The sequence below is a fragment of the Pinus tabuliformis genome, chromosome 3_1 (genome assembly GCF_031772625.1).
Source record: "Pinus tabuliformis cultivar Carrire ecotype Pingquan chromosome 3_1, CPIR1, whole genome shotgun sequence".
Classification (NCBI taxonomy): Eukaryota; Viridiplantae; Streptophyta; class Pinopsida; order Pinales; family Pinaceae; genus Pinus; species Pinus tabuliformis.
In genome coordinates, this window is record NC_142301.1 from 468787767 (window position 1) to 468859855 (window position 72089).

At 38.7% G+C, this 72089-nt stretch overlaps 1 protein-coding gene and 1 long non-coding RNA gene across 2 annotated transcripts; one reads left to right on the forward strand and one right to left on the reverse strand.

Moving 5' to 3' along the window:
- The first annotated feature begins 21365 nt into the window (after positions 1–21365).
- On the forward strand, positions 21366–22746 carry LOC149187803 (uncharacterized). The gene is made up of 3 exons (XR_016256217.1): positions 21366–21453; positions 21619–21710; positions 21856–22746. It is a non-coding gene; the product is annotated as an uncharacterized LOC149187803 (long non-coding RNA).
- Positions 22747–25010: 2264 nt separating this feature from the next.
- LOC149187804 (putative LRR receptor-like serine/threonine-protein kinase At5g48740) lies at positions 25011–33496 on the reverse strand. The gene is made up of 7 exons (XM_089409769.1): positions 33403–33496; positions 33089–33294; positions 32799–32925; positions 26039–26107; positions 25703–25892; positions 25466–25598; positions 25011–25367 (listed from the first exon to the last, which is right to left on the reverse strand). Exons 1-7 carry the CDS (start codon positions 33494–33496, stop codon positions 25011–25013), a joined length of 1176 nt encoding a protein of 391 aa, XP_089265895.1.
- Positions 33497–72089: the final 38593 nt, after the last annotated feature.

A 72089-nucleotide genomic window follows, 5' to 3' on the forward strand; every position in this document is an offset into this window, starting at 1 on the left:
AAGCTGTTGCATATATCTGAAATTCAAGTGCCCAAATCTCTCGTGCCAAATCCTACTTTCTTCATTTGCATGCGTAAGTAGCAAAATAGAATCTGATTGAGGAACAAAATCAGAAAATGTATACTGACGAGATTGATCATTTACCTTACTAGATGCAATCTTCAAATTGGTTTGCATGTCATAAATGCTCACGGAATCTGGGGTAAATTCCACTTTCCTTCCGCTGCTTGTGTGTGTCATCTGATACACTGAGAGAAGATTCACAGAAAGCCTTGGAATATGCAAGACATTTTCAAAACTTCTATCTTCGAATTGCACTCTTCCTTGTCCAGTTGCTGCAACTGCAGAATTATCCCCCATGAGAATGGGAGGACCTGAGTATGCATGTAGAGAAGAAAAGGATTCCTTTGAAGAAGCCATATGATGTGAAGCTCCTGAATCGATGATCCATTCTTGTGGTGCAGAATGAAGAGCAATCAAAGCATGCCCGTTACCTCTTGGATGTGGTGTTTTTTCTCCAGACTTCTTCTTAGCATTCTCAGGAATGTGGTCTCCAAGATTGTGTCGCTGGAGTGTCTGCGCCATAAGATCTATAGTCTTCTTCATGCATGCAGATTCAGGATGAAAACCACGGTGGCAATAATTGCACATTGATTGCCCTTTCATTCCTTTCCTTTCCTTTGAGCCAGATGATCCATCAGGGCGTTTGGGATGTCCTCCCTTTCTTGGATCAGGATCCTTCTTCCCTTTTCCTTTCTGATGGTCTTTGGAATTTGCCTTTCCTTTTGCAAGCACAGTAAGTGCATGTGCTTTGGAATTTTTAAGTGTGCCCATTTTGATGAGCTTATCTTGCTCATGCATCAAAGACTGAATAAAAGAATCCAGTGAGGGCATCTTCCAAGCTGCACTAGTTGCAGATCTGACTGTGTGGAATGTAGAGACGAATACTGCATACTCTGGACCAAGTTTTGATAAAATGGAAAGAATCAACTGATTTTCTTGCTTGGATTTGTCGATCCCGCATCCTTTCAGCTGAACCAACAAGGCTTTATACCTTGTGAAAAAATCTTGAATGTTCTCAAAGTTTCTCGGATCTAATGAGTTTAACTCATTTTCGAGAATGTGACCTTGCATTTCATCCTGTTTTCCAAACAATCCTTCCAAAATTTTCCATACTTCATTTGGAGTTGAACATGATTACTTCATTTGGAGTTGAACATGATTCAACATGAAATAGCAGTTCCGGAGAAATAGATAGACATAGGATGCCGAAGGCCTCGTCCATGCGATTGAAATATCTTGTTTTCTCCATTGCCGATGTTGGTTCAACTTCCGTTTCCATGGTTATTCGAAATAAGCCTCTACTTCTGAGATGAAGTTGAATCTTTGGCTTCCATTCGAAATAATTATATGGAGTGAGAATTGCCGATTGTGGAAACTCCAATTTAGACTCCATTCTTTGTTGTTGCTTCAATCTTCTGAACCTGCAAATAAAATTGCTTGTGCACTGATTACAAATCCCTGTGCTCTGATACCATGTAAGATTTTTGAGATACATAGATAGATCTAGATCTGCAAAACAAAAACAAGCTTGCAAGAGAAGGAAGGAAGCGAGCAAGAATTGAGAAAAAGAATGAAAAAGTGATTCTACAATATTAGTTTTAGAATAAATACATAAAAGCAACTAAGTTAAGCTTAGTTGTACATGCAATAACTAAAGCTAACTAAAACTAAGTGTGCTTTATCTTATGTTAATGTGTACATGTGCCACATGCAAGCAATAAGTTAACTGGAGCTAATCTAGGTGCATGTACACCAACACAACTAGTCTAAGTGCATGTACACCAACACTTTCAACTTGGAATCGAGAGAATGAAACGAAAAGAAGAGAGGTTTATGGAGGACATTGAAGATCTAGAGCATCATGTTAGAACCTATATGCTTATGACGCCTAGATATCAATATCCCTCTCTGTCTGCTCGCAGGTTTGAAAGATTGGGATCACAGGTTTGAAAGATTGGGATCATTTTCATGATATAAAAAGTATGTACAGATTTGAAACCTGAATAATAGAGTGAAATAGATCTACAATATTTGCTTGTAGATCTATCATTTGGTTTTTTCGCATACCATTGTTATTATTATGGCTGACAAATGATTTAGACGAAAGCTTCAACTGAAGTGCCATTATTGTTTACAGAATAAAACACATCAAAATAATATGATGGAATTGTATTACGATTGAGTTAATTATGTAGGTGTGTAAATGGATTTAAAAAATAGTTTTTATGCTCGCTTCTATGGTTCTAAATTTTAATTGAAAAAATATGTTTACTTGTTTGGTTTACAGGTCTGCACATGAACATCCATTATGTCAAATAAATCATAAAATTGTAACTAATTGTATCATTAAACACAAATGATCTAAAATTTTATACATAAATTTTGCTTTAAATATTATATAAAATTACAGATGGATTTTTGTCCAAAGAGTTGGGATCATACACTAAAAATTAATAATAAAACTGAAATAGTTACGACGCTAAAAACCCAAGTATCAAAAAATTAACACATAAATTTTTACTTCAGATATTATAATTATATAATATTGTGTATAGACAAAATTGTGCATAGACTTTTACCATTCAAAGGAATTTACTTAGTGTTTTGTGATGAAGATGTCAACTCTACAAAGCTGTAGACAACGCACGCACGCATCAATTATGTTTTCAAGATTGGTGTTTGTGTTCATTACTCGAAACCTTCTGTTTATTTAAGATTTCTCTTTCTATTGATTACTTAAAAGCTTCTATTTACTTTAGAAAGATTTTATTTACATATAGGATTTATATGTGTATTGATTATTTTCGAAGTTTTTGTTTTTTTGAAAAGTAAATTATTTTTAAAATAATAAATTATATTGTTGTTTTAAAAACATTTTCAAAATCTACTATGAAAATAAATTTAATGACAAATTACCTTGAACATCGTTACAGGTTCAAGTTTTACATTAAAATGTAAAATAAGGAAACAATTGAAATGTAAAAAGGAGCTGTACGATTTTTATTGAATTTTTTTTTATATAAATTAGTTGAAGTGTACATGAAAATAATATCATATTTGCTAGGATAATGTTTAATTTTGTTATGTAATCGCTAACAAATTAGCCAGAAGATTTTGTGTTCTTTGTGTAGATTATTAAGGTGGTGAGTGCTCAGAATTAGGGTTTAAAAGATGGGTAGTGCATTTCAAATTAGTCTCAGTTGATTGATAATCATATTAGTAATAGATTTATTATATAACAATGTAGTTATGGGTTTGATTTGAGATGAGATACAATGTAGTTATTGGTTTGATTAGAGATAAAAGATGGGTAGTGCATTTCAGATTAGTCTCGGTTGATTGATAATCATACTAGTAATAGATTTATTATATAACAATGTAGTTATGGGTTTGATTGAGATGAGATACAATGTAGTTATTGGTTTGATTAGAGATGATATTTACTAACCTCACGCATTCACTATGTTTTATTCAATGGTTTTTATGTCTTTTTTGTCATAATTATCTTGGTTTATGAGCTCGCTTAGATTCTACAAGTGGTATCAAAGCACGTAAAATTGTGTTGGGTTAATTTTTTATTGTTGGAATTTCGCCAAAGTTAATCATGTTGAATTCTAACGAGATGCCCATTTGATAATTTGTTAAGATGCTGACCTTTTTGATTGGAAAATATTTGTGGGAGATATCCCTTACAACCAATGAAGAACAACAAGAAAGGAAGCAAGGAAGAAGAATGCTCAAACTTTGTTTCACATTAAGATAGCTCTTGATAAGAGCTTATTTCCAAGAATATCAGGAACCACAACTGCCAAAGATGTTTGGAAGACTCTACAAGAAGCTTACCAAGGTAGTGATCAAGTTAAGGTGGAGATTTCGAGAATTTAAAGATGCAAGAAGCTGAAAGTATAAGTGACTATTGTGTGAGAGTAAAAGATGTGGTCAATAAAATGGCTACACCTGAGACACTGTGAGTAATGAAGTTTTGATAAAAAAATGTATTGAGATATTTAACACATAGATGGAATTATGTTGTCATAATCATATAAGAAAGCAAGGATTTGACAAAACTACAATTTGATCAATTGGTTGGATCCCTGATGTCTTAGGAAGAAAGATTGAAAGATAATTTTGAAGGTGTGGAGAAATATTTTTCCTCTAAATTACAAATTACAAAGAATGAAGATGCAAGCAGCAGTAGTGCCAAAATAAATCAGGGCCAAGGTAAAGGCAAAGCCAAAATTCTTCAAGAGTTAGAGGTAGAGGAGGCTCAAAAGGAAGAGGTAGAGGTAGATTTGATAAAAGAAATGTTCAATGTTACTATTGTAACATCTATGGCCATTTTGATCAATAATCAGAGGCGTAGATTGGGAAGAGAGAGATGGCCATCGCTGAGAACTTTGTCTGCGCAGGGAATGAAACCCTCGTCATGGCGATCATCGGAGGCGGCGTGGAAGGGAAGGACGCAGTCACTGCTCCCCACAGGATTGACATTAAGAGCGCGGCGCTGGAGCGTTTCGACCCTCCTCAAGCTTCTGGAACTGCCTTGGTCATGCGGCCCAATGCCTGGAAAGCACCGGATGCTTTTGGCACAGCAGTCATCCTTCGTCCATATCACCTATTGCTTGATGGGCCAAATGCAACTAAGGCCGATCTGAAGGAGAAGCCAGCAAAGCCGTTCGAGGCCAGAGATCTGCAGACATTATTCGTCTTTGGGCTTAGAACCCAACTTGGGGGCGGAAAATCGTCAGAGATCGACCTGATATATACAGGATCTGCCAGTCTGGTGATAGTCAGGCTCACCCCTCTACAGTCGCTTCATGCATGCAAAGACGAGGGATTGCATGGTGCAGATCTACCTATGCACACATTTGCATGGCCCAAACCCTGTAGATCCAGGCCGGATCTATCTAATATGAGCAAGTTTCAAGATCTCCAAGAACTCAGGCAGCTGATCGGTGGATATATGCATCGATCCAACAGAGGGTTTGCAGATCGCGACATGCAAATGGAAGAATGCCCCAATAGAAGCTCAGATCTGGAAGACCGCCGACAGCCAGATCACAAGGCAACCAGCAACGACACCGGTTCAGGCAGAGCAGGAACTCAGCTAAAATGCAGACATCAGGTAACAAAAACTCGTTTTCAGATTTTCATTAAAACCCCAGAGAAGCAATCTTTTTTAGTATGGGTACATGCAGAAAGTACTGTGCTGCAGCTGAAGCAGCAAATCTGTGCATTGACTGGATACCCTAGCCAGATCCAACATTTAGTCAATGGCAGATGGTCTCTCCAGGACAACAGAACCATGGGAAGCTATGAGATTAGCCCAGGAGAAACCATTGTTTTGAACCTCAGACTGAGAGGAGGGGCCCCTCCTCAGGGTCAGCCAAGCAGCTCAGGAGGAGACAAAAGCTCCTCAGGAGGGGACAAGGGGAAAAAGACAGCACCTCAGCAACAACCCAAGGGAGGTTCCTCCTACAAAAACATTCTTCAGGGTAACAAAGATACAGGGTCCTCTCCAGATCAAGGCAGATATACACCTAGGCCATACATAGTAGATCAGTTAGGGCAAACCCCAGCCCTAAACTTTGATTCTACAGGGCTTGATGATTTCGTTAAGTCCTATGAAACGCAGGCCCTAATCTGCCGTTTTAACAGTTTCTGGCCAAAACCAATGGATCTATTCCATTGGATTTTCACCACTTGGACCATGGAATGTGATATACATTTATGCTCCAAGGGGTTTTTTATAGTTAGATTCGCATCCTCGGAAGTCAGAGATACAATCATCAGAGATGGGCCTTGGTTCTGGGGAACATCGGGGCTATTCATGACCCCATGGTTCCCAGATTTCGATCCAAACAACATGACTGTATCCAAAGTGCCGGTTTGGGTCCGTCTATATAACCTTCCCCTTCACTTTTGGAGTGAACGAGTCTTGGAAGGAATTGGGAACAGCATAGGGAAATATATCAAAACAGATCTGGAGAGGATTGATGAAAGGGTATACACTTTTGCACGCATTTGTGTGGAAGTAGATCTAAGCAAAGGGCTGCCAGACAACATAAGGCTGATCTACAAACAACAAAATTGGCTGCAAGCACTAGACTATGAAAATACTGCTTTCAGATGCAGGCTCTGCAGGCAGACAGGACACCTGCAAAGCACATGTCCAGAAGCCAAGAAAGCAAACAGTAAAAAGAAGCAGAAAGGGAAGCAGAGGAAAGGATGGCAATTCCCCCCCCCTAACTCAGATGATGAAGAATCAGAAGCAGAAGAGGATGACACCCCCGCAGAGAATGCAAAGGTATCCCAAGAAATGGAGACTCAGAAGGAAACTACATCAGATAACAAGATTTCACAGCTCCACCCAAATTAGGCAGAGAAGGCAAGCAAGGATCAAAGCATGGGAGGGATCAAACGACATCACCACTCAGATACTTCAAACTCAGACAAGGAAACAACCTCACAGAAAGCAGAAACACAGTTAGTCATAGCTTCGATCGAGCCCACTCAAGGAGAGCGGCGCAAGGTCGAAAAGAAAAAGGGGAGAAAAACTTGAAGTGTGAGTTTTTACTCACTGCCGGAATTCAGTTTTTTGCCTCTTACTTCTTTCTCCTCTCTTTTCCTTTCTTCTTCTTCTTTATGCACGTTAGCCTTTTAACGTTGCGTGGGGTGCAAAAGCACTCGAGCCCAAATGGGCAGCTTATGGAAATGCTTCAATGCATCTGCTAGTGTAACTTTTCATTTTTTAAATAAAAGGTTACCGTTTTTTCCCCTGGAAAAAAACATGTATGGCCATTTTGAAAGAGAATGCAAATTGAGAGAAGGTGAAATTGCTAACTATGCTTAAGAAATTAGTGAGTATCCTCTAGATCACTTATTTTATCTTATGCCAAAGGTGAAAACACTGGTAAAATGTTTGTTACCTAGATTCTGGATGCTCTAATCATATGACAACAAATGAGAAGTTGCTTTCAACAAAGGATGGAATTTTCAAATCCAAGATCTATCTTGGTGACCATAAACCATTGGAGGTTGTTTCCAAAGGAGTTATAGAGGTCCAAACAAAATAAGCTATAAAGAGTATTCATGATATTGATTATACTCCACAATCGAAGCACAATTTGTTAAGCGTTGGGAAACTAGGTGAGAAAAATTATAAAGTAGTCTTTGAAAATAAGACATGTACCACCTATGATAAGAATAAGGGAAATAGGGTGATCATTGTTGTGCCTATGTCAAGAAATAGGATGTTTCCCTTGAAGTTTGACGAACATAACAACAACCTTGCAAATATGGCTTATGAGGATTTAAGTTGGTTATGGCATCTCAGGTGTGGGCATTTAAATTTTCACAATTTGAAGTTTCTAACCTCAAATGCATTAGTTTCTGGTTTTCCCAAGGTAGAGGAGCATAAGGAGGTTTATGAAGGATGTGCTAAAGACAAGCATCCAAGGGAAAAGTTCCCAAAGGGAAATGCATGGAGGGCTCATCACCCACTTCAGCTTGTTCATTCAGACATATGTGGTCTTATGCAGACTAAGATTTTGGGTAAGTCATCATATTTCATTACCTTTATTGATGATTACTCACGAAATTGTTGGGTATATTTTTTTAAGGCCAAAAATTAAGCCCTGAATACATTCAAGTTCAAAGCCCTCGTAGAAAATGAGAAAGGGTGCAAGATTAAATGTTTGCGGATCGATTGTGGAGGATAATTCTGCTAAAAATATTTCCAGAGTTATTGTGATATGAATGGCATCAGGAGGAATCATCCTACCGCATACACAACCCAATAGAATGGCACAACTGAAAGGAAGAATCGTACTATGGTTGAAATGGCAAGGTGCATGTTACAAACTAAGGGATTGGGCAATTCTTATTGGGAGATGTGTTTGCTACAACAATGTATATCCTAAACCATAGCCCCACAAATGCACTCAAAAAGATAACTCCTTATGAAGCTTGGTATGGAAAAATACCTAATGTTAATCATTTCAAAATTTTTGGTTGTTTGGGTTATGTGCATGTACCTGATTAGAATAGAAAAAAGGTAGATGCAAAGAGTGAGTTATGTATTTTTGTTGGGTATAGTGAGACAAGAAAGGCTTGTAGATTATTTAATCCCCTCACTAAGAAGCTTATTGCGTGAAGAGATGTAATTTTTTATGAAGGGGGAGTTTACGGTCATAAAAAAGGCCAAGTTGATGATTCCTTCTTCCTTCTACACGCCTTGATTTGCATGATGATCCACTTGCTTATTATGCATCCTCAAGACGTGTTTTAAGGTTCATTTCTGCATCCTGCTAAATTCCTTCTAGTTCTTTGAATGATTCGGCTCATAAACTTGTTGTTGGGGTTCCTATTTCGATCCATAATCTCGATTATGATGGCTGAGTCTCCTATGATGATAGGATTTTGAATTCATTTTTTTTTAATCAACCTTGTTCCCATCAGTAAATTGTATGCTTCCGCCTGATTATTTGACATTTGTCCCAATCCCCACTCATAGGTGGTTATTTTTTCCCCATTTGGATCATAAATTATTCCACCCGCTCCTGCTTTTCCGGGATTATTCTTTGAGGCTCCGTCAAAATACATACAGTGTCTATTCTGAGTTTTCTTCTAGCTTTCCAACTCCTCTTCCATCATTCTTAATTTCCATTTTCCTTTTGTATTTTCTTTTCTCTGACCTTTTTGCCCATTGTTGTCTATTATGGCCTTGCTGAGCCAATCCCTTTCCTCTTGTTGGAGAATGCTATAGTCCGTTGGTGCAGTTCCTTTTGCGTTGAGAATTTCGGAAGTCATTCCCCAAGTTTTGGATAGTGTTTTCCCAATTCTTGGGTTTTGATTTTTGAAAATGCTCTTGTTTCGAGCCAACCAGATTTGCCAACATAGCACTGTTGGTATACATTTCCATATTCTTATAATCATGGCTTTCTTCTTTGTTTCATAAGGGTAAGCTTTCTCAAAGTTTCTGAGAAATTCCGGCAATGGTTTTTCAAAGCTTAAGTTAATTTCCAATGGTTGTATTAGCTGCTTCCAGCATTCCTTTGAGAATTCACACTCTTGGAATAAATGTTGTATGTTTTCTTCTGCTTTCCGGCATAAAGGGCATCTTGATGGCCCTTGAAGGCCCCTTTTAAAAAAAAAAATTGCAATCAAAATCTTCCTTTTTAACAAGGTCCATATGAAATTTTTTATTTTTGGCAGGCTTTCTGACTTCCAGGCTAGTTTCCAGGGGTCCCATTCCCAGTGATCAATCTGCTCTTGGAGGATATTATATCCAAATTTAACTATGTACTGCCCATTGTTTGGATCCCATAGGTAGCTGTCTTCCTCATCATAGTGGGTAGGAGGTGCCCCTTTTAAATGTTGTTTGATTTTTTTTCCATTGTCCTTCTAGGTTTACTGTAACGGCTGGAATTTTCCACTCCTGCCACTCCTTCTGGTTCCATAGAGAGATTGAATGGATAGTGTTGTATCCATTTTCTTTTAGCCATTCTTGAATGCCTTCAACTTTCGGGAGATTTTTTATTTGATCTTTCCCCATGACCCTGTCCTCCCATATCGAAATGGTTTTCCCGTTACCTGGAATTTTTGAGATGTGGCTTCTCATTAATGGAATTACTTTTTTTACTAGCTTCCATACTTGGGAACTTTTTCTGATTGGGCTAATTTCTTTCAGCAACTTTTCTTTGGATCCATCCATGTATTTGTTAATTAGGATTTTTTTCCACCAGCTTTCTTTACCTGTTAAGAGTCTCCACACTATTTTCATACCAATAACTGCATTCATTAGTCTAGGCAGTCGAATAGATAGCCCTCCCTTTTCATATGGTAACATTACTTGATCCCACTTGACCAGGCTGAACTTCTTGTTTTCTTGCTTCCCACCTTGCCATAGAAAGCTTCTTATAATTAACTCCATCTATTTATGGGCGCTTGCTGGTGCCATGATTATAGCATATTGATAAATCGACAGTGCTGCAAGAAGAGCTTTAATTAGAGTCACCCTTCCAGCCATATTTAACCACATCATTCCCCAATTTTTTATCTTAGCTTTCATTTTTTCGATCTGTTTTGTCCATATTTCGGCTTTCATGCTCTCTTTGAAGATTGGGAGTCCTAAGTAGAGGAAATGGCTCCATCTTTCTTGTGCTGGGATTTCCATGATTTGGGATATCCTTTGCATAATTATAGGCAGAACATTCCAGCCATAAATCCTACATTTAGTGTTGTTTAATAGCCCACCTGACACCTGTAGGAATTTATACAATGCTTTTTTAAATCTTCTGGCTATTATTGTTAATGCTCCTCCAAACAATAGAGTATCATCCGCAAACAAGGAGTGATTTATGGTTTTTATCCCTTTTGCTATTCTTATCCCTGTTATAGCTCTTTCTTTCCTCTGGGCTTCCAGAGCTCTGCTAAAAGTCCCTGCCATTATTATGTAAAGAAAAGGGGAAAGAGGGCAGCCTTGCCTAAGACCTCTTGTGCTTTGGAAGAAGTTGCCGGGTCTTCCATTTATATGAGGGGCTATCCATGGAATGGAAATGCATGCCTGAAACACACCTGTTATTTCTTCTTTGTTAACCATGATTCCACTGCTTCACTTCCACTACTTCATCCTTTTGGTTTCCTACATCCTTGTCCACTTTTCTTGCCTCTTTTTTGCATATCAGTCCATCTGCTTCAACTATATCAACATATTCTTTTGTCATGGAGTTGATGTCTTCTTTCATTTTGTTGTGGCTTCCTTCTGAACCCTTTACCTGATTATTGATAGTCATTTGTTTCTCTCCGCCTGTGAGCTTCTCTATTCTTTTATTGAGTTGCAAATAACCTCTGCAATAACAGGTATGTTTCCCCCTACTACGGAACACCTCACCATGTTCTTCTCCTGTACTTGGCCTTTTGGTATTCTTGGTTCATTTTGCTAGAACCTTTTGATCTTCCTCTTCTCTTAAGGTGCCATGGCTATAGGGTTTTGCACCTTCTCACTTACTCTTAAGAGATTTTCCTACTCTTCTCTTCTAGAAAAATATACCCACACACTATAAACAAATGGAGCCAAAATCTGACGGCTATTAGCCAGACATGCGACCTATTGATGTTGGCTATTCGACACTTTAGTGTTTATCAAATCGTCGCTAGATTTTTTTTGAATAGTCGATAGCCTAGTCCCTGTCAGATATTCGATGAACAAAATGTCGCTTATCTGATATAGGAAAAGTTTGAAATGGTCATTAAAAAACCAACGTTTTGAAGTCCATTTTGCGATGCTATAATGTGTCAGATAACTAACGCACCACACATGGAATATCGGACAGGTCTCACGTCAGTTTACCGTCAGATATTCGACACATCACTAGTTTGTCTAATGGGAAAGATTGACATTTAGGAGTTGGATAATCAATGGTGTAGGTAAATTATGTGACATGAGTGTTATTGCTTCGACGCTCCCTTTTGTCTATCTTAGGAAGTCCGTTTGAAATAGACACATCAGATAACCGATGGGGAGTTGAATTAGTTCGACGATAATTTTGAATATCAGATGCGCTACTCTGTTTGTCGACGATTACACGTTGAATATTTGATGGATGAGAGTTGTCGTTCTTAGCATCGATTAACAGACAAGTACGCTGACCAATAGCCATCGAATATTCGATGGCTAACATTTTTCATCCAATATTCGATGGGAGTATGCATTTTAAATATATGCATATATATAATTTTCATATATATGACCTCAGTATAAAGTTTGTTTTCACTCTGTGATGGAAGTTTGCATATAGTCTTGGCATCGATTATTTATACAATTCGTATGGTATGTCTTCTCTGAGAATTATGGCTTCTATACCAAATACATATGACCTAAATATAAAGTTTGTTTGGCATGGAATCGACTTACAATATGGAAGGTAAACAATATTAAATTAAACTAGAATTACTTTCACATAGTTAACAGGAGACATTAATTGCTATTATAAAAGTAGAGGTGTGACATACATCCTTGTTTATTCCCCATTCTAGAAACCAATTCTCCTTAAACAATATCCATTATAAATTACAAGTCAACAATATCATAATAAATAATGGTCACTTTCATACATAATGTCTAAAAAAAATCATTGATCAATAATTAATAATATCTTAGAGTAAAGTGATTAATATTCCTTTAAAGTGATCCATACCAATGAAGGCCTTGAATCCTTTGGGAATTAACTGACCATTTAATAAGAAAGAATTTCCAATCACCAGTCCTTACCAATGCTTGTTCTTCTTTTAAAAGAAATAGTCTTGCTCAAGGCCACCTCTTTGGCCCTAAGAAATTAGATGGAATTTTTTCATAATATATATGTAAAGCACTTCTTATGTGGGTCATGTGTCATGGAATTAAGTTGCAAGCACATGAGTCAAAATATAGTAAACAAAGATGTGTGATGTACTATGCAGCAATGAAGATAGAAAGAACAAATTAATTGTTATTATTAATGTAAGACTTTTCTAAACAAAAAATAATAATCCTAGGCATGTAGTATGGTGTTTAATATCATTGTGACATTGATAGTGATAGCGTTGTCAAGTAATGTAATGGGACAACAAGTGAAATAGTCCCACTTTGTAAAATATTTGAGTTTAATACCTCCACCTTGGGAATAATGGGAGTAATGGGATGGAGTCATTATTTCATAGTTATGATATAGGACATGCATTTGTGGTCCGTAGTACTTACTCCCAAACATTAATCCTTCCAAATTCTACTTAAACTAGTACAAATGTAAGTTGACATGTTGATATTAATTCACTTAAAAATTACCCACTTTTGGAGTGAAAATTAATATATTATTATTTAATTTGGTAATTAGGAAGAATATTTATTTGGAAATATCCAAAAGGTGACACATAGGGATGTTTAGTAATCCTTTGTTAAAAAATTATATTGAAAAAAAGGAAAGGATGCCACATAGGTGGTTAATAATGACTAATTTTAGGAAATTTAAAAATATATATTTTTTTGTGAGGAATTAGATTGCTATACTTATATATTTTACATATAGATGAGACCTCCATGGGATTTTTTTGGATGGGGAAATAACATTATATAGAAATACTATTGAAATTCTATTAAAGCATAGTGAAGTTTGAGTCACTATGTTAGTTAGCTCTAGAAGGAGGTTGAGTAATTCAAAACTAATCTCCCTTGTCAAAGGATGAAAAGTACAATAGGTGAGAAAAACCATTTACTAAAACATATTCTATTGTTGGTTTTATTCTAGTTCTTTGTTGATCCCACATAACTTAGTGTTATTAATGGAAAAATGTTTTCCTTGTGTGTGGTTTCCCAACCATCAAGTCATCCCCACAAGAGGCACTTGAACCCCACCAAAAGACTATATAAAGGATGTTGAAGAATGTAACTAGATTTGGTTTTCATAATTGTATTTGAGTCATAAGAAATACTACATATTGTGTGCCTACATCTTGTGTTCTTCTCTTTGTGATCTTCATGTTGGAATTTATTTAATGAAAGAAACACTAACATAATCAACATATAATTTCACAAGTAAATTTCAAGATAAAAGAAATCAAATTAAGAATATAACTCACATAATGCCCTAGATTTCTCAACATGGTATTAGAGATAGGGCTTTGAATAGAGGGCAGAGGGCAGAAAGAAGATCGTTTTGGCATCATTTCATCTCAAGGAAAAGGACTACTCTAGACTAAATTTGTGAGGCTAAAGGCTCAATTATTCTGGGCACATACACTAGCACAAATAACAAAGATATTTTATGTTCTAGAGGACCGAAAGGATAATTTGGTAACCTAAGGAAAAACAATGAAGGTCCTAATCTAATCTCCATTAGAAGAATCTGAATAGGTGGAAAATAAACTCTCTCTAGACTGAAATTCCTGGGCTATAGATCGAAGTTCTGAGCACACTTGAGATGCTCTTAAATGAGTCCACAAGATTTGAATTATCTGTTGTTTCATAAATTCAAGTTTTGTGTTGTTTCAAGAGGACCGAAACCCATTCTGTGCATAAAAGAAACTCAAGGTCAAGACTTCTAAACTGATCTATCACTCTCCTTCACATCATCATCTTGGAGCAAGTATTTCACTAATATTACAATAGTATGTCACATCAAATTTGGTTGTAAAGATTGTTTTTTCTAGGAATATATATACAAAGCACTGTTTTGAAGACTATAAGAAGTGACAGCAGTCACCATAAGACCACCTTATAAGCATAAGTATATTAAAGGGATTTAATCATAGGAACTGATATTTCCCACATTATTTCTAAGCATAAAGGAGACCAAGAGCGAAGGCTCATTAGGCATATCATCTAGCTACAATCACCTTAGAAGATAAAATTTGTAGTATAAGTTCTATGCAGAGTTGCAGTGTCTATAAAAGTTAGTGAGCCAAGGCAAGGTAAAAGTGTCTCTCTTGAATATCTCTACAAAGAAGTTTTGATGAAAATAGTTGATATCTTAAGACATGTACACCACATAACCAAACATGAAGGATGTCTACAGTTAGAATTATTGGCATGACATTAATAAAAGTCACTATACCCCTTGAAGACAGTTTTTCTGATCATGACATGTATGAGCAAGCCTAAGAGTAGTCTCCATGATCATAAAAGGAAAAAATGAAATTTGTAAGAAGGAGTTATCTCCTTTATTTGGTGATGGTAAACTTCAAGTTATGTAGCAGTAAAGATATGCTAACAAAAAATACTTCTTACAGTGACCTTCATGAAGTCTCCCTTTGAAGACTCCCTCTAAATCTAGTCACAATCCTTATTCTTTAGAATATACCTACAAGGTTAGTCCTTCCAAGGAAAATACAAGAGAAAGGTTAATAATCAAGCAATAAGGATATACATACAATAAAAAATAATACTTATCTTTTGCGAGAAGGTGGAAGCTCCCTTTGGAAAGGCTCCCTCTCACCATGAAGTATGAACATCCTCATTTCTTTATGTACCTGCAACATTCATTGACAAGTACTAGCAAAAGTATACAAGTACAACACTATGATTACAAGCTAGGGATTTCAGATCTAAACCCTATGTAATATTTCAAAATATCAATTCTAGGGTTTCAAATCGAAATCTATACTTACTAGGGATTTCAATTTCTCCCTAGACTACCTACAACCCTAGAGACCAAAAACTAGGGTTTCTAAAAATATGGTTTCACAACCAAGTAGGGTTTACAAGAATTTAGACATTAATATTCATCAACAATAAGAAGGCCCTAGAATCAAGAAAATGAGATTTCCTAATCAAAATTGAGTCATGCCTTTAATAAAAAAATTATACATACCTTAAGGACTACTTACCATAGTACTCCATAATCACAATCTGCTGCAATGGTTTCTTCAAGGTGCCATGCATATTCAAAAATGTTGAGATCAAGGGTTTCCTTAAAGGTTATTGCAACTTTTTTCAAGATCTTCTCAAGAGGAATGTTCTACACAAGGTGATTAATCGTGACTTCATAATCCTTTAAGCTTGGTACCAAATTTTCTTTCAATGAGGGATACATCCTTCAACAATATGAATGCAATCTACTTAACAGGGCTTTTCTTGTGAACTTCAGTTGCCTTGCTTGCTAGAATTTTTCGGATTTGTTCTCTTTCCTTTAGGATTTAGTTACCTTTTTTTAGGAATTTGTAACTTTAGGTCACTGAGATGACTTGAAGGCCTTTCCATAATGCCCAAACCTCTGATTTATCTTTCAGAGTTGAATCACATTACTTTTTGTATAGAAAAGATTGTTACCGTCTGCAATTATTTCATAAAATCATTTGTATCCTTGTGACAAAGATTTTATTGACTTGCAATAGTATATCTTAGCTTATTCTTGTTTTCATATTGAACCTTCTTTGTTGTAACTCCTTTTAATGATTTTACCATCTTTCCTTTCTCTACAAATTTGGCCTAATTGATGTAGAGACTTCTTAAATGTATATGTACTATTGTCACCCATCCAAGGTAATTTCTCAGTCACGTTACTATCAGATCACTTCACATTTTTGCATTTGTAATAACTAGTGTACCTCGCACCTTTGTTATGTACCAATTTCTGTCATCACGATACCTTATAACCTTCATTGTGTTCTATACTATTGAAGCATCCCAGAATTCACATTGTGTTTCAGAAGTTGTCACATCTAGTCAAGATCTTTCAAATTGATTTAGAGATACGCCAACTCCAAGTAGATGATGAGATTCAAATATCTTCACACTTATTTTTCCATTTTACTTCACCTTCGCTCTTATACCATGTTAGAAAATCATAAAGTCCGAAAGGTTTCCATATCTTGATAATTACTTGTGATATTTGCTTATCTTCTTTTAGTTCTTCTTCAATTTCTTTATGTCTTATTTTATTTTCTTATCATCAAGCAACTACCAAAACATAAACATTAAGATCAAGGACATAGGATGTAGGCTCTCAGGTAAGGCAAAACCCCTCTTCTAGGGGAAAACCAAAAAAATCTCTTCTTTTATATAGAACCAAATCAAATGAGACAACCAAGACCTTTGACCAAGACAAAGACTTTCCTCCATCCACCAAGCCAACTTCCCATGAAGACAAGTCAAACTTCCAAAAACAAGTCAAGAAATACATCTCAAATCAAGTCATCTAGGGTCTCGACCCTCTCTTCTACCTCTGCAATTTTCAGTCTGTTCAATCCTATATTTTTCGGTCCTATAATACTTTAGTAAACTCACACGTGTGACAAAAGATGATGAATTTCATACCTTTGCTAGGCTTTTAGTCTCCTTTCCTTGGCCTCCTTTACTTCTTGTAATAGGATAGGCTCTTCCTTATGTATTTCACACTTCTTCTTCACTTCTAGAGTTGTAGATTGAATCCCATGAATGAATAATCTCTCAATAGGTTGAATGCTCAAGTATTTATAGTGCTTTGAAGCTCCTCTATTAGGCCAACATGTAGAGAAAAGAAGACCTACTTGGTGAATGAGTATTGCATGATCAAATTACATAAAATAATTTTCTTTCGTTGACAAAATTAGCCCAAGAAGGGTCTAGGACAAGATTACATGGATAATGGCTCATGACATAAACCCTAGAAGCACATAATGGGTGCTTTGACCTACAAATAAAATAAATAAAGCATGAAACCCGTGCTTATAATTAATTTTTCTTTTATAATAATTTTTATTTTCTTTCCTTGTGGAAAACACATTACGACGTGACTCAAATACTATTATGAAGACTGATACTAGTTACATTTCTCTGGAATGTATTGCTCGTTAATAATCTTGATTATAATGGGGAAGTTTTTTAGTTTCTTGTTGTAGATTTTTTGATATCATAGTGGTGTATGTGGTGTTACTTATGTTCCTATGTATCTACGGATGGCCTTGAGTTTTTATCGTCATCCGTTTAATCTTACGGCCTATTTGGGTTGTATATCGAAGATGTGCAATTATAGTTCTCAATGTTATGTCTTTGAGTTACTTGTGAATACAAATCAATGCTTTTATTTTGGACGACACTATGCTTTTATTGACAACGTGCTATGGTGATTATTGTTCACTTCTCGGTTGTTTTATGGCTCACAAGCACTATCGTTAGTAATCTCACACCTACAATTGGATTTGGATTTGTGGGTCTATGTTGGGTGGCCTCAACTATTAATGTGGGATCCTTTGTGTTATGAATCCTCAAGTGCTTGTTCTCTATTTGGCTCTAGGTGTACTTGTTCTAAGAAGCATTCGAGCAACGTTGTTAATTTTTTGGAGTTTAATATGTTCTTGTCATCTCCTTTGCATGATGAAACTCTTGGCATCGAATCTTTTGTTAAACAAGCTTGCACTATGGCATGCCAAATCTCATAATTGTTCTGGGCACTTTATAGCCATTTCTTGCTGGTTTTAAAGAGTAATGGCACTGTTGGTATTTGGCGAAGCTCGAATGATGGTAACATAAATGGTCATGAAGAATATTTTGTGAAGCTTGATGAAGTCAGTGCTTGCTTTCTACTTAGATTTCATGATGGTGTTTCCTATTCTCGGATAAGAGCAATTTGATCAGTGTCATCCCGACATTATGTTTTAATTTTGTTAATGAACCAATGGTAAAGTTGGCTTGTTAAAGGCTCGTGAAAGGTTTGTGGTATTATATGTTGCTAAATTGAAGAGCATATTTCCACTCTATGTCTTGATTTTATGTGGCCATAAGGATCTTTTAGCTTCTTTGAAATGCTAGGGGATCTCAAAATGAAAACTAGGTAATTTTCTTTTTTATAATGAATACAAAGTGTTGCAATTTATTTAAAAAAAAAACATTATATTGAAATTTTATGACGGGTAGAGTAGTTGGTTTGTGTGGGATTTGGTCCTCACTAGGTTTTAGGTTCAATTCTCATGGGGATGGACTAAGTATAGAGCCACATTTTAGAGAATTAAACTATGCCAAAAAGTGTCCAAACAACTTCTACATATATAAATGTAAAGAAAATTCTACATATAAATTAAACCCTTACTCATTCAAAATAAAAATAAAAATATAAAACATATAATGATCATTTTTTAAACTCTTACTCATTCAAAATAAAAAAATATAAAAAATGTAATAATCATTTTTTAAACCCTCGCTCATTAACTTAATGAATGAAGAAAATATGAGAAATACAATAATTAATTATTTCACTATGAGTAGTTTGTATAGAAAATATGAGAAATGCAATAATCTTTAATAAATGCAATGATCATTTTTAAAATTATTTCATTATGAGTAGTTTGTATAATTTTATTGATACAATATGAATACGTTTAATAATCCTATTGTGAGTGCGAATAAATTTAATAGTTAATAAACATGTATTTTCTTTTAATAAATCATATATTTAAAATTAAAATTAAAAAATATATAAATTTTGTTTACACATTTTAGTAATCCATTCATAATTAAAAAACATATACATTTATTTTTTTACATTTTAGTAATCCATTCATAATTAAAAAATATATACATTATTATTATTATTATTTTTTAAGTTATCCATTCATAATTAAAAAATATATATACAATTTTTTTTTTTACATTTTAGTAATCCATTCATATTTAGGCCGATAGGTCTTCCTATGCATCAACTTCTTCGTCAACACTTTCATTTTCCTATTGACATCTGGATCTTCTGTTGTTTGACATCTAGATCTTCTGCTGTTTGACATCTAGCACACATTTTCCTCTTTCCCCTTGTTAGGCCGATAGCCCTTCCTGTGCATCAACTTCTTTGTCAACACTTTCATTTTCCTATTGACATCTGGATCTTCTGCTGTTTGACATCTGGCACACATTTTCCTCTTTCCCCCTGACATCTGTTTCCCACCTGCATCATTATTCCGAGTTTCTCATCAGCTTGGGTTAATTATGGCCGCAACCACCTTACCCCTAACCGCTTTTTTGCCTCATTTGCCTTCTGCGTGCCCGAAGGAGCTCTTCTCACGACCGACGACATTGATGATTTGTGGCAGCAATCGCCTGTAAGTATTTGAATCATTCTAACATTAACCTGTTGCTTTGTTTTAGTTTTTTGCTGCTTGAAAGAGAAAAACTCGTTGCTCTGTTTTCTTTATTTGCTGTTTGACAGTTTGTGAGCGAATATATCGTAGATTTGGAGGGCGCGGTATTAGTTAGGGTTAGAACCAGGGATAAGAACCCTAGACGTGGGCTATATATATCCTTTCGTGCTTACACTCCTGTGCCGTGCTTTGTATGCTGCTTCGTTGTGGGGTTGGTTGGCAGTACTGGCGGCAATTATTTTGGCTGTGGCATCGCATGGGCCGTGTTGTGGTTACTCTCTGATGCCCTGTCATAGGGATGAAGACCACATTGTTTCAGACGCTTGTTTAAGGGCCGTGTCTTCCCCTGTTTCTGCCGCTTCTGGAAGGAAGGCGTGTTGTTGTAATTTGGATCGTTTTCTGGAATCTACAACTCCAACAGTTCCTTCAGTATCTGCCCAAGTTACTTGCTTTGAAACCCTAATGTGATGAGCTTCCAGTCTATTTTGGATAATTTTCTAGTATTCCAAGAGTATTTATTTTATCCCTAGTAATGTTAGGCTTGTAGCTAGATGTACATTTTAAGATTTTCACATCTTCTGTTATGAACCCTGTATTTTTAACAACACAATGCTTTCTAGCTATTTTGTCATTAGCTCTTCATTGATAATAGGAATAATTCTTGGTTTCACAGACATTCATGAAAGGATGGAGGGATTATGAAGTCAAATCCATGCCCTTCTTCAGTCTTGGTGATCTGTGGGAGTCGTTCAATGAGTGGAGTGCATATGGTGTTGGAGTACCGATAGTGTTGAATGGAAGCGACACTGTTATGCAGTATTATGTACCGTCTCTTTCTGCCATTCAGCTTTACACTCACCCTTCTGGACCTAATATTGGCACCAGGTAGATTATCCAATTCACCAGTTATTTTCATAGCAAGTCATGTCAAAGGGAGGTTCCTTAATATTTTGTAAATCTGACCACAGCTGAATGCTTTTGTATAATAATAATATGGTAAATAAGGCATAATATACACCGTAGCTCCTGTTGTTTTAACTTTAACAATTTAGCTCCTGTTGTTTAACAATTTTTTTTGGAGAAATCTATCTTTGCAAACGATTCTGCTCTAATGCTGCTCCAGACCATGAAAATACTGCATGCTTCGGCGGCTCTCTATATCAGTTGTGTCATATCTGAGACAAGATTTTGCCTGTCACAATTCAGTGTTAATGCACATGTCTTTCATTGGAGCAATATCATTTAAAACTTGATAACATTTGGACACGTGATTCACGCTGGCTCAGTTGAGTCCTGAACATGCTCTGTTTTTTTTTGCAGGCGCCCTGGTGAGGAGAGTGATGCAAGTGATGATTATAGAGATACAGGTAGTGAAGGTAGTAGTAGTAGTGATGAAGCAGAGCGAGACTCAAAATATGGCGGGGCAATACACTGGAGAAATTCCAACGCATTTGATTGTAATTTGGATTCTAATACTAGGTTTGATAGATTAACATTAAGAAGTCACTCTAAAGCTGCACAAGAAGGCTTTTCTAGTGATGATGGTGAAGGAAGCAGTTTCCCTTCATTTCAATATTTTGAGCAAGCAACTCCATATAGTCGTGAACCTATGGCTGACAAGGTAAGATCCAGTTATGCATTTATTTTGAGGAATGTTTTATTTCATGGTGTAGTTTCAATTGCGAGGTTAAAATTAATATCTGTTAACTGGATGTTGCAGATTGGAGATCTTGCCAAGGACTTTCCACAACTGAAAACCTTAAGAAGCATTGAACTGTCGCCAACCAGTTGGCTATCGGTTGCGTGGTATGCCATCAATTATACTTGTGCAATCCTTGATTAAGTTGGTGTGGAGGCAAATTAGTTATTAAGCATTCCTGTTCTATTGGATATTGTTCAATGCTATCAGTAACGTCTAGATGAATGTTCATTATCTACCTCTATCTAATTAAAACAAGAATTTCCTTACAGGTACCCGATATACAGGATACCAACAGGTCCAACCTTGTGAGACCTGGCTGCCTGCTTCCTAACTTTTCATTCCCTTTCAACTCCACTAAAAGGTTTGATTCATCTGTTTTCTATTTTCGTTCCCTCCATCTTGTTGCTAGTTTGTTCACATAGTTTTCATATCAGTAAAGCATGTTGATGCTTTTTGAATTCTGATTTTCTCACTCCGCATTTGATCTCTAACTGATGTTTTGGCAGATGGTGGCAGTATTCATGTAAGTACTGGAGGGAAAAGTGTTCCTGTCACTCCGATAAGCAATTCTGGGGGTTCTCCAAAGATAGCTTTACCAGTATTTGGTCCCCCTTCTTACAAGTTGAAGGGGATAGTGTGGAGTACTAATGGCAACTGTGAACGACAACAGGCTAACTCTTTGTTTCAGTCAGCTGATCAATGGTTGAGATTACATCAGGTGAAACATCCAGATTATGATTTTTTCCTTTCACATGGTTCTTAATATGGAGGATGAACTAGACACATCCATAACAATGCGGTTTTTGTCGAAACGAAAGAATCAGTTGGGTTATGAATGGCTTTTTTTTTATTATAGCCATTAGTAAGGCCAAATACCAGGAGTCAGTGGAGTGTGTGAACAAGCAAGTTTAGGTTTGTTCACAAATCTTCGTCTATGATCTCCTCAATATAGTCAAAAGATAAAAATATAAACATTCTCAAAAAGTTCTGCAATAGAAAATGAAAAAATGCAAGTCAAAACTCATACCAAAAGGGTATATTTAAGAGAGAATGGGTTTTTGGGTAAACCTTTGGCTTGTCTGCTGTAAGAGAAAATTGATGGAAAAAAAAGTGAAAAGAAAAAAAGAATTGCCATTTGTGAAATAGGAGGAAGAGGAAATGCTGAAGGAGATGAAATGTCCTGCATTCCAAACTCTATGTCAGTACGGGAATGTCATAAACCATTGCAGGTTGAATTTTAAGTCGTGCAGTTTTTTCTCTTCCTTTGATTTCAATTCAGGTACGCTTGTTCTCTGGGACGAAAGTTCTTGGATGTGGTTGCAGACGACTATCATCCAATGTAGACTGCCTGAGTAGATATTTAATTTAAATCCAAACTTTTGACATGAAAACACTGATTTGTGATGATGGGCTGACAATGGATATTGTCTAGAGTGGTTTCTGAAAAGCTGCGTGCCCAGTGGTGGCAATTGCTATTACTGTGAGAGCAGTCGTTGGTTTTTGAGTAATTGTTGAGAGCATTTGAGTATTTTCTCCAAGGGATTTTCACTACATTAAAACAAATTGTGGCTAGTGTAGGATCAACTTTTGTCCTATCAGGTTCTCTTCGGAGTTGACGGATTAAGAAAATAAGAAAAAAAATGAAAAGAAAACCTTTGATTCTGAGTCAATATTAAGATATTTTGTGTCAATTTGCTTCCAATGGTGGATGAATGATTTGATTTTCTTCAACGTGATTAGAAAAGTAGTTATCAATATTTTCCGAGTAGTGATCAAAGCATGACGTGAGTTATCTAATTATTTTTCAAGATTTCCATTAGTTAATTATTGGGGATGACTAAGTTGCAGAGAGAGCTTTATGTAGATCATATGATTGTTTTGTGTTATACATCAAGGTGGGAGAAAAATAAAAGTAAAAGATCAAAATTATGAGAATTTAGCATGAAGATTATTTTCATTTTTTTGAGTTGTATGATCAACTATGGTTAGGTGAGCATTCTCATAGTTGACAGTAAAGATGGTTGAAGTAGTGGGCTTAGTGGCTTGCTATGTTTGTATTGCTTTGATATATATTTGAAATTATTCAGTGCTGTTCATTTGTCATACTTTGGACATACCTTGGGCGGATATATTTTTTCATTCAAGGAAATGTTTAGGAAAAGTATTATGTTGCTGGAGTTGTGAATTGAGATTTTAAGAAGTTTCTTGGGGCTATTGTGTATATAATAAATTATACTGATAGTTTGGAATGTGCAGGTATTTTAGTTTAGAAACATAGAATAGATGTGGTATCTCCAACCCAGAGTGATGCCTGTGGATTCTCGATCTATAACCAATTTCATGCTTTCTCATCTCATGAATACCGTAGGCCTAGAGTAGGTGGAACTTTCTAATTGGGTATGTAATTACATTTTAATTAAACCGTGGTCACCCCTCTTGGCATGATCTGGTTCTTCTTTCACTGAATGATCACATTGTCACTATCAAAGTGGCAGTGTTAAATCAAGACTTTCTGTTCTAAAGATCTTCTTCGTTGTCCATGGCTGGATGCCATGTGCATGACGGTGTCGCCCAGTGTAGAGACCCCTACAACCCTTTGGACTACGCTTCAAACAAACTTGTGACCAATCTTACAAGTTAATGATTATGAAACTTGCATTTGTCCTATTCTGGGGAGTTTTTAACAAAAATTAAAAGATAAAAATTATGAGAATTTAGCATGAACATTATTTTCATTTTTTTGAGTTGTATGATCAACTATTGTTAGGTGAGTGTTTTCATAGTTGACTGTAAAGATGGCTGAAGTAGTGGGCCTAGTGGCTTGCCATGTTTGTATTGCTTTGATATATATTTGAAATTATTCAGTGCTGTTCATTTGTCATACTTTGGACATACCTTGGGAGGATGTATCTTTTCATTCAAGGAAATGTTTAGGAAAAGTATTATGTTGCTGGAGTTGTGAATTGAGATTTTAAGAAGTTGCTTGGGGCTATTGTGAATATAATAAATTATATTGATAGCGTGGAATGTGCAGGAATTTTGCTTTAGAGACATAAAATAGAGGTAGCGGTATCTCCAACCCAGAGTGATTATGAGAATATATTGCTGATTGATTTCTTGCTGTCAAATTATGGCGGTATCTCCAACCCAGAGTTATTATGAGAATATATTCATGTTTCAATACTTTACTTTGTGTATCTTTATATATGTGCTAGAGCTGTAATGGAATGGTAGAAACAAAGAATAATAATTTGTATAATTTTGATTAAGGATTTATTTTATTTTGGGCAATTTATTGACTAGGTTTAGTTTGAATGATTGAATCATTATAATATTTATTATTTTGAACTAAAATACAATTCTTTCAATTTAACATTTCTATCGGCCTCTCTTTGCACTTTTGGGGCAATTGCTAGTTAGTATTAACCGAAGTGGACCAAGTCTGCTATGAAAATAGTAAATAACTCCGTAAATGAATAGATATCAAATATAAATATTTGGAAATAGATATAGAATAGAAATGCTTGGAAATATGTACCATGAAAATGTACGAGTAGTTTACGCGTCAAGATTTTGCTCGAGACTTAAATGAATAACATGATGAGTCAATGTTTACTCGAGTCAAGATAATAGAGTTTATGGATGCCTTTGAAGTCTCGAGTCATCTTCCTACTTGGGAGAGGTTGGAACTGTTGTCAGCCCACCCCATCTCTCTCGGTCTGGACTCCGCCCTTGTACGCGGATTGCTCACTAGCAAATCTTCACGTTCAATACCAATACCCTCTGAAATGAGAGGAGGAGAACCATTATTCTCATTTTCACATACAATGGCCTCTTTTATCTCTGTTACTACTTCAGATACGCTTGGCCTACAGGATGGTGTACCCTCCACACATCTAAGCGCTACTCTCGCAACCTTAACTACTAATAAGATGCCGTAATTTCCGTCCAATCTCTTGTCTATGACTACCTCTATGTTGTTGCCAGCGTTTCCATCCATCTTCACATACGGTGTCACCTACACATGATGTCAACATATCCAATTTTGTCAGCGACACTTCAATAACGTAAATCATGTTGTTCGTTTAAATGATTAATCATAATCAAATTACTTACCCATTGAATGAGTTTAACCTCCTCTTCACTTAGATTTACATTTATGGGTGGTCTACTGCATATAATTTCGAACAACACCACTCCAAAACTATATAAATCACTCTTCGCAGTCAACATTTGAGTGCGGAAATACCTGCATAACATCCCAGACAGAAAATAAGATTGCTCTGGCCTTCAATAATTAATTGAATGTTTACAATATTGCACAGAAGGAGAGGAGGGCATATGAATATATACTCTGGATCAAGGTATCCTATTGTCCCCTTTACTGTAGTGTTAGCATAAGAAGCCTCTCCATCCACTGAGATCCTTGAGAGACCAAAATCGGCCAGCTTTCCATTCATATTTCCGTCTAAAAGGATATTAGCAATCTTAACATCCCTGTGAATTATCTTTGGAGTGCAACCCATGTGCAGGTATTCCAGTCCTTTCAACCCAAAGGGCAGGTGGATCACATGAATATTATACATAAGCAATTTTTGTTGAAAGGTAAGATCGAAATTAGATAATATCAAATGAACAAGCCTTTCTATCACATAGATCTAGTGTGCGCTAACTTATTTAAAGACTTACCCTGCACTGCATTTAAAGCTATTTTGAGTCTTGTTTTCCAATTGAGAGGGGAAATCTCTGCACGACTACCTGGAAAACTATTTGGCATCAAACACACATTTTTTTTCGCTTATTCTTGAAATTAATGTTGGGGATTTTTCTGGTAAAATCCCAAAAACACACAAATAAAACTCAACACAGAGGCAATGCTCTGTTTCTCTCTCCACAGGATCTTTTGCACAGGGAAGCTTAAAAAAAAAATTCTGAGAACAGAGTATTACATATCCAGAAAATGCTTGTATTCATTAAAATAAAAATGCCTAATACATATTTCTTCCTCTTTCACTCAGAGGGTTTTACCAAAAATACATTCAACCAATCAAAAATAAAACTCTGTCTCCTCCTGAGATTTTACATTGCTGGTGTGTAAAAACCTCATTTACATTTACTGGTGTGAAAACATTTTACACACTGCTGTAAAAGTAAAAATTCCTTACATGGGTTTACTGCTGTAAAATAAAAAAAACTTTCACATTCACTTTTGAGTGAAATTTTTTTTCATTACATTCCTGGGTTTTCACATTACAAAAAAAATTTACATTCCATTCCCATTCGTTTCAACGAACAGCTACAAGCACCTGTAAGAGGAATCCCAAATTTCATTCACTGCCGGGAGTCTTTCTTCATCTCATCGCACTGCTGTGCTCTCCTATTTTTCTCCTTCGCTGCTGCACACCCCTTCTCTTTTCATCCCATATGCTATTCCAAAATTACAAAGTCAACACACTCCAAAACATATATATCATATATGATAAATATGCAACCAAATAATAAATAAAAAGGACTTACCCATACCTCCGTAAGCAAATAAAAACATTAAAATTTAAAGTTTCTACCTAAAACTATGACTAAGCATTAAATGCATTAAATAAAAGCCAGCGGTAAAAGTAAAATTAACGTTCTGGCAGATTGGAGCGAATCCATATGCGTTGACCTGATCGGACGATTTTCGCACACCAAACACACACAAACCAATCAAAGTTTAGTGTCCGGGAGATGGGCAGTATTGTGTTTGTACAGTGGACGCGTGGCTGGAGCTGATTGTGTCAGAGACCCCCAGGGAAAAACAGCCTTTGCCAAAAGGCGGTGCGATAAAGATAGTGGTTTTTGGAAGTGGTTTTGCTGGAGTTAATGCGGGCTGTACGGCAGGTGAAATTAATGTTTCAACACTCCCCTTTAATTTCAGCTGCTGGGCATTCAGTCATACCCAAACACTTCCTCAAAAATTCAAAGCTTTTCTGGTCCAGTGGCTTTGTCAGAATGTCTGCTACCTGTTCCTGAGTCCTGCAATGTTCTAAGACAATTTCTCCATTACTCACCAATTCCCTGATGTAATGAAACCTTGTGTCAATGTGTTTCGTTCTCTTATGAAACACTGAATTCTTGGATAATGCAATAGCTGAGCTATTGTCACAAAAAATCACTGTTGCTTTTGCCTGCTCTTGGCCTAAGCTCCTCAACATCCTTCTCATCCAAACTGCTTGACATGCTGCTGCTGTAGCTGCCACATATTCAGCCTCTGCTGTAGACAATGCTACAATGGACTGCTTCTTAGAAGCCCATGAAATGGCTCCTAAACCCATGTGAAAAACATAACCGGAAGTGCTTTTCCGATCATCTACACTTCTAGCCCAATCACTATCAGTGTATCCAACTAAATCTGAATGTTCTGAGACATTATATAAGATGCCAAAACTTTTAGTACCTTTAACATACCTCAGAATTCTTTTTGCTGTCTGCCAATGTGCTTCCTTTGGCCTCTCCATGAATCTGGAAATCAAACTAACAGCAAACATAATATCTGGCCTAGTTGCAGTTAAATACATGAGGCTACCAACTATGCTCTTGTACAAACTAGGATCAAAGTCATTGCTGATGTCCTCTTTGCTGAGTTTTAATCCCATTATTGTGGGAGTGATTGCTGCCTTGCACTCTTGCATATGGAATCTTTCCAACACTTCATTTACATATTTTGCCTGTGAGATAAAAATTCCATTTTCATTTTGATCTACTTCTATTCCTAAGAAGTATCTCAGCAAACCCATGTCAGTCATTTCAAATTCTTCTTTCATGACTGTTTTGAACTGTTCAATGAGGTAGTCATCATTACCTGTAAAAATCACATCATCAACATATAACACAACAATTAGCAATTTACCATCCTTTTCTTTGATGTAGACAGTGGGTTCTCCCTCACATTTGTCAAATCCATTCTCCAGTAGATAGGAATCTATCCTACTGTACCATGCTCTTGGTGCTTGCTTCAGCCCATAAAGAGCTTTCTTCAATTTGCACACTTTGTGTTCTTGGCCTTTCTTCTCATAGCCTAGAGGTTGTTCAATGTAGACCTCTTCCATTAACACTCCATTTAGGAATGCTGACTTCACATCCATTTGATAAAATTTCCACTTGTTTTGAGCTGCTATGGATAGCACTGCTCTCACGGTTTCCATTCTTGCAACCGGTGCGAAAGTTTCCTCATAATCTCTTCCATACTGCTGCTTGTATCCCTTGACAACCAGCCTTGCCTTGTGCCTTTCTATCTTGCCTTCAGCATTGCACTTGGTCTTGTAGACCCATTTAACTCCTATGACCTCTTTACCTTTTGGTAGCTCAACCAAATCCCATGTCTTGTTTCTTTCTATGGCATTGATCTCCTCATCCATAGCTTCTATCCATTTCCTATCTTTAATTGCATCTTCGAAATGAATAGGGTCATCAACATGACAATACAAAGCAAACAAGGAATTCATACCTTCATCATAAATGTCACTTAAATTTCTGAACTTCTTACCTCTTTCATTTGGTGTGCAAGTGCTTGAAGATGCACTTGAATTTCCTCCTTGTGGTGTGCTTGGAGAAGCACTTTCATTTATCCTCAAGGGTGTTCCTTGCTGTCCTTGTGTTGGCGCTGCTGTTTGGGGATGTATTTCAGCCATCTCTTCATCATCTTCATCATGAGACAAACAGTTTTTAACATTCATTGTTTTCTCTATGCTTCCATCCCAAGCTTCCTCTTCAATGAACTGAACATCTCTGCTGACAAAAAACTTCTTGGTGGATGGGATATACAACCTGTAAGCTTTGGATTCCTCACTGTATCCAATGAAAATACATTTCTCCCCTTTGCTGTCCAACTTCCTCCTTAGCTGATCCGGAATGTGTGCATAGGCCACACATCCAAAAATTTTCATGTGGGTGACTCCTTGCCTTCTCCCACTCCATGCTTCTTCTGGCACTTTGTTCATCACAACTTTTGTAGGACACCTATTCAAAATATACACTGCACAATGTACAACTTCAACCCAATAATCATTTGGCAAATGCTTTGCCTTCAACATGCTCCTCGCCATATCCATGATGGTCCTATTTTTCCTTTCAGCAACTCCATTTTGCTGCGGGGTGTACCTAGCTGTAAACTGTTTGTGTATTCCATTTTCTCTACAAAACCGTAGGAATTCCTTGGAGATATACTCACCTCCTCTATCAGTTCTCAAAACTTTGATATGCAGCCCGCTTTGGTTTTCCACAGGTGCCTTGAAATTTCGGAATTTTTCAAACACTTCAGATTTATTCTTCAAGAAATAAACCCAAGTCTTTCTGGTAAAATCATCAATGAATGTTAGAAAATATTGGTTGTCTGCTAGTGATGGAGTTTACATTGGTCCACATAAATCTGAGTGGACAATCTCTAAGGGTGCCTTTGCCCTTATGCTTTTCCCTGAAGGAAAGCTTTCTCTGTGTTGTTTCCCCAAGATACAACCTTCACAAAGGCTGTCCGTTTTCTCTATCAAAGGTAATCCTCTTACCATTCCTTTTCTGCTCAACAAATTAAGGCCTCCAAAGTTGAGATGTCCAAATCTCAAGTGCCATAACCAATTTTCATCCTTTGGTACACTTTGGAAGGCCTCTTGGGTAACTGCTGCAATTACTTCTTTGTTTTTCAACTCTGTTCTTATTCTAAGAGGGAACATCCTGTTCCTTGTCATCTTTACTTCAGCAATGCATCTTTTGCTGGGTGCTCTATCCATGATGGTGCATACATCATTCTCAAAGAAAACATTGTACCCCTTATGGACAAGCTGTCCAATACTCAAGAGGTTACATCTCATTCCAGGAACATAGTAGACATCTGCTATGGTTTTCTTCTCACCTCTCTTTGTAAATATTTTTACCTCTCCTTTTCCCATAACAGAAATGTTGCTATCAGTTCCTAGTGTGACTTCTGATTTCACATTTTTATCTAGGGCAGAAAACAAGGCTAAGTTTCCTGTCATATGGTTACTGCAACCTGAGTCTAAAAACCATATGTCTTCACTGTTTGTTTCAGCCATGTTACAAGCTAACAACACATTATCTTGACTGATGTTTTCTCTAGTGACATTTGCATTTGGTCTATTACTCATATCATGCTGCTTCTTCCTACATTCATTTGCATAATGCCCATATTTTTTACAATAATAACATTGGACATTGGATTTTTCATACCTTTGTCCTTGAGCATGATGTTGTCCTCTTTGTTGGCTGCTGCCTCTTCCTTGAGCATTTGCTGGACTGTTCCTTCCACCTCTGTTCTGGCTTCTGCCTCTTCCTCTCTTGTTTCCTCTGCCTTGACCTCTTCCTCTTCCAAAGGACATCTGAGTCTTGAAGGCTTGCTCTAGAGATAAGTTTTCATTTCTACTCAACCTCTGCTCATGTGTTATCAGTGATGCATATAACTCATCAACTGAAAAGTTTGAGAGATCCTTTGTCTCTTCTATGGTGGTAACAATCACATCAAACTTTGAGGGCAGGACCCTCAATATTTTCTCCACAATCCTCATTTCTTCAAGAGTTTCTCCATGAGTCCTTATATGTGTGACCAGACCAATCACATGTGTGAAGAATGAGTCAATATTGTCTGACTCCTTCATGCACAGGTTCTCAAAGTCTTTCCTCAGCAACTGTAATTTTGCTGTCTTCACTTTCTCCATGCCTTGATAGGCTGTTTTGAGGGTTTGCCATGCTTCTTTGCATGTCTTAGCTGCTGCTATCCTTGGAAACACACTCTGGTCCACTGCTTGATACAAAAACACACGGGCTTTTGAATCCTTCTTCCTATTACTCTTCAATAGATCTTTCTCTGCTTGAGTTAATCTATTAAACTGATTTTCATCTGTTGGTTCTTCAAAACCATCCTCAACAAGTTCCCATAGATCTTGTGAGACAAACAGGGCTCTCATGGTTATTGCCCAGTAGTCATAGTTTTTCCCATTAAACTGTGGGAGTTGAGTATTAAACATGCCCATGCTAATGCTTGTGCTAGCCATTCCTTGCATTCTCAGCTATGCTTCTAAATCCTTGATTGTATATTAAAAAAAACTGACTGTTTCTTCAGCAGTAACACAAAAACTGGTCTGAGAAATACCTGGATCCTTTTGCCTGAGACTTCACTTTGCTGGAGAGGATTTACTGCTGCAACAAAAAGAACCTTCCTTCAGCTTCTTTACACCTTCAAAGAGCCTGGATCAGCTCTGATACCACTGGTAAAATCCCAAAAACACACAAATAAAACTCAACACAGAGGCAATGCTCTGTTTCTCTCTCCACAGGATCTTTTGCACAGGGAAGCTTAAAAAAAATTTTCTGAGAACAGAGTATTACATATCCAGAAAATGCTTGTATTCATTAAAATAAAAATGCCTAATACATATTTCTTCCTCTTTCACTCAGAGGGTTTTACCAAAAATACATTCAACCAATCAAAAATAAAACTTTGTCTCCTCCTAAGATTTTACACTGCTAGTGTGTAAAAACCTCATTTACATTTACTGGTGTGAAAACATTTTACACACTGCTGTAAAAGTAAAAATTCCTTACATGGGTTTACTGCTGTAAAATAAAAAAAACTTTCACATTCACTTTTGAGTGAAATTTTTTTTCATTACATTCCTGGGTTTTCACATTACAAAAAAAATTTACATTCCATTCCCATTGTTTCAACGAACACCTACAAGCACCTGTAAGAGGAATCCCAAATTTCATTCACTCCCGGGAGTCTTTCTTCATCTCATCGCACTGCTGTGCTCTCCTATTTTTCTCCTTTGCTGCTGCGCACCCCTTCTCTTTTCATCCCATATGCTATTCCAAAATTACAAAGTCAACACACTCCAAAACATATATATCATATATGATAAATATGCAACCAAATAATAAATAAAAAGGACTTACCCATACCTCCGTAAGCAAATAAAAACATTAAAATTTAAAGTTTCTACCTAAAACTATGACTAAGCATTAAATGCATTAAATAAAAGCCGGCGGTAAAAGTAAAATTAACGTTTTCGCACATTGGAGCGAATCCATATGCGTTGACCTAATCAGACGATCGCACACCAAACTCACACAAACCAATCGAAGTTTAGTGTCCGGGAGATGGGCATATGCGTTGACCTGATCGGACGATCGCACACCAAACTCACACAAACCAATCGAAGTTTAGTGTTCGGGAGATAGGCAGTATTGTGTTTGTACAGTGGACGCGTGGCTGGAGCTGATTGTGTCGGAGACCCCAAGGAAAAACAGCCTTTGTCAAAAAGCGGTGCGATAAAGATAGTGGTTTTCGGAAGTGATTTTGTTGGAGTTAATGCGGGCTGTACAGCAGGTGAAATTAATGTTTCAACAATTAATATTAAGATGCATCATAACTCAATCAAACAATATTACTCAACAACATATTTACCGTAAAGGTGGTCCCTTAGAGACCCTTCAGACATATACTCGTAGATAAGCATAACCTTTCTCGATTCATTACAGTATCCAAGTAATGACACCAAGTTCTTATGATGGATTTTAGAAAGAAGATCAACCTGTTTATCAAGTGAAACCACTCACATGAATTTTACCACACATATATACTAATGTCCATATAAACATAAATATTTTATGGTTTAAAAATCTTAGAAATGCATTATGGAATACTAATGTCAATATAATTACAAATATTTTATGGTTGAGAAACCCTAGGATTACCTCATTCTGGAATTGGTGAAGTCCTTCTCTGGAGAACAAGGAGAGCACCTTCACGGCTATATCTTTTACTTCTAATTTGCCAAAGAACACTGATCCAAAGCCGCCTTGACCAATGTTTTGATGAAAGTTTTGCATTGATTCCATTATCTCTGTTAACTTGAAAGCACGGGATTTTGTTGGATTTGGGTGCATAATTGTCAAGCATTCTGCAATCCTTGCAAATTTAGAGTATATCAAAGCTTCCGTGTTTTCATAGAGGAAAGTCACACTATCATTTACTTTCAAATATATTTAAACTTCAGTTGTTTCCTAACCTTCATTAGAATGTTGTTTAGTATTAAATTTCTTCCAATAAACAGCAACACCCACCATCGCCGCTAAAGCTATTAAAGCTCTGCTTATCGTCATGCCAATTACAAGCCTGTTCGTTTTTGCTAACAGACAAATTTTGGTCCAGAAACATCATTGTGTGCGTAATTTTTTAAAACATCATTAAAAGAAAATTCCAAACCAAAACAAGATTATGAATGAATGATTGCAAAACTGCTCGAATAAATTTTATTGTAATTTTTTACATTCATTTCAGGGCTCCACTACCAGAATGATACAAAAGCTTTAATGTCAAAAGCGGTGAATTGATGACACAACGCCCCTCCTTAGTTGCTGATGGTAGCTGTTACAGCGCCTCTCACTATAGCAGAGTTTTGGCTGTAATTGTATTACTGTAAGTAAAGTGTGAGGCAAACATCATATTGTGTGTGATGCTATCACAAGCAGATTTCTGTGTGTGTTTTTAAATTTTTATTTTCTTGGTACCAAAGCACTAGGGTTTTTGAAACTGGGAGAGCAGTGTGTGAGGAGTTCCAACTTCTCATCCAGAAAAGATGCATGGGTAAATTTGTATTGAATTTACAATAATATGGCTTTCTAAGTTAGAGATTATGTTTTTCGGTTAGTAGAGAAAATTGAGTGTCTTGTGTTGCTGTGGTTCAGAGTGCTTGTGTTTTGATGAAATCGCCTCTGGGAAATAGGCTGCTTGAAATAGTGTGGATCTTAAAGCTTAAGAAATAAAGAAATAAGAAATAAGAAATAAGAAATTGCTTCTACTTAGTGAAATTCAATACCAGAATAATTTGCAGCAGAAAAGGCAGAAGGGGCTGGAGAGGGCGAAGAAGCAGCAGCGCCGCAGAAGACGACCGTGTAGTTACTGCCTGCGGAGCAACTGAAGGTGTTTTTGTCGTGGAAAGAGCTAACCAGCCATATATTGGGTATTTAATGCCCTCAGAGCAGCACGCGACTTAACGTGATAACACGGGAGCGGGCAAATTCGGCATTAAATAATATTTACCAGCTCCAGTGTTATCGGGCTAAGTGGCGTGCTGCTCTGAAGACATTAAATACCCAATATATGACTGGTTAGCTCCAGCCTTTTTGTCGTTGTCAGATGAATAGGTGTAGGTCTGGGGTCAGTGTGTCTTGAAGAAACGCGAATAGTTAGTCGGACGGCAGTTGTTCCCGATGTAATTCTCAGTGCAGCAATATTGCGGTTTATTGAAAATAGTGCAGGCGCTGAAACATGCTTCTGTCACCCTCACTTCTGCGGGACAATTGGCAGTTATGTTGTTGCTGCAAGCGATTGGTTGGCACTTAGAGTTAGAGGGTATCAACGAAATTGGAAGGTTGAATCCGTCGACAAGAGAGATGTCATAGAAGTCGAGGTTCGAGAATGCATTGAGACTGTAGGGTTGATGAATACCTACGTTACAGTACAGGATAAAGCGTGTGGTTTCTGACGCACCATTGACCGTTAAAATCGTGTGCCTTGACTCAATAATCACCTCAGAGTATACCATAATTGTCAGAGGAGTATTTTCCAGACAACGTCTAGTTAGACTACTTTCATATTATTGGCCATAAAAGAGAAGTTCATTCACCATTACAAGCGTGTCATTAGCCATAAAAGAGAAGTTCATTCACCATTACAAGCGTGTCAGGTAGGTTTCGCCTGAGTAGAGGTGGGGCCGCGGGCACCTTAGAAATCCTTGAGAGGATCGTTCGAGGACAAGTCTCTCGATTTATTTTATAAAGAGATTCTAGAGAGACCAATTTGTGGATTCTTTTCCATTTAATGCTTCCGGCTTAAACGAAAAATTTGGTTCTGGTTCAAGGAATAGATTAAAGTTACGAGAATCTCTGAATTTTCTTTTCTTTGGTTTTGGTTAAAGGGGTAGATTATAGTTCCGCAAGTCCTAATTTTTGTTTTTTTTGGTTTTGATTAAGGAGTTGATTAAAGGTATGAAGGTCTCTAAATAGGTAATAGTTCTTTTGACTTTTCATTAAGAGGTGAGTGGGTATTTTTTGTACGAATTATTTTCTCTTCTTATTAAAATTGCGGGCAGGTATTTAATATTAATTTTGAAATTTAATTAAATAAATATAATAAAACTATTTTAAAAAATTCGTGTTTTTTATAATATAAATGGTTATAAAAATTATGAGTATTGTTAATCTTAGGCACTCTTACTCATATATTATGTAATTTTTATTTTAATAAAAGTGTGTAAGAGAAAGAGAAACTTTAGTGAAGTTTAAAGTTTAGCATTTAGTGAATGTTAACATAGCATCATGGTCATGGAAGTGAGATGACCATAATATGATGGAGTCATTTTGATGAAAATGCCGTCGTATTGAATTGTTAGAAACACAGACTTCAAAGTTAAAATTTGGATTTCCCCATTAAATAAAAAAAATTGTTCACTGAACTATAAGAAAGTAGTGTATAAATTATGAAACATTGATTTATAAGATAATGAGTTTGAATTATGTTTTCAAATTATTTAGATTTTAAATTTATTTTATAATTAATATTAAATATTTTTGTTTTTTTAATTAAATTTATTATAGTAAAATCTACACAATTGTTTAATTATTTCAAATCTAAAATTTTAGGTATATTTCTATTTTGGTTTTGTTTACTTATTTTTGAAATTTAACTAGGTGGAGGGTCTTCTATGTAGTTTAAGTGATAGTTCTAACGTTCATTTAAGAAGGTATATCACTCTAGTTTAATTAAGACAATATTATGTTATCCATTTTTTTAGTTTTATCGTCGTTATTCTCATTGACCTAAGAATGTTACCAAATGATTAAAAATCAATTCGTAAAGACTAGTAAGGATTTCCACATCCAATTAAATTTTATAATTGAAATATCTACTAATTTTGTTATCAATTTGTATTATATATTTTGTGTCAAATTTTGTAAGTTTGATAAACTTCAAGTATATTATAGTTTTAAAGGGAAGGATTTCAATAATAAGTTGAAACTTTGGAGGCTATTGAAAACACTATAGGAAGATTCGTATTTCTAGATAAAGTAGGATTGGTGGCTCTAGATAAAAGGGTGGCATGGATATTAGTGGAATTAAAAGTCTCTGGAGGGTTGCTAACTAAATTGGACCTTGAATGGGGTCAATATTCTTTCCAACATCGAATTGATAGTTGGGGCATACCATTCAAGTGCCTGGTATGCCACGGGACGGACAACATTTTCTCTAACTGCCCTCATAGAGTTTTGGTATGTGGTCATAGACACTACTAGCCAGATGGTGAGATGCATGCTTGAAACCTGAGACTATCCTCTTCCAGCAAAGGAACTATGTTGAGTGAGGATTCTCTTATCCTTAAGTGGCACGAGGAGTAGGTGGGGTATTAGATCCCTTTCAAATCTAATCATACATGGTTAGACAATCAAATATTATGCGACCTAATTGGAAAAACATGGTCTGAACATTTTATGGGCCCCATACAGTGTGCTATGGAGTTGCTAGTAGGAAAACTAAAATTGTCGAAAGTTGTGGTTCACAAATGGATTGCTGCAAGAAATAAGGAACAAAGTCAGGAATTGAAAGCAATTGAAGAGGAATTGGGACGCTTGATCGATCCCCTCTCTAGAGGTTGATGTTGCTTGAATGGTAAAATAGGGATATTTTACACAAACATGAAGAGGAATGGCACCTTAAGAGAAGGGCCATATGGATTGACTGCGGAGACAAGAATACACATTTCTTCCAAAAATTCGCTACAAATAGAAGGACAACAAATATTGAAGATGAATTGGGAAATGAGGCAACACATATTGGGCACATCCAACAATTGGCGATACAATACTTTAAAATTTTCTAAAGGCAATGGAGGAGGTTGATATTGATTACTCAATTAACATTCTCTTAATATTATCCCAGATCTTTCTTAGAGGAGGAAGACAGGAAGGTGGGTGGTCCCATATCCATGGAGGAGGTACAAAATGTTCTAAAATATTTCTCTAAAGCCAAATGTCCTGGTCTAGATGGTTGGAGCATCGAGATTTTTACTTTATTTTTTGACATCATGGACCTTGATATTATAAATATGGTGGAGGAATCACAGTGAATCAAGAAAGTTACAGGCTATGTGAATGTGACATTCCTTACTTTAATTCCAAAATTGACATGCCCTAAGACATTTAAGGATTTCAGGCCCATTTGCTTGTGCAACATTGATCTGGATTTAAACAGGAACACAACAAATTACAGAGATAACCATAAACACAGAGATGCAGCGGAAATAATACTTCATTTCATTAATGTAAAATACTGAAATATGCTTACAAACAGAGTTGGAAATAAACCAACTAGGGTGATGGTAGCTTATCTCTGAGAAGAGATGTGGTGGCTACATGCCTCTGAATTGTGTTACAATGAGGCTTGAAGGCCTATTTATTGTTGAGAAACAATGGAAAACCCTTAACATTCCAAAACATAACCCTAGAAGATGAAACACCAAACTGTGGGCCCCATTTGGGTAAATTGGTACATCAACTTCCCGGGGTCGTAACTTTGGCATACGATCTCCGTTTGACACGCACAGTATCTCGTTAGAAAGATCTATCTGAGAAATAAAACTTTAGGAAGAGCAACATCCATTCATGGACCCATGTTGCTCCGAGTTTTCCCAAAAAACGTCATTTAGGGCCTCAAAATGGCTCCGGAAGTTCAGGACCCGAAAAACTGCTAAAAATAGTAAACTGGGCTACAATTAAGGAAACTGAAAAGCTAAAAGAAACAATGGTGGGGGTCCAAGTGGATTTGGCAGGTGGCTACCAATATCCACCTGGATCATTCCTCCCCCCTTAGGAAGCAATGGTCCCCATTGCGTTGAGTTCCTCCATGAGATGAGGAAACTTCTGTTGAACTTGTTCGCTGGTGAGCCACTTGCCCTAGTGAAGGAGTTGGCCTGCTTTGACAACACGATACAATTGGATATTCTGTTGGTGAGTGTGCTTGATCTGTGTGTCCATGATTTGATCAGCTGCAGCTTGTTCCATGCAATCTGGATTTAACTCTGTGGGTGTGAGCTGTAATGCAATGTCAGAGGTGTCTAGTAATGGTGCAAATTATGGCCGAAGGTGGTCCACATTGAACAATAGGTGCAGGCCAAGGAATGGGGAATGATGAGCTCAAATTCATTGTCTCCCATAGCCTTCGTAATGGTGTAAGGACCATATCAGAGTGGTCTGAGCTTCCGATAGGCTCCGGTAAGGCATTCCTTTTGTAAATGCAACTAGACTTTGTCGCCCACTTGAAACTTGTGTGGCACCCAATGTTGATCATGTCGTTGCTTGTACTTGGAATTTGATTTCTCCAGAATGTCATGGACCTACTGGCGAATATGTTGGATGTGTTCAATGAAGCTATTTTCCTTATCTGTTTTAGACTGGACATGAGCTGAATCTGCATGAGTAGCTATAAATGGCATGGCCACATCAATGGGACATAGTGGCCGGAATCCCAAGCCCACCTGAAAAGGGTTGTGGCCAGTTGAGCTGTGGAGAGCCCAGTTGTAGCTGTGCTGAACATAGGGGAGGCTCTCGTCCCATGTGTGAGGATGCTTTGAGTTGTACATGTGCAGAATGTGTACGATCATCCTGTTGACAACCTCTGTCTGGCGATCAGTTTGAGGATGGAAGGCTGTGGATTTAGTGAGTTTGGTGTCGAGCATCGACCAGAGACTGGACCAAAATGTACTGAGAAACCTATTGTCCTGATCTGAGATGATAGACTGTGGGATCCCAAAGTGTACCCACACTCATTCAAAGAAGAGTTTAGCAGTGGATTCTGCTATGATATTCTTCTTGCAGGCAACCATAATGGCCATCTTCGAGAACCTGTCAACGACCACAAAAACACAGTCATTTCCATGCTTAGTGGAAGGAAGGCCTGACATGTAATCCATGGAGATGGATTCCCAAGGTCGACTAGGGGTAGGCAGCGGGGCATAGAGGCCTTGCTTCTTGATGGTCGGTTTGGTAATGGCGCAGACAGTGCATGATCTGATGTACTTCCCGACATCCTGTCAAAGATTCAGCCAATAGAAATACTTCTGCAGTACTGCTAGTGTTTTCTCAAGCCCGAAATGTCCAACAGCTCGACTGTAGTGTGCTTCCCAATTCATCTTGGCATGCTCGCTTGATGGAACACAAAGGTGACCCAGGTGGCATAACAGGGCATCCTGGAGGTGAAAATCTGGAACATGCTGACCCTCCAAGAGTGTCTGGTATTTGTGGCCGAATTCTGGGTCTCTTTTGTAAAGAAGTGGCCAATCAGAAGTCTCGTGCCCACAAGAGTTGAGCACAGTGGTTAATGCCATGATCGGTGGTCCACTGAGGCAATCTGCAACATTATTGGTGCTACACTTCTTATACTTGATATTCAAATGGAACTGTTGCAGGTATGTGGACCACTTATGATGGCGATCATTCTGTAATTTCCCTTGGGTCTGTATGAACTGCAGGGGTTGGTGGTCTGTGTGGATGACCGTTTCCTTCCCCAAAATGTAATGCTTCCATTGTCGGCAGGCCTGCACAATGGAATACATCTCTTTTTCATAAGTGGGATACTTCCGGACTGTGTCTGAAAGTGTCTCATTGTGATATGCCATTGGATGCCTGTGTTGAGTGAGGACTGCCCCAATAGCATAGTCAGAGGCATATGTCTCGACCTCAAATGGTTGTTGCAAGTCTGGTAATGCGAGCACTGGTGCCGTGCAGAGGCGATATTTCAACTCTGTGAATGCCTTCTGTTGAGATTCAGACCAAAAGAATTTTGCTTTCGCTCCTTCCTTAGTGACTTGACTCAAGGGCCAAGTGACATGAGAAAACCCCAACACGAATCTGCAGTAGAAGTTGGCAAGACCTAGAAAGCTGCGAAGCTTTGTCAGAGTGGTTGGAGATGGCCAATCTCGAATGACTTGGATCTTGGATGGATCCACATGTACCCCCTGTTCATCAGTAATGCATTCGAGATACTGAACCTGGGTCATGCAAAAAGTGAATTTCTCCAAATTGTCACATAACTTGTGTTGCCGCAGTGTTTAGAGAACCTGTCGGATGTGGTGGAGGTGTTCTTCCCAACTATGGCTGAAGATCAAGATGTCATCCAAGTATACCACTACAAATGAGTTGGCGAATGGCCGCAAGATGTCATCCATTAGCCTCATAGAGGTTGCAGGAGCATTTTTCAATCCGAAAGGCATAACCAACCATTCGAAAAGGCCCTCCTTGGCTTTGAAGGCAGTCTTCCACACATCGGAGGGTTCGATTGGTACCTGGTGATATCCTGACTTCAAATCAATCTTGCTGAAATATTTTGCCCCTTTCAGTTGGTCCAAGAGGTCATCAATCCATGGGATTGGGTACCTATTACGGACAATGATCTTGTTCAGCGCCCGATAGTCAATACAGAGTCTCCAAGTCCCATCCTTCTTCTGTACCAACACGATCGGGCTCCTGCGGGGCGATGAACTTGGACGGATGTGACCTTTCTGTAGTAGCTCCTGAATCTGCCTCTTGATTTCATCATTCTCCAGAATAGAGCACCGATAGATTGGTCCATTGGGCAGTGGCGCACCTGGGGTCAGATTGATGGAGTGCTTGACCTAACAATGTAGAGGAACCCCTGTGGGGGAGGCGAAGATATCCTCGTACTCCTCCACAACCTTGTCCATCTGTAGTTGTCGTGCAAAGGGGCGCTGTCTGGAGGTCGTGGCCACCATCTTCTTCGTTCCTTGAGGGCGTATCATCAGGAAAACAAATTTCCCAGTTTTGGAAACGAGCTTATTGCATTCTTTTGCAGTAATCAAGGAGATGGTGGTAGGCGGGGCTACCTCCAGTATCCTGTACAACTTATTTCCCAAAGTAACAATAACAGCACGGGGCCTTGATTCATACACAACATGTCACTTCCACAAGTAAGGTTGTCCTAATAATACATCACAAACTTCAAGGGGAGCAATGTCACACAATACCTCATCTGTGAAGGGCTTGATGTTGTATGGAAGGTGACACTATTAGCTCACGCGAAGATCCCGTCCTTGGTGAAGCCACCTGATGGTGTACGGTTGTGGATGTGTTGTGGTTGGTAAGCCCAGCCGCTTCATGACCTCTGCCGAAATGAGGTTCTTTTGGCTCCCACTGTCGACAATGAACTATAGCAGGGAGCCCTTTACCCACATCTGGGAGTGGAAGAGATGCTCCTCCTCCTCTAGACATTAGGGTTCCTCCTTCTGGATCTTCATGGTGGCAACAGTGGAGTTGGGCTCCGCATCAATAATCTACTTCCCTTTGTCACTCCTCTTGTCGGGTTCTGACTTAGAGTCGAAACATGCATCTGATTCTGAAACCTTTAGTTCAGACACCGGGGACTGTTTGGCCTAACACTCACTTGTGTTGTGAGTGGAGCTCTTATGGAACTCACACCACTTTCCTGTGTCCTTTTTCGGCTTCACGGTGCTGTTCTTTGCTTGCAGATTTGGCAGGTTTTCTTGGGCCGCCCCGCCTTGGCTTTGTCCTTTGTTCTGTGGTTTGGGGGCACCTTTCCCTTGCTTCAGATTCGCAGATCCAAAGTCTCGCTTCTTCTGTTTAAACTTTTGTTCAACCTTGACGGCATATCGGTATGCTGTGCCGAGCGAGGGGATGTTCAGGAACTCTATTTCTTCCTGGATGTACTTGTGCGAGCAGCTACCGTATTTGAGTATTAAATGCTACTCCGAATCCTTGATACCCAACTTTGTGCAAAGGGTATGGAAAATATTGGTAAACTCTGGCACGTCTTGGTCCCTTCCCTGCCGCAGCGTGGTCCACTTTATGTATTGATCCTCATAGCTTCCGATAGGGTAGTACTGCCCCTTGATGGCCTCTCAAAAGGAATCCCAAGTGGGTGCGGCTGAAAACAGTGAGCCTGTACTTTCATCCTTCTACTCGCAGTAGGTTTCCCACCAGTCCTTGACGTGGGGGGCTGCTTTGAGAAGAGCGAAAATAATCTTTTCTTGACTGGAAAAATCATGAACAGAAAAATAACCCTCTAGCAGATTTAACCATTTATCGATGGCATCTGCGTCTATCTCACCCTCGAGTATGGGGATTTCAAAATTAACTTGTACCTTAAATGGTGTGGCGTTTCTAGAGTAGATGTTGGAAGCCGATGCGTCGCCCCTGGGTAGCCACTGAAGGATCTGGGCGAAGTTGTCCATCATCGCGTTCCTTTGTCGCTCGAGGGCTTCTTCGAGCAAGATTTTGATAGGATCTCCTGCTCCCTCGTCTTTCTTTTCATCCACCATTGGAGGCCATCGGGTTTTGCGAGGTTGGTCTTGCAAAGGTTCGACCAGTTCAAGCCCTAACTCCTTATATCCTGACCTCGTTAGGGACATGCAAAGAAAAATAGAGAAAAAGCAGACCGCTCTGATACCACTGATCCAGATTTAAATAGGAACACAACAAATTACAGAGATAACCATAAACATAGAGATGCAGCGGAAATAATACTTCATTTCATTAATGTAAAATACTAAAATATGCTTACAAACAGAGTTGGAAATAAACCAGCTAGGGCGATGGTAGCTTATCTTTGAGAAGAGATGTGGTGGCTACATGCCTCCGAACTGTGTTACAATGAGACTCGAAGGCCTATTTATTATTGAGAAACAATGGAAAGCCCTTAACATTCCAAAACCTAACCCTAGAAGATGAAACGCCAAATTGTGGGCCCCGTTTGGGTAAGTTGGTACATCAACTTCCCGGGGTCATAACTTTGGCATACGATCTCCGTTTGACATGCACATTATCTCATTAGAAATATCTATCCGAGAAATACAACTTTGGAAAGAGAAACATGGGTTCATGGACCCATGTTGCTCCCAGTTTTCCTAAAAAACGTCGTTTAGGGCCTCAAAACGGCTCCGGAAGTTCAGGACCCGGAAAACTGCTAAAAATAGTAAACTCGGCTACAATTAAGGAAACTGAAATCTGAAAGAAATAATGGTGGGGGTCCAAGTGGATTTGGCAGGTGGCCGCCAATATCCACCTGGATCAAACATTGTATATAAATTTATATCCAAGGTAATTTCAAACCGGATGAAAGAGTGGTTCTCATCACATATATATATATATAGAACAGTTCGGTTTCTTGAAGAATAGAAGGATATAGGACACAGTTTCCATCACTCAAGAATATCTACACAGAATAAAAACCAAATGAAAGGAGGCAATCATTTTAAAGTTGGATCTACATTGGGCATGTGACAACATGGATTGGACCTATCTAACATTGATCCTACATAAAATAAGACTCTCGGTGGGATTTGTTGAATGGATAATGGTCTACATTACTTTGGTGAGTTACATTGTTATCGTTAATGGTGTTCCTACAATTTTCTTTCTTGCCTTACATGGTATAAAGTAGGGTTGTTTTTGGTGTTCCTGGTGGTAGTCTTTCAACCACACATAGGCGGGTGCGACATTGTTGTAGCATTTTTTGGTTTTGATAAGATAGAATGTTTGAAAAAAATGTTAAGTTAGGATATGGACATAAAATAGTGAATAAAATGCTAGTGAAAAAATATATTTTGATGATAATGTCCATATTAAAGAAAATGTTAGGGTAGCTACTCTAAAAAAATCAAGGCAAAAAGAAAATGTTAGGTTAGAAAGAAAATAAAACAAATAAACTCTGAAAGTGAGCAAGTCCAAATGCCACCACTCTGTTCTTATAAAATAATGGTTGTGTGCAGCTTGTTTTAAATGCCACAACCCATGACAGTCAAACTATTTAATCTTGACTATTTCATGCTTTAAATTTGATGTTATAGTTAGAGAATTAAGATTTGACCAAATTGTTTAATCTTGGCAGATCAGTAGTTAGGTAGAGAATAATAAGGTGCTCATCAGTTTAATCTGAGCCCTTGGAGGTTATAAGGGTAGAATTAGATAGTTTGTTTTTGTTAAATAAGAAGAAAGGATAAGGGTTTGCTAGCTTAAACGCACCCATTAAGTGAAGGAAAAAATGATAGGATAAGCAAAGGGTAAGTAGAGAAAGGTTGCAGAAGTTTAACAGTTGATTGGACAAAATGAATATTTATCATGTTTCTATGCTCATGAGGCAATTACGCAAGGCAAATGAAGGTCTACTTGATCAAGTAATTAACTTACCATTCATCCCCATTTATTCATATATTTACTAATTTCCCCTTCATACATTCATATTCATTCATTTCCATAAAATCCATTTTCCTAAGGTCAAAGCCCTCTTTACCTAAGAAAAGTAAAAATTCCATGTAAAATCCCTTTTTACACAAAATACCATAAAAATATCTTTACCCTAAGTATTAATGCTTATATGAAACGTCAAGTGCTTCATTAAAAAACATTCATACTTAACCCATTTTCCCCTTTTCCACTCATATTCACATTAATACTAATTTAATGTATCAAACCCTTAAATTTTCCTTCTCCCGTATATATTAGCTCCTTAATAAAATATCCCGAAAACCCTTAGTTTTGTTATAAAACTATGTATTTTATAAAAATTTCGCATCAGCGGGATTACAAGCCCTTTAACATGCATACACCCTCCGCATTGTGATATGCGATGCACAAAGGATCCGGACCCGAAACAATATATATCACAACATTATTGCGATATCGCATCCACCCCTCATTACAGTCCCGCTAATAAGCATTGCACTCTGCCATTGCGAAATGCAATGCGCGATAAAGTCCAGACTCGACGCTATATATATTATAACTCATTACCATATCGCATCCGACCTCCATCGCAGTCCCGCTTATAGCCTAACCCTCCATGTATTGTGACCCCCAACTGCGATATGGAAGCTTGGACCCGACGCATATATATATATATATATATATATATATATATATATATATATATTTAATGCCACATTGCGTCAGCCTCTTGTCACAAGTCCTGACCAAAGCCATTACTCCCCACTTTCCGACCTTCGATTGTGATACACCCGGACCCGAATAGTTATATGTCATATTTCATTTCACGTCGCGTCTACCCATTATCATATTCTTTTGCGAAGTGCTTTCTCCGCGCCATACTGCGATTGCGATATGCGAATAAGACCCAGACCCGATATCATTATCTGCTCCCATTCATAAATTTCAAGTCCGCCATATGCGTTTTGTGAAGATTTTCTTTGTTAAATCGTTTTACGATTTAAACGAAAAAGTTAACTTTAAAACCTTCATTTAACTGTTAATCTCAGTTTAAACCCAGATTAAATCCTTTCCCGCCATAATTAATCCCTCCGTACTCTTTCCACCACTGTTCACCTTCGCCCGATAGTTCAAAAGTTCATTGTTTTTCCACTAAACGCATAAAAAGTCATTTTTGCTTTGTTTCGCTTGTTTTACACAGTGCAACCTCCATTATGCTTCTGCGACCATTAAAGCCATTTTTGACCCTCCGATATGCCCTGGACTCCTTCCGATATCCTTTCAAGCTCACATAAAGCCATTGAAGACCTCCTTTGTCACCTTGTTTTTCTTAATGATTTCTGTGTTTTGCAGGTGAAGACTACTGTTCCAGGTTTATAAACACAAGCCTGCATAATAGTTTGAAGACAAATATGAGCAGTTTACTGTTGAAAAACACAGTAAAAACCTGAATGCATAGTAAGGGTTAAAAGGAGCACAGTAAAGGTTACTCAGTAGGGTGAATGATATTAAACAAAGTTTAAACAATATCAGATAAAAGGTTAAATGAAGCAATCGACCAGCGTGAAGAATGTAAACAACCAAGCAGCTTAAAGGGCGAAAATATCATACAAAAGCCAGCACAACCTGAATAAAGGGGACAACGGGAAACAATTCAAGAGCTGCCCCTATCTTTTTGCATGAAGATATTTTCCTTTACCTGAATAAATCTTAAATAGTTTTAAGATATTTTTAGTTTTATCATTGTATAAATAACTCTCTTCTCGAGATGTTATGGGTTCGGAGTTGAAGATTCATAGTTCATTGCTTGTAAAGTCTTGACTATTAGTTCTACTTTGAACTTGGAAGTCACCTTTGAAGGAAGCTTTTGCAGACACTTGATGTACTCAGTCTTTCTGGAACCTTAATACAAAGCAGAGGATTCTGAATCTGGTTTTACACAGTTTTGTGTTATCCTGTAAGTTTTTCCAGTTTTCAATCATTATGTTATTTCTTCATATGCTTATGACTTGCAGAGATATCTAGGTAGAAACAATTAGAGTTTCAATTGATTCTTATAAGCTCCTGACGTGATCATCTATTAAGAGATTGTATTAAGGCAACTGTCTGTGTAGCTAATCCCCTCTAATTAATAAATCATCAACATCTTGTGTAAGCTTAAGCATACTGCCTTGAATCTTTTGAACGTAGTTCAGAAAGTTTTCCTACTTATGATTGTTTTGTTTTACAGTGTCGAAACTGTGATAATCATATTTTTTGTTGTCTTCTATTCACCACTACTTTTGATCTATATCACTGTGTAATGCTTTATAGCAGCCCTTTGTTGAAGTATTAATATAACCCAAAGGATTAATTACTTTAATTCTACATCTGTCTTCATTCATTGGTCTTCCAAAAAACTAAAACCAAAAACCCTAAAACAATTAAATTTTAGATGCTCTGGCATTGGTAGCCTGACTTACTACTATCTTAGAGGTACAACAGGCACCACTACACTTTTTCTTTTCACCAATACTAGAGTGTATGGACTATGCCTAACTCCAACACTTAGCCAATTTTCCAATTCTTCAAGTGTTAACAATGCAACAGAATAACATTTACTTCAATTAAAATTCATCATCATTATGCAGTGGAAATTATAAACCATACAAGTATAATGCACATATACTTGGGAGGGGAAACTCCTGTAAAGTCTGCCCAGTATAATATACAACTGTAATGTACAATATCTTACAATTACAAGTTTACAACAGTCATGTGCTACCAACTTCCTTGGCTTGCACAATCCACCAAGTGTCATGTCACAATCTTGTAGCTACTTGGCTGCCTATTTCCCACACAAGTTATGAGGAAACCCTAAGTTTCCTTGCCTTAGAACAAATTCTGTAGTTTCACTGTCGCACCGACACTTTCATCATTTGGCTACCCAGTTTCACTCCATGTCGCTCCCTGCCAAACCCAAACCTCCTATCCCACCATTTACTCCATTCACTGCACACCACAATGCAACACGGGTCTGTGTTCACATGACGGCCTCCTCACAGTGCTCTGCACGAATCCTCCACAATGCCCAACCCATGGGCCTGTGTTCAACACTGTGGCCTCCGCAAAACCCTCCGCAAAATTCCTCCGCGACACCCAAAGACTCTCAATCTCCTTATGCCTCCCTTTATCATCCCTTAACTCTGTGGTTTTCATCCAAACAAATTCATTAATGTCCAAGTGCTCCACACACACCTCCTATTTATATCTAGGGTACCACATCGTAACACACCCAAGGGTCGCAACCCTCATCTCCAAGTGTGGGTCAGCCCGTCACACATGGCAAGTCAGCCTACCCATTTACACTACGTTGGTCTCCTCCATCGTGTGCCCACGTCTGCTTGTATAAACTCACCTCCCCCTGCCAGACTTCATCCAACATGTCGCATACCTCCATTGCAGGTCGCACAGGTAGCCCGTGTCGCCCTCCGTCGTCACACGACCTCTGTATGTCTCACCAGATGCATGCTGATCTCACCCATTTCTATGGGTATGCGCTCAACCATCACCTTTAACTGTGTTAGGCCCCTATACTACTAGTCTAACCCCTTATTGTTATTAGTACAACCCCCTTATTATATTGTTGTACCCATGTAGTCTCTATATTGTTACTGTTGTGCCCAATATAAGCCCACTATTTTTATTATTGTGCCCTTACATTATTATTGTTGATCTATCTTTTCTATCTTTTTGTGAGCTGGTTTCATAACAAACTGACGTGCTCTTTGCATGACTCATCGTACATAAGGGCGCGCTTGTCACATAAAACCAAAATTCTGCCCATCGTCACACAAATGCTCGAGTCGGGTAAATACAAGTGCTTGTCACACGTGAACACACCCAACTCAACTCATGGGCCTGACATCCTCCCCCACTCGAAATAAGGTTGTCGTCTGTGACAAATCCACCACATCATCGCAAAGTGTCACTAGCTCCAACATCTCCAAAATTTCCATGCCACCCACCTCTGCTACATCATCGCAAAAAGCATCAAGGCTCATGACTCCATGAATGGGAAAGTCTCCTTAGTCCATGATCATCAACTACATGCGTCAGAATCTCCACATGTTGTCCCACTGTGGAAGGCTGGTCCCTCCAACTCAATCTACATGCTATCACTGCAACATACATTATGTCGACTCGTCATGTATCGCCATCATGTGAATTGCTGCCATGATACTCCAACTCAACTCAAACATATGTCAGTACATTGTCGACCCTCATGACTTGAACTAGTCAGATGGCCAGTCCAACTGTCAGACTCAAACCATGAGAATGCACCTCCTCATGCCATCATTAGTTGTTTCCCTTAGCATCTCATCATAACATCAACTCGATCAAGAATTCATCCCATCTCTATCAAAATGTAAGTAAGCCATGCCCAGGTCCATGAAATAGTCTCCATCTCGTCTGTAACATGTTTTCCATGATGCTTGTGTCGATGTGTTGCATGTCAATCAATCACATCTATCCAAGCATCGTCATCCATGTGTGTGATAGGTTCATCTCAAACTAATGAAGACCTCCTCCCATCAAACCAACTCTCAATGTGTCATATCTGGGTCCATGGAACCTCCATCTCATCTGTAATATGCCATACCTCAAACTTATCAAAGGGGCAAGTCTACACTTGCCTCATCATCCATGTGTTACCTATGGTCATAGACCAATCAGCCACCATGTCTATCAAAAGAGGCTAAATCTCATCAACTCAACCAATTCCCAAATAATAACACCAAGGCATCTCCATCGTTGCAACTCCATCAACCCCAAAGTATCTCGTCTCTATCGTATCCATCAAGTCACTCCCCATGAACACACCCCATAAATTTTCCTAAGAGTATGCATCCCATACTACATCACAGTCAAGTACATCTCTAACCTCATCTTGTCAATGAACTAGATTGATCCAGGTCCGGGTGTGACGAAGGACCTTTCCAAGACCTTTTACTTTCGTGATGTGTTAAATTGAATTTTTAAAAGAACATAAGTGAATACATCTGCATGTTGTAAAGAAGAGGAACATGTCAATCATCAACACATTGAAACATAAGCCGTTGATAACAGAGTTTGTCCAGGAGGGACTATGTCTCTCGGCCCCGGTGTCAATATGGTGTAGGCTGCTGCATTAAGTGTTGTCAATAGTGATGATGTACATAAGAGGTGTCACTATCATACAAGGAAAATTCCCTCACGTAGGAGTGGCTCCAATATATTTTCCACTACAGGAACTCTCAGTCAAAAGACTCCTATCAGTATGACACAAAACTCATGCATGATGATCATCCCGCCAACATGGCATAAAGGGGATCTCAGTGCAAACATGCATGACAACAACATGAGTATCCCATCAACATACAACAAAGGGATCTCAAAACACAACATGACAAATCATGACAACAAGTACATCACACAGATGATTCGGTGTCACATCAAGCAGGAATCATGAAAACGAGTAAGAAACAAGATCCCACATCAAACATCAAACAAGGATTTGTGCAACACAATGCATAGAAAAATAAGTACATGAACACATTGCATGTACCTCACATCTTGGGGCCATCTGAAGAAAGGGATGTCAAAATGTTGAAGTTGTTCGTGCCATTAATCTCGTTGTGTTGAATCTCATGGAAAATGGTTGCTCACACATGAATGCTGACACCTGCACTCCACTTAGAAAAGTGGCTGAAGAATAGAATGAGAAAATGAAAAATTTGAATGCATCATCAGATTTGTGGTGTCGAATAGTGAAAAATTGTTTGTCAAATTTTTGAATTGAGAAATTGAGAATATGGGGCTCAAGGAATCTTTTAGATTCCCCCTAGAGTCCTCAAAGATTCCCTCCTCCGAGTCCTCTGCAAATAGGTTGTTCATATCAGGAAACTGACTATGCCATCAGGTTTGTGTTGCCGAGAGGTGAAAGATCGACATAAAGTTTGTCAAATTTGGAAAATGCAAAAATTTCACCCTCCTGCAAATTTTGCTCAGTCGTGGTTCCCTCCGCATAAAAATTAATTAAAAAAATCATCTCGAATTCTGTGCCTGCTCCTGGTTCCTCCATCTACTTGGGCACACTAGTGAAATGAAGGTTTATATCAACTTTTGGGTGATATTCCAATGAAGTCAGTTTGGCATGTTGGCAAACTTGGTAAATGGTTGAGGAGGGGTCAGGGGATCAAATCCTGCCCCTCCCTTTTTAACATATTATTGTTTTATTTTTGTTTAACCGCACTGAGTTTGAATTGGGGAGGGGTAGGGGGGGTCGTGTCTATGGAGTATTGAAGAAGGTATGTTTTATTGATTATTTTGTCATCTTTTCTTTAAAAACTCATAATCCCTTCGCATCATGAACTAGGTAAATAATAAGAAATTATGGCAAAATCTATGAGATTTGTATGTAACACAAAACAACTAATAATCGCCATTTTCTTATGCAGAAAAATGGAAAAACGAAAGATTTCTGTCCCAAGGAAAAAGACAGGGCAGAGTTAACTGCTGTCCCTGTGGCAGGAAACCATATGCAGACAAGGCGATCCAAATTGAAGCGTATCAGCCAAGGAAAGGAAAAGGAGATATCGAATCGGCGCAAGAGAACAAAGGGATAACTGGAATTAACAGTTTGGCGAATGGATCGCAATCTTAACTATTTTTGCATCATTGATATCTCCGCTCGGCTGTTATAAAAAGGGGCAGCACTGCTAGCCCAGGGAGACCTGTTGTTATTCTTATGTAATTTCTCTTTGTATTTAAAACTTTGATCATCGACTCTCGTTGAGAAGTGATCCACTGTAACTTTGCTTGGATGCTTTAATATAAATCTGGTTGTTGTTCCATCTTTGATCCTGGAATAATCTCAAGTGGTGTATCCCTAGAGGCTAAGGGCCCGGCCCTGGTGGAACACTTTCTCCTGTACTATTATCTTTAATTTGTGTGTGATTTTCATTATTAGCTTTGTTCGGTAATCTAATGTGTTTTGTTATTTTACATCACAACTCTGTTATATTTACAATATCGTTCTCTATGACAGGAATGTCGTATTGTTCATTCTGACCTCGTAACGCATTGCTGTTCTTTTAATAATTGATGTAACATTACTGTTCCTTACAGAATGCTATTGTTGTTCAATTACAGAGTAACTGGGCTGCAACATTCTTAAGTTGATATTACTATATTCATCTATGGTTTATACTTAATCACGATTGTTGTTCAATTGACATTACCGTTCCATTACGACTTGCGATCATTATCCTTTTTAACTGAGATTAATATTTGTGGTATCGGAGTCAGATTACTGTTTCTCTCAATATCAAGGTGTGCTGTGTGTGTTATTTATTTCGGTTTATTGTACATTCACAATTGGCTCTCAGTGTTGTTCTATATTTCATTGCTAATCAGTTTCCGTTCTATTTCCATTTGCTGTTCAATTTATTCTTAGAGTGAGGATTGCTCTCTGATTTCTGTAGGATACGATTGCTTTCTTTATCCCTTTAGAATAAGGTTTTGTTGTTTATAAGAACTAGTTGTTGTTCCATTTCCTAGTTGCTGTTTCAATTATAGTTGTTGTTCCATTTCCTGTTATTTGCGTTGTCATTGCTTTGAACGATCTAAAACTGTAGTGAGCGTTGACATTTGTTGTCTAGTTCCCAGGTTGATGATCTGTTCCTTGATTATCTTCAATTACATCAGTTTACAGAGGGATGAGTTATTGTTACTGTACCCTTGACTGATAATTTACTTAGTTTTCTGAATGAATGATTTAAATCTTAAAGTGTTTTGCTGTAAGTAGATCTTGTTTTAAGCATCCGTTTACTCTTGTATTTTGAGCACTATACTACTAGCATTACTCTGAGAAATGACCGCCTCAAATGGAGTACACTCTTTGAGATAAAAAATCGTTCCTAGATTGATAAGTTAATGTGGGGTAAATAGAGGTGAAAAAGACCCTTTTTATGGCTCGACATTTTGGCGCCATTGCCGGGGAAGAGTGTAGCCATTTGTTTCTTTTTCAGAGTAGTGTAAGAACCTGTTAGGAAAGAACTAGGTTTTAAAAACGAAAGGTAAGAACCTGCGTGTGGAGTATGTAATAGCCCTGCTCCCCTGCCCGCTTTCCTGCAGATTTGTTGCTATTTTGTTTGGGTAGAACTTAGCAGTTGATTTGAGTGCATGACTAAGCAGAAAAAGCCTGAAAAGAATCCCAAACCTCTACCCAAGCCCGATAAAGCTAAGGGGCCGGTGACCCTTGGCTGATCGACCTTTATAGACGAAATCCTTAAAAAAGCAGAATCTCAGCCTTCAGTAGGACCTAGAAAAGTTACTTCTAGACAGCCTACTAGTTCCCTTCAGGCCACAGGATCACCATCTGTAGCCTTTGTTGAGGTGCATAGTCAAACCGAAGAGCAAGATTTTCAAGAAATTGAAAATTCTAGCCCAAAATCATTGCAAGAAGGGAACCTTAGAAATCTTTGTGAAGGAAGAGGAGAAACAGGAGAAATTGAAGAACCAAAATCTCCTCTTGGGGTAATACAGCCATTAAGCAGCCTAGATAAGGGAAGTGCTGCAAAAATCATTTATAACGAAGTTGAAGAAACTCAAGAACCTGAACCCTCCTAGACATTAGACACTCTCATCATCCCAGATAAAGGAAGTGTTGTTAAGGCCATTCCTGTTAGAGCCATTCCCCCTCGACAACCTAGGAATACCCTCCTAGACATCCCAGAAGGTTATTGGCATATATTTGACCAAATGGCCCAGAACCAGCCAAACACCCAAACCTCTACACTGCAATACCCCATTGTGGATACTGCAGCTAATGCACCTATGAAAGAAATTCCTCTCCAGCATATCCCTACATTCCATGGCCTTACATCAGAAGATCTAGATGCATTTTTATTCAAATTTGACGTGTTGTGTAGAGGATATGACTATACCACCAACCCCTAGAAACTGAAATTATTTCCCTCCACATTAAAAGGGGCTGCTCTAAGATGGTTTATGGGATTAGGTGGTGGTGTTATAAATAACTGGGACCAAATGAAAGAGTATTTTCTAAAAAAATATCAGGACTATTGCAGGTCTAGAGAGTTAAAAGATGAAATATTTCAAATGGTAGCTAGACCAAATGAAACATTAGAAGAATATGTTGAACGTTTCCAGTATAATCTTCAAAGATCTCCTTATGCATCATTACCCTTACCTGATAATGTATTAAAAACAACATTAATTAGGGGAATGAAGGAACAATGGATTGAAACACTAAATATTATGGGAAAAGGAGATATTTATCAGGAAAATTTTGCTGACATTATTAATCTATGTATCAGGAGCTCGAGAGGCAGCACAAGACTAAAACCAGCAGAACATGATCGGTTTGCAAGAGATAACAGAACTTCGGCAGAAGGAGTAACTCATGCAGAAATTGGAAATTTATTAGAAAATTTTAAAACTGACATATTGGGGACACTGACAACACAACTTGATATTATGCAGGCCAAACAAAAGCAAGCAGAAGTAGAACAGAATTTGGCAATCTTCTGTCCCAGATGCAGAAAGAAACACAGCCATAAGGAGTGTCCATTAGATGCAGTCCAAGTTTGCGCCATTTGTACAAAAGACCACTCCACAGAGAGCTGCCCCTCACTTCTTGGATTGAAAGCAATATACAAGGAAGCAGAGGAAGAGCCAGAATCAATGTATCTACTTAATCAACGCCGTCAATGGCAGCCGTGACAATCAGGTATGTTTTCAGACCCAGTTCCTTCTTTTCAGCCTCCACAATATCATGCTCAACAATATAATACAATGTGGCAAAATCAACCTCCCTTCCCGAATTGGTCACAACAATCATTTCCTTCATCATCTCCATGGCCGAATCAAGCAAGCCAACCCAATTGGCCAAATTTTCCCTATACCCCACCATATTGGCAAAACAATGCATATCCAACACAATGGACTCCTCCTACTTCACAGAGTCAAGCCTGGCAGACAAACTGGCAAAGACCGATGAATCAGCCAGTAGGAACCATCCCGCTCCCTCAACCTACACTGCCAGCATTACAACAAAACCCCCAGCCTAACTTAAGACCGCAACTCCCAGCCCAACCCAACCCCAATCCAAATAATAGACCGGTCCAATCCATTCAAATAATTGAGACACCAGAGATAGGAACCGATCTAAGGGAGTGTAATGACCTTCAATTAAGATCTGGGCGTATCATTGAAACAGAGGGAGATAAAATAGCTCAAGTTGAAAATCAATTACCTATGGAACAACCGCCACAAGAAGAGGATGTGACCAGACAACAAATTCATAATCCAGCAACCACATCCTCTCCTCCATTCCTAGAATGCCTAATTATACCTCGACCTATACAATACCCTAATTTTGACATTCTGGGAGAACTACAAAATTTGTACATAAAAATCCCACTCCTCCAAGCTATTCAAGACATTCCAATATATGCAAAGACTATCAAAGAGCTATGTATAAAGAAACCAAGGAGGAAAATAACAAACAACCCAAAAGTCCAAGTAGTTGGCACTCTATCCGACTTATTATCAGGGAAAGAAACACCCATTAAATACGAAGACCCAGGAAATCCAATAGTAACCGTACAAATCAATGGACAAACCTTCTCAAATGCCTTAGTTGATCTAGGAGCTGCAATTAATATCTTAACAACCAACACTTGCCAAAAACTGGGCATTACATCAGTAGAACTGACCTCCACTTTATTAGAACTGGCTGACCGATCTGTGGTTCGGCCAGAAGGCACACTACATGATGTTATGGTATTCGTTGACTCCTGGGAGTATCCGGCCGATTTTCTGATAATAAACCCCAAAAACTGACTTGATGGACATCCATTGATTTTAGGCAGACCTTGGCTTGCAACTGTCGATGCTTATATTGGCTGCCGACAAGGCAGTATGACCATAACTAGGGGGGCAAATATCAAGAATCTAGCTTTATATCCCCCAGCGCAGCCAAGTGTCACAGTAATAAAAACTAACAAGCATCCTGTATCATACCTCACCGAAAATATTAGATCTCCATTAACCATAGAAGAGGTCCTTGATTTCAAAGACCAAACAGAAGATGATGCCATTAACAATTTTATTAGCCAAACTGAAACCAGATCCCACATACAATGTCACATGATAGAAGCAGCATTTGATAATGAATTAGAAGAAGATCCTCTTAAAGATACGCACGATCAAACAATACCTACTACCTCTATCTCAAATAGTAAAATTGTAGAAATTGACCCAGGAAAGACTTTAAACATTAATGCCAACCTGACTTCCGAACAAGAAGAGAAGCTCATCCAACTACTGAGGAAATAGAAAGAAACATTTGCATGGGACTATCCTGATATGAAAGGAATTGATCCCCAGTTATGTACACACCACATTTACATAGAAAAAGATGTGAGACCTGTTCGCCAACCACAAAGGAGACTTAATCCTCATCTAAAAGACATTGTAAAAGCTGAACTTCAAAAAATTTTAGATGTGAACTTTATCTACTCTACCTTCGATAGTAAATGGGTCTCTCCACTTGTTGTGGTACCAAAGAAGAATGGGAAGTGGAGGATTTGTGTAGATTATAGAGAACTAAATAAAGCAACACAAAAAGACCACTTTCCCCTTCCATTCATTGACCAAGTATTAGACACTTTGGCAGGAAAGAAATTCTTTTCTTTCTTAAATGGATTCAGTGGGTACAATCAGATTCAGATCGCCCCTGAAGACCAAGACAAAACCACTTTTACTTGTCCTTAGGGAACATTTGCCTACAGAGTTCTACCTTTTGGCTTATGCAATGCTCCTGCCACATTTCAAAGGGCTATCCTCAGCATCTTTTCAGATTTAATAAATGAAGGACTCGAAGTATACATGGATGATTTTACACCATACGGAGACGATTTTGACCCAGCATTGGACACACTGGAAAAAGTTCTGCAGCGTTGCATTGCCACTAGGCTCTATTTGAGCCATGAAAAATGTTATATGATGATGACTGAAGGACTTATTCTAGGCCATTATATCTCAGCAGCTGGCATACAGGTAGACCCAGCCAAAATTCAAATAATTTTACTAATTCCCACTCCCACCACTCAAACAGAGGTACGCAGTTTTCTTGGATTTTTTGGTTACTATAGAAGATTTATAGAACATTTTTCGCATATTGTTGCACCTCTATATGCATTGACAGGTAATGTTGACTTTCTTTGGATAGAAAAATGTGACCGTGCTTTCCAGGATCTGAAGAGGCTTGTGTCAACAGCCCCAGTCCTTAGAGGTCCAAATTGGGACCTGCCATTTCAAATTTCATCAGATGCCTCAGATACAGCTATTGTAGTAGTCCTTGGGCAGGAAGACGATAAAAAACCACATGCAATTTATTATATTAGCAAGAATTTATTCTCTGCTAAATTGAATTATACCGTTACTGAAAAGGAATTTCTAGCTGTAATACATGCTGTCAATAAGCTTAGGCATTACATTACTAGATATCCTGTTATCTTGTATACAGATCACTCTGCCATAAAATATTTAGCCAATAAAACAATCACAAATGGTAGGATAACCAGATGGCTGATTTTATTGCAAGAATTTGATATCACAATCAAGGACCGACTTGGAAAAGAAAATCCTGTAGTTGACTTTCTCTCGCGGATGCCCAAACTAGTGGATGTAGTGGCAGTTGAAGATCAATTTCCAGATGAGCATCTATTTGTTGTCACTGTTTAAACACCCTGGTATGCTGATGTTGCGAATTACTTAGCAGTAGGCAAATTACCAAAACATCTGACCCCCAATGAACGAAAATAGATTGTCCAACGAAGTGCTCGATTTTCTTGGATTCGGGGCTACCTGTTCCATACAGGAGCAGATATGCACATCAGAAGATGCGTCCGGGAGGATGAAATTTTTGACATTTTGAAAGGTTGTCACGACGGACCATGTGGCGGACACTTTGCCGATCAAAGAACTAGACATAAGGCGCTGCAAACATGGTATTATTGGCCCACGATCTTCAAATATGCAAAGAAGTTCGTTCAAGCTTGTGACAGTTGCCAAAGAGCAGGACAACCTGGTTAGTCTAACGAAATGCCCCTGAATCCACAGCTGGTTATTGAACCATTCAAGCGATGGGCACTTGATTTCGTTGTTCCAATTAACCCATCCTCGAACTAGAAAACATATATTCTAGTTGCAACAGAATATGTCACCAAATGGGTTGAAGCAGAGGCATTGCCAAGAGCTATAGAGGATTTCGTCATACAGTTCCTATTCCATATATTTGTGCGATATGGGCTTCCAAGAGACATAATTATAGATGGTGGACCACAGTTTGCTGGTAACAATATTGCTGTAACACTAAAAAACTATCATATCTAGCATAAAATTACTACTCCATACCACCCACAGGCAAATGGTCAAGTAGAAAGCAGAAATAAAATAATAGAAGCAATCTTAACAAAAACCATTGCGTCACATAGACGCGATTGGGCTGCAAGATTACCAGAAGCCTTGTGGGCTTACAGAACAACATGGAGAAGCACTACTGGCTATTCACCATACCAATTGGTATTTGGAAAGGAACCCATTTTTCCCATAGAATTCGAAATCCAAACACTGCGAACAACACAAGAAGTTGGTCTAGATCTAAATGAGGCACAGATTAATAGATTACAACAGATCAATGAGCTAGATGAGATCAGGCTCTCTGCCCTTCAACACACTGCATTAATCCAACAGCAGCGAGCTAAATGGCATGACGCTCTCATTAAAAAGAAAGTCTTCCGCGAAGGAGATTGGGTGCTCTTATACGATTCCAGGTTTCAAGATTTTCCCGGGAAGCTTCAGACTTGTTGGCTGGGGCCATACAAAATCCAAAAGGTACATGATAATGGCACCCTTACCCTAATCACCATTGACGGATCTAGACATACCTTCAAGGCAAACGGCCACCGAGTTCGACTATACCGCAAACCACTTACTCGGGAATCCTTCTACCAGCAACTCCGCGAAGACTCCGACATGCAAATTTTGGTGGAGGAAGAGAAATCTTCCTCACCTCTGGTTCATTAAAGTGATTCAACTGTTTTTACATTTTGTACATAATTCTTTTGCTTTGTTAGCATAAATTATTCTCTGTACATATTTTTTGCACTTTGCTGTTCCTTTTCAAAGAATTAGCAATTCTATTGTTTTTGTTGTTCCTTTTAGAAGGAACAACACCTTCACTATCTTGCTAATTCCTTTCTTTCAAAAAAAACAACTTGCATTTTTCTGCTGTTCCTTTTTCTAAAGGGACAACAATGTTGTTTTTGCTGTTCCTTTTCTGAAGGAACAATATTTGTGTGCACTTTTTCCTTTTTCCTTTTTCTCCCTTTTTTTTTTATTTTTATTTTTATTTTATTTTTCCAAAGGAACAACACTTTCGTTTTGCTATTCCTCTTCCAAAGGAACAACACTTTCGTTTTGCTATTCCTCTTCCAAAGGAACAACACTTTTTGTATTAGCCGTTCCTTTTTCACTTTGCTATTCCTTTTCCAAAGGAACAACACTTGCGTTTTTGTTGTTCCTTTTCCAAAGGAACAACACTTTCGTTTTTTACTATTCCTTTTCCAAAGGAACAACATTTTGGTTTTTTGTTGTTCCTTTTCTAAAGGGACAACACTTTTGGTTTTTGTTGTTCCTTTTCCAAAGGAACAACACTTGCGTTTTTTGTTGTTCCTTTTCCAAAGGGACAACACTTTTGTTTTTTTTTGCTGTTTCTTTTCCAAAGGGACATCACTTTTGGTTTTTGCTGCGTTTTTTGCTGTTCCTTTTCCAAAGGAACAACACTTTTGGGGTTTGTTGTTCCTTCTCCAAAGGAACAACAATTGCCTTTTTTGTTGTTCCTTTTCCAAAGTAACAACACTTGTACTTTTTGCTCTTCCTTTTTGAAATAACAACATTGTCGTATTCGTTTTATTTATGCTTATTCTCCTTGCTGTTCCAATTAAAGGATAGCTGTTGTTCTTCTCAATATATAATAATTTCGAGTCTTTTGGAGCAGAGCTATACACTGATGCAATGGATACAAAACTAGAGCATACTGAAATCAGTAAATTATATAAAATCGCTATTTTTACAAGAAATTGCTTTGAATTGATAAGAGGAAAGAGGAAATGACACAATTATCCATCACTTTTGTTGTCATTATCATACTAATACTGATATGATTGGTTATCTTTATCATGGTGGTTCTTTTTTTTTAAAATTCCCATAATCTTCTTTCATCATTATTAAGGAATAAGAGCAAAGGGTATATTTTTCTATTGAGATGTTAAGACTTCTTCTACCATTCCTACTCTTAAGGAGTGATGAACCACCCTTTGTGTATACATAGGAAAGTACTTTATAAAAAAAAAAGAAAAAGAAAAAGAAAAATGTTTATATAACTTATGGGTTGTCAAATGCAGGACAGGGGGTCTCATCAAGAGCCAGCCTACCATGATCATAAGGAAGAAAGTAAAGTGGCATTCCCACTATGGCCACCACACCAGGGATATGATCCAAGAGTCACATCAGAAAAAATAAAGAGTCCTTGGAACAGGAGGTCTCATCACGAGCCGGCCTGCCCACCTTTCACTCCTTCTTGGTGAATGGCATTATGGTTTAACTGGTTACCAAGCCAGCATAATGGCCTCCATTTTGACATTGCACAGCACTTCCTAAGCATACACAAAGGATCATGGTTCCGTGGGTGAAGCAAACAACTCTGTCAAGGTTATGGACACCTGTCGGCAGCAAAGCTCTGTTAATGGTATTGAAGTCACATTCCTTATACACCAATAGTAATCATCAACACCATTCTTTGTCTTATACCTTTTTAATATGTCACATAAGATTATGTATATCATTTCCCTAAACCATTAAACACATGAAAATATATTACAACCAATCACGACGAAAAAGTTGATAATGACCACATTGGACTTTTCGTGCACGTCAGTTGTCCTATCCTCCCAGCCTCTCATCATATCATAACATTCTCTTATTTGTTAAGCGACCCTACTATACACCTCGATTTCGGCAACCTGCTCCTTTCGTAATACATGGCATTTTGGCATACACTGTTCCTTTATGATTCTGTACTATGGCAAGTCGGCATGCTGCTCCCTCATTTGACGGCCGAGGGCGGCCTATCACATTGCAGGGGGGAGGCAGGTGACCTCATAATTTACTGGTATACGTGTCAGACTATTATTCAGAAAATTGTTTACTTGGAAATAGCAAGGCTCAACGGTATATTGTTTTTCAATATGCATGGCTTGCTGTTCCTAAGCCATTTCTGTATTATGCTCTGTAGCAATTAGTAAGTGACCCAAGATTTGAACGAGCCCTGTTGTTTCGTTATTTTCTCTGTATTTCTAACAGTTTGAACAGCTTGTTGTTCCATTGCCGTCTCTACATTTTTACAGTGAGCTAAAGCATGGGAGGAAGATCAATTGGGAGAGAACCACAGGTATTGACAGTTTCTAATGCTGCACGGGAAATCCTGGCAAGGGCAGGATGACTAGTTTATCTTAATCATTTACAGGAATCCAATGAGACTGTAGCAATAGAATCCTTGCAGAACTTGCAAGAATATCACTCCACAGTAAGAGGGAGACACAAAATAGTCACCAATGACATAATTGTGGAGGTCTCGGGACTGCCAGCCACTGGACCTGTGTGGAATCTAAAGAAGGAGAGACTGCAAAAGATCATAAAGATCTTCCAAGATGAAGGCCAGAACCTGACAGTCAGAGGAAAGGGAGTCCTACCAGCAGCATTGGGAGAGCCGTGGGTAGAATTGGCAAAGATCATCTAGAGCTACATCACCTGTGAAGGCAGGAAAGATGTGGTAAGACCACGACACCTTAAACTCTTAGCCGTATTAAAACAAAAATGCTCTGTGAACTTACCTGCATTTTTAAATTCATTACTTCATGATGTTGCCTGAAGTATGAAAAAATCGCAACATGTAGAATCGGTAGTAAGTCACCATGGGCTGATACGGCTAATAGTTAGCCACAGTCTTGCTCAGCAACAGAGTAGCTGGGAAGAGCTAATTGCCATGATAGATGGGGGATTGACTATGCCAGCCCCAAAATGTAAGCATGCTACCAGTACACCAAATAGACCATTAAAACGAAGGAAATCAGTCAGACTGGCATGGATTAGAGGGCAGGGCCATCTTGGTTAGGATATAGGTTCAGGAGTTCGATTATTTGGCACCCTGCACCTGGGTACCAAGCCCTGTATGAGATGCTTGAGGGTTAGACATGCCATCTTTTTGAACACCTAGTTAGGCATCATGGCTGTAGACCACCTCATGAGATCCCGTCTCCAGCTTACTCTCTCACTGCCTTACATGTCAACTACAATGTTTTCATGAGGGCATGAAAATGGGTAAGCAGGGGGGTGTCTAGAGTACTGAAGAAGGTATGTTTTATTGATTATTTTGTCATCTTTTTTTTAAAAACTCATAATCCCTTCGCATCATGAACTAGATAAATAATAAGAAATTATGGAAAAATCTATGAGATTTGTATTTAAAGCAAAACAACTAATAATCACCATTTTCTTATGCAGAGAAAGGGAAAAATGAAAGATTGTCGTCCCAAGGAAAAAGACAGGGTAGAGTTAACTACTGTCCATGTGGCAGGAAACCATATGCAGACAAGGCGATCCAAACTGAAGCGTATTAGCCAAGGAAAGGAAAAGGAGATATCGAATCGGCACAAGAGAACAAAGGGATTCGCAATCTTAACTATTTTTGCATCATTGATATCTCCGCTCGGCTGTTATAAAAAGGGGCAGCACTGCTAGCCTAGGGAGACTTGTTGTTATTCTTATGTAATTTCTCTTTGTATTTAAAACTTTGATCATCGAATCTCGTTGAGAAGTGATCCACTGTAACTTTGCTTGGATGCTTTAATATAAATCTGGTTGTTGTTCCATCTTTGATCCTGGAATAATCTCAAGTGGTGTATCCCTGGAGGCTAAGGGCCCGGCCCTGGTGGAACACTTTCTCCTGTACCATTATCTTTAATTCGTGTGTGATTTTGATTATCAGCTTTGTTCAGTAATATGATGTGTTTTGTTATTTTACATCACAGCTCTGTTATATTTACAATATCATTCTCTGTGACAGGAATGTCGTATTGTTCATTCTGACCTCGTAACGCATTGCTGTTCTTTTAATCATTGATGTAACATTGCTGTTCCTTACAGAATGCTATTGCTGTTCAATTATAAAGTAACCGGGCTGTAACATTCTTAAGTTGATATTACTATATTCATCTATGGTTTATACTTAATCACGATTGTTGTTCAATTGACATTGCTGTTCCATTACGACTTGCGATCATTATCCTTTGTAACTGAGATTAATATTTGTGGTATCGGAGTCAGATTACTATTTCTCTCAATATCAAGGTGTGCTGTGTGTGTTATTTATTTCGGTTTATTGTACATTCACAATTGGCTCTAAGTGTTGTTCTATATTTCATTGCTAATCAGTTGCCGTTCTATTTCCATTTGTTGTCCGATTTATTCTTAGAGTGAGGATTGCTCTCTGATTTCTGTAGGATATGATTGCTGCCTTTATCTCCTTAGAATAAGGTTTTGCTGTTTATAAGAACTAGTTGCTGTTCCATTTCCTAGTTGTTGTTTCAATTATAGTTGTTGTTCCATTTCCTGTTATTTGTGTTGTCATTGCTTTGAACGATCTAAAACTGTAGTGAGCGTTGACATTTGTTGTCTAGTTCCCAGGTTGATGATCTGTTCCTTGGTTATCTTCAGTTACATCAATTTACAGAGGGATGAGTTATTGTTACTGTACCCTTGACTGATATTTTACTTAGTTTTCTGACTGAATGATTTAAATCTTAAAGTGTTTTGCTGTAAGTAGATCTTGTTTTAAGCATCCGTTTACTCTTGTATTTTGAGCACTATACTACTAGCATTACTTTGACAAATGACCGCCTCAAACTGAGTACACTCTTTGAGATAACAAATCGTTCCTGGATTGATAAGTTAATGTGGGGTAAATAGAGGTGAAAAAGACCCTTTTTACGGCTCGACAGTGTCCACATTGGGCGGCCTGCATCATACCTCCATATCCATTGGCGCAGTGTTATTGACCATGGCCATTGCAATTGGCATTACATCGTTTTAATGTGGCCGTATCACATGGGTGGTTACGTGGGTGTGAGGGTACTCGGAAGGCGGGCCAGCCACACCGACTGGGCGAGTTCGAGCTCCGCCACGCTTGAATTTTGTTTGTATATGTGATGTTTCGGGGTGTGGGCCAAGTCCACTGGAGGTGACCCATGGCCACCCCATTTATATGTATATAATGTTTTATGGTGGGCGCGGTTGGACCGGCGGGGTCATGGTTGTCGGTCCTTCCCAAAAAACAATTTGGTGTTATATGTGATTGGGGGTGGCGGGGGTGGTGGCCCGCCACCACATTATATATATATATATATATATATATATAGATATATATATATAGATATATTCTAATTTTTATTTAAAAGAAAAAACGTAGTCATTTTTAAAAATTTGAAAAAGGACCGAAGGAGGCAAATTAACCAGGCCACAAATTCGCCCGGAATCTGGCCCAAGTTGGCCAAAATCCGATGGTTGGGTTTTGTCCAAATTGTGGCCTCCTTAAGCCTGCCCAGTCAGCAAAAGGTCAACCGACCTTTGACTGCTTCTAACTTTTACATACCAACTCGGTTTGATGAACTGTTCACATCACCGTGATTAGGATGACGAGATTTATGCTTTGATCCCGGTTCGAAATCATTCTGATCACTTTTATTTTTGAGCTTCCATAAACCCTCTTTGTCTTGTGTGTGTCTCTAGAACGACCTAGATCAATCCTCTCCACTGAGGAGCTTTTGGTCCTCCAAAAGCATGAAAAATAATCTGCAACTTCTCTGTACCTTGTCTGCATCACAAGCATCCTGAAAGGTCTCGGTTCCATCTCCTTCACGTTTGTTCTTCAGAGCCTTAAGTGATGAGCCGACACTTGCAACCTCGCAACCTGTAGTACATTATTTTTGCAAATTACATGCTTGACTTTCATGACCAACTAATGACCCAAGTGTCCCACAATTACCATGAGTTTACATACTCGGTGGTCAAGTTTACAACAAGATGGATGCAATACCCCAGCTATGAAAACAAGGCCAACATATCATTGTTGCTTCAACAAGTGATGGAAAACACATCATCACTGCAACACATGATTTACAAAGATAAGGCCAAACACTATTTTCTTGACAAGTGATGGAAACACGACATCACTTTCACAGTTTATCATGCAACTCAAAATAAGACTAGACATCATTGTTGCTGAACAAGTGATGGAAAACACATCATCACTTTTACATTTTAAAATGCAACAAATGATTTACAAAAGCACGACCATGAAACACTAACATATCTAGAAACCATTTTTCACTTATCAATGTGAATGGGTCGCCTCCTTGTGGTGATTTTGCTTGTCGAACAATCATTTCACCTGGTTCATGCACCGACACTTTGTCTTTAAGGCGCTACTCTGGATGGAGCCTCCAATAAGTGGCTCTTTGATGGCCACTTCTATCGCAATGACTGCAATAGGTTTTCTTCTTTTAGATCTACTTAACATGCTTCTTTACCTGCTATTGAGGGGTTTTTTCACGCCTCATCCTTTTGTGTGCTGTCATTCTTTTCCAACACTTAAAAAATGTATGGTTATGTAATCAACAAAAGGTACATGTTTTTCGATTCCATGATCTATGTCCATCATTAACAACATGATTATAATCGAAATGAACATTCAAATGTCGAGAGTGGTTATACCTTCCCTTGTTGTCTCTGGTGTAAGTATGGCAATGAGAGCTTGCCTCAGCTCTTTCCCTGAAATGGAAACTACCATGGGATGATGGGGATGTGTTCCCATCATTCGCTTTCCTTGACAATTTTGACGATGTCTCGGAAGAATCTGACACCTTCGAGCATTCTCCTTTGGTGTATCTCGAGCCTACAAATTGAGGTGTCTACACAACCTCCAATGGTGGAGTTATGCCTTGGTTATTAACATCAAGTTCTTTTTCCTCCTCATGCCTCATCCTATTAAGGAGCCTCATGTTTGTCCCTGTAATTGCGATCTCCAAATATCCAACATAAATCATACTATGTGAATACGAAACCGAAAGGAAATCAACATATTTTACATCCTCTGTCGATTTGGAAGGAACTGATGAGGGCTTCTCGTCTTCTGTTGTTGGTGGTTTGCTAGTTGTCTCGACGCATTGCCCAACTTCTTTCTGACATACCCTAGTCCTATTTGATGGGGTAATTCCTCCAATTTGATGGGTTTGACAATGCCTTGGCCATTAATTCCCAAGCCTTTCCCTTCATACCCCATTTTCTTCAACATTTTGGAGCCAATTCCTGTGGTATGATTTTCAAAAAATGCAAAATCATCATTAGGACACAAGATGAATTTAGAGAATTACATTCTACCTCACATGGGTCACGCTGCAACTTTTACAAGGCCTCGTCCTTTGCTTGCAGCTGTCATAGCAAACTATGTTTCTCCTCTTTCTCTTCTTGTAGATGCATCTTCAATTCAACGTTCTCGGTTTGAAGATTATGTTTGTTGTGCTTCAGTTCTTCCAGGGCCTCTTACGTGGCTTACAAATAAAGTTGCAATCGCTCCTTTTCCTCTATCTCTTTCTGTAGAGTTTCATACATTATTTCCACCCTTCGGGAAATTTTGAGCATGGTCTCGTAAATCGCTTTCTCATCCTCTGTCGTTGCACATTCAATTATTCACGCTTGCAATTCACATCAACGCAAATACCGCTCTGATACCATTTGATCTAGGTTCGGGTGTGACGAAGGACCCTTCCAAAACCTTTTACTTTTGTGATGTGTTAAATTGCATTTTTAAAAGAAAGTGAATACATCTGTATGCTGTAAAGAAGAGGAACATGTCAGTCATCAACACATGAAAACATAAGCCGTTGATAACGAAGTTCGTCTAGGAGGGACTATGTCTACAAGCCCCGGTGTCAAGATGGTGTAAGCCACTACATTAAGTGTTGTCAATAATGATGATGTACATAAGAGGTGATGTCACTATCATACAAGGAAAATTCCCTCACGCAGAAGTGGCTCCAAGAGATGTTCCACTCCAGGAACTCTCAGTCAAAAGACTCCTATCAGTACGACACAAAACTCATGCATGATGATCGTCCCACCAACATGGCATAAAGGGGATCTCAATGCAAACATGCATGACGACAACATAAGTATCCCATCAACATACAACAAAGGGATCTTAGAACACAACTTGACGAATCATGACAACAAGTACATCACACTGATGATTTCGCGTCACATCAAGCAAGAATCATGAAAATGAGTAAGAAATGAGATCCCACATCAAACATCAAACAGGGATCTGTGAAGCACAATGCATAGAAAAAGAAGTACATGAACACACTACATATACCTCACATCTAGGGGCCATCTGAAGAAAGGGATGTCAAAATGTTGAAGATGTTCGTGCCATCAATCTCGCTATGTCAAATATCATGGAAAATGGCTACTCGCACATGAATGTTGACACCTGCACTCCACTTAGAAAAGTGGGTGAAGAATCGAATAAGAAAATGAAAAATTTGAATGCACCATCAAATTTGTGGTGTCGAATAGTGCAAAATTGACTGTCAAATTTCTGAATTCTAAGAAATTGAGAATCTAGGGCTCAAGGAATCTTTTAGATTCCCCCTAGATTCCTCAAATATTCCCTCCTCCAGGTCCTCTACAAATTGGCTGCTTAGATGAGGAAACTGACTACGCCATTGGGTTTGTGTCGCCAAGAGGTGTAAGATCGACATAAAGTTTGTCCAATTTGGACACTGTGAAAATTTCACCCTCCAAATTTTGCTCAGTCATGGTTCCATTTGCATAAAAATTAATTAAAAAAATCATCTTGAATTCTATGCCCGCTCCTGGTTCCTCCATCTGCCTGGGCGCACTAGTGAAATGAAGGTTTATATCAGCTTCTGGGTAGATATTCCAATGAAGTCAGTTTGGCATGTTGGTAAACTTGGTAAATGGTTGAGGAGGGGTCAGGGGATCAAATCCTGCCCCTCCCTTGTTAACATATTATTGTTTTTTTTTGGTTTAACCACACTGAGTTTGAATGGGGGGTCGAGTCCGCATTGGGTGGCCCGCCCCATACCTCCGTATCCATTGGCGCGGTGCTGTTGACCATGGCCGTTGCAATTGGCGTTACATCGTTTTAATGGGGTCGTATCACATGGGTGGTTGTGTGGGTGTGAGGGTGCCCAGAAGGTAGCTGACTTCACCGGCTGGGTGGGTTAAAGACCCACCACCCTCGGCTTTTGTTTGTATATGCGGTGTTTCAGGGTGTGGGCCGAGTCCACCGGAGGTGGCCCATGACCATCCCATTTATATGTATATAATGTTTTATGGTGGGCACAACTGGACTAGTGGGGTCATGGCCATCGGTCCCTTCCCAATTTTTTTTTTGGTGTTATATGTGATTGGGGGTGGCAGGGGTGGTGGCCCGCCACCACATTATATATATAATTTATTTTTTTATTTATTTTTTTAAAAACATAGTCACTTTTAAGAATTTGAAAAAGGACTGAAGGAGGCAAATTAACTGGGCCACAAATTTGCTCAGAATCTGGCCTAGGTTGGCCAGAATTTGGTGGTTGGGTTCTATCCAAATTGTGGCCTCCTTAAGCGTGCCTAGTTAGCAAAAAGTCAACCAACCTTTAACTTCTTCTAACTTTCACATATGGACTTGGTTTGACGAACCGTTCATATCACTGCGATCAGGATGATGAGATTTATGCTTTGATGAGATTTACGCTTTGATCCTGGTTGGAAATCATTCTGATCACTTTGATTTTAGAGTTTCCATAAACCCTCTTTGTCCTGTGTATGTCTCTGGAGCCACTTAGATCACATATACTCTAAGACCACCATAACATGAAGGCTCCAATTGCTGCAACTATCTCAAGTCATCATGAACTCCTATGCATCATCTCCAACCAACACCTTCGGAAAGCATACATGTCTCAGTCTCAAGTACCACTGTAAGATTCCTCTACACTCCATGTAGTATGGATACTCCCATAGGCTTCTCACAAAACCAACCTGTCCATGGCCTTGTTGTACAAATTTTCACAACATCTCCATTGGCTCATCTGTAAAGTGCCTCCATGTTACACCAACAAGTCCATTTGTACAACATCCCTACCTTGAAACTCCTCATTGGATGCCCACAAGTGACATCTCTATAAGCGCTGCTCCATAATGTCCCTGGAAGAAGTTTGTCATGCTCCATCTATCCAAATTAATGTCCATGACTCAAGTCACCCATGTTGTCTATTTGAGTAGACTCATCACAACATTGGTCATCACATCCTCGTCCTCAACCAGGTTTAGTGCCCTCCGTCACTCAAACCACATATCACATCATATCATATCATGTCACAGGTTCCTTCCATCATCGCTACCTCCCCCACTAAAGGTCCACCAAGACTGCCTCTTGGTCACAACCATGAAGAAGTCCACCCAAGTATCATATCGTCATAACTATGGTGTACCCTCTGTCCAATATGTTCATGAATCATGCCAAGCACTTAGCCAATTCTCCATATCTTTAAAGCATGATCCACCCTCCTCAATGATCATCATGTTCCTCCCTTGTCACAGGAACTTGCACCTTCTGCCATAAGGTCACAAATTGGTCCAACAAGTTTTGCAACAATCAATGTTCCTTGCTTCTCCAAAACACCAGGACTAATCCTAGTCATCCATCGTAAGGTTGTCCATCACATTGGAAAATAATCTTTGTTGTTCCCTGCATATGGCCCATCCTTCAAAAGCTTCAATTAAACACATGTATTAATAGGAATACTTACTTCATCATGAGGCTCCTCCATGTGAGTGCCTTCATCCATCAATGTTTGTAATGTGCACGATCCTGGTCCAACTTGGTCAAGCATCATTGCACCAAGTTTCTCCTATATCATCAACACACCTGCAACATCCTCATATATTATGACTTCTTCTTCTTCATTGCAATCTGCAACTACATCATGCTCCATTGCCCAACCAAGTCAAAGAAGCTCTTCTTCCACATTCCTTTCCAAGACTTCAAGCTCATCTCAAATCCATGGGTTCTCTTCTTTCATATGCCTCAACCTGTATAAGGTCAATAAGAGCCTCCCATGGAATTCTTCGCAACTTTCCATGTCTTTGTCATTCATCTTGGCCCAAGCACACTGCTTCACCCATGCTCAACTATGTCGTAGCAAGCTTCAATACCAACTGTAACCCTATCGTCATATCTCTGCTTCAAATCTTCAATCAAGTTCGAATCACCCTGAATCAAGCTCTGATACCATCGGTCACGACCCTCTACTGGTGGTAGTCTTTCAACCACACACAGGCGGGTGCAACATCACTACAATTTTTCTTTTCACCAATACTAGAGTGTATGGACTACGCCTAACTCCAACACTTAGACAATTTTCAAATTCTTCAAGTGTTAACAATGCAATGGAATAACATTTACTTCAATTAACATTTGTCATCATTATGCAGCGGAAATTATAAACCATACAAGTATAACACACATATACTTGGGAGGGGAAACTCTCGTAAAGTATGCCCAATATAATATACAACTGTAATGTACAATATCTTACAATTACAAGTTTACAACAGTCATGTGCTACCAACTTCCTTGGCCTGCACAATCCACAAAGTGTCATGTCACAATATTGTAGCTACTTGGTTGTCTATTGCCCACACAAGTTATGAGGAAACCCCAAGTTTCCTTGCCTTAGAAAAAATTCTGTAGTTTCATTGTCACACTAACACTTTCGTTGTTTGGCTACTCGGTGGCATGCCCTATTACGCCTTGTCATGCCCAAACCTACTATAGCACCATTTCCTCTTTTCACTGCACGTCACAACCCACCACGGGTCTGTGTCCATACTGTGGCCTCCGCACAATCCTCTGCACGAATCCTCCACAACGCCAAACTCATGAGTCTTTGTCCACACTATAGCCTCCACATAGTCCTTCGTACAAAACCTCTGCAGCGCCCAACCCACGGGTCTGTGTCCACACTGCGGTCTTCACACAATCCTCTACACAAATCCTCTGTAGCGCCCAAAGACTCTCAATCTCATTATGCCTCCCTTTCTCATCACTTAACTTTGTGGTTTTCATCCAAGCAAGTTCGTTGGCGTCCAAGTGCTCCACACGCAACTCCTATTTATATTCGGGCTACCACATTGCAACACGCCCAAGGGTCGGAACCCTTCACAACAAGTGTGCGTCAGCCCGTTGCACATGTCATGTCGACCTGCCCATTTACACTACGTCGGCCTCCTCCATTTCATGCCCAAGTCATCTTGTATAAACTCGCCTCCCTCCGTCGTGCTTCAGCCAACACATTGTATACCTCCATTGCGGGCCGCACGGATCGCTCATGTCACCCTCCATCGTCATACGACCTTCACAAGTCTCACTAGGTGCTCGTATGCCTTGCCATCTACTATGAGTGTGCACCTACTCGTCGCCTTTAACTGACATGATTTCAGAACGACTCATCACACATAAGGGCGCACCTGCCCATTGCACATGGGCACGCCCGTTGCATAAAACTGAAAGTCTACCTACCATCGCACAAATTCCCAATTCGGGTCAACATTGGTGCTCGTCACATGTGAGCATGCCCAGCTCAACTCATGGGCCTGACAAGGAGGATGTCAAGCCCACAAGTTGAGTCAGGCACGCTCACATGTGACGAGCACCCATGTTAACTTGACTCGGGCATTTTTGCGATGGTGGGTAGACTTTCAGTTTTATGAGATGGGCGTGCCCATGTGCGATGGGCAGGCGCACCCTTATGTGTGACGAGTCGTGTGGACAGCGTGTCAGTTAAAGGAAACATGAGAGCACAAACCCATAGTGACGGGTAAGACCATCGAGCACCCGGTGAGATGTGCGGAGGCTGTGCAATGATGGAGGGTGACATGGGCGACCCATGTAACCCACAATGGAGGTATGCGATGTGCTGGCCGAAGTGCGACAAAGGGAGGCGAGTTTATACAAGTTGACTTGGGCATGCAATGGAGGAGGCCGACGTAGCGTAAATGGGCAGGGCGACTTGACATGTGCGGTGGGCCAACCCACACTTGGAGTGAAGGGCCATGACCCTTGGGCATGTCGCGATGTGGTAGCTTGGATATAAATAGGAGGTGTGTTTGGAGCACTTGGACATCAACAAAATTGCTT

Coding starts and splice junctions, on each gene's coding strand:
- LOC149187804 (XM_089409769.1), bottom strand. CDS start 33,496: ATGACGATAAGCAGAGCTTTAATAGCTTTAGCGGCGATGGTGGGTGTT. Junction 33,295..33,402: donor TAAACAACATTCTAATGAAG/GTTAGGAAACAA, acceptor CAAGGATTGCAG/AATGCTTGACAATTATGCAC. Junction 25,599..25,702: donor ATAGGATACCTTGATCCAGA/GTATATATTCAT, acceptor GATGTTATGCAG/GTATTTCCGCACTCAAATGT.